The sequence below is a fragment of the Canis lupus genome, chromosome 3, assembly GCF_003254725.2.
Source record: "Canis lupus dingo isolate Sandy chromosome 3, ASM325472v2, whole genome shotgun sequence".
In the NCBI taxonomy this organism is placed as follows: Eukaryota; Metazoa; Chordata; class Mammalia; order Carnivora; family Canidae; genus Canis; species Canis lupus.
The window spans coordinates 36,485,913-36,558,001 of NC_064245.1; the positions used below are offsets into that span (position 1 = coordinate 36,485,913).

At 38.1% G+C, this 72,089-nt stretch overlaps 1 pseudogene; it reads right to left on the bottom strand.

Annotated features, from left to right (window-relative positions):
- Positions 1 to 22,881: 22,881 nt before the first annotated feature.
- LOC112653981 (S-formylglutathione hydrolase-like) lies at positions 22,882 to 54,409 on the bottom strand (annotated as a pseudogene).
- Between the last annotated feature and the right edge of the window lie 17,680 nt (positions 54,410 to 72,089).

The window sequence follows — 72,089 nt, forward strand, 5'->3', positions numbered from 1 at the left end:
AATTGAGACTTTTCTTGCTTCTTGAAGTAAGCTTGTATTGATATACACTTCCTTATTTTTTTAAGATTTTATTTATTTATTCATGAGAGACAGACAGAGAGAGAGAGAGAGAGGCAGAGACACAGGCAGAGACACAGGCAGAGGGAGAAGCAGGCTTCATGCAGGGAGCCTGATGTGGGAATCGATCCCAGGACTCCAGGATCACTTCAGCCCTTGGCTGAAGGCATGTGCCAAACTGCTGAGCCACCCAGGTATCCCTACACTTCCCTCTTATGTCTACTTTTGCTGCATCCCAAATGTTTTGGACCATGATGTTTTCTTTTTAATTTGTTTCCATGTATTTTTTTATTTTTTCATTAATTTTCTAGTTGAATCATTCATTATTTAGTAGCATGTTCTTTAACTTCCATGTATCTGTGGTCTTTCCAATTTTTTTCTTGTGGTTGACTTCAGTTTTATAGTGATGTGGTCAGAACAGGTACATGGTATAATTTCAGGATTTTTGTACTTGTTGAGGCCTGATTTGTGACCTAGTATGTGATCTCTTCTAGACAATGTCCATTGTACACTTGAAAAGAATCTGTATTTTGCGGCTTCAGGATGAAATATTCTGAATATATCTCTTAAGTTCATCTGATCCAGTGTGTCTTTCAAATACATTGTTTCCTTGTTGATTCTATGTTCAGATTATCTGTCCATTGCTGTAAGCATGGTGTTAAAGTCTCCAACTATTATTGTATCATTACGTCAAAGATGAATGTCTTTCAGATGGATGACTTTGATATCAAAACCTTAATGTCAGGCACCACATAATCAAAAAGCTTATTGTCAGGTGCTTACACTACAATCCACCCTGCAATGATAAGGCATCAGAGTGAATTGTAAGGGCATAAACAGCATGAGTAGCAGATATATTAAAAGCCAGGAGTAGAATACCTCATAGCCAAGAGAGTAAACATCTAATTAGGGTTCTAGCAACAAATTAGATAATAATTGTAAAAAATATAGTCTGAAATCCAGTCTTTCCCAAATTTGGGGGCCTAGGCACAAATGGATAAGTGAGCCTAGGGTCTCTGGGAATCTGTTCAACATTTTAGGCAACACTGTGGAATATCTTAATATCTTGACCTGCCTGGTATAAGTAGGATTGGACCTGCTCTAAGTTGTTTATGTACACATAGCAAGTGGCACCAGAGAAGGTACAAACCTTCCTTATCCAGTAGATAATCTAGGGCCAAGTGGTTGTCTGAAACTATCTGAGCAAGAGACTCATGGGACTGTTGCACATGTGGAAGGATTTTATGGTGTCATTGTACATGTTGGATTAGGGTGGCTTATAATTGGGGGTTAGTCTCAATCACTCATTTTTTTTGGTAAGGGCCATTGCACCGTTGCCCAGTCAGTGAGTCCAAGTAGAACTGAAATATCCAAAACTAAGGGAATGAAAATGTATCTTTGGGGTTTTTGGTGTCAGCCAGAGTAACAAATGCAGGAGTTTTGTAACCTGAGGAACAAATATCTAGATTTAGGCTAAGAGAAACAGTGGTGCATTGTAGTATGTGGCCCTCAGGAAGCCAGTAGAGAGAATGATGTAGTGGGTGAAGCCCCAGGATGTGAACCTGCAATAAATGTCAATGGAAGACATTCTCAGTGCAAAGTATTCTTTTGAATATCTGGTGAAAAACCTGAGAATTAGTAGCCATTCACTGACTATCTCTGCTATGTAAGTCCTGATAGTCCAGTTAATTGTATCTGTAAGTCAAAAGCTATTTGTACCTGAACAAAGAATCACCAGGGTAGCCTCTAAGGCTACTCTACTCCCAAAAGATACCTTGAGAAGTCATCAGGCTGGAAAATGGGTTGGGCATCTAAGTGAAGGGAATCCTGGGGCAAAAACAAAGATAATATTAGTTGTATCAGGCTGATATTTCCAGTGGAGTGCAAGCCACTGGAAACCAAATGAACAGGACAGAAAATTCTGATTCCAAATGTGTGGGTAATCTTCTCAGCCTATTGGATAAAATTGTCAGTGAAATTTGTAAAGTCTTACAGTATTGTGGAAGATACATGAGGAGGTTTGGTGGAAAAGATGATGATAATGTTGGAAGTAATCATGGTGAGAAGTTACAGTGGGCAGAAGTAATGGACAGGAATTCCCATGTAAGCACATGAAAGTGGGAGTTCAAGGGTAGCCAGTGTTGTGGAATTAGGTCTTTGGACTCTCCAAGAAATAGAAACTGACTGGAGCCAAGCAGGAACTTCAGGTAAGATTTTTGCTGGGGCTATGTTTGAGCACAAGGAAGATAGCACAGAGGAAAGGGTCCTTTAGGCTGACTCCAAAATGAGGCCTGGAGAAAGTGTTTACAGAGGCTAAGATAGGAAAAGAATGATGTTAAGCATACATAGATAAAGAGAAACACAGAAAGTTGGGTGCACAGGTACATTAGATAGACCATTCTTTGTCATTCATCATATGTCTTATTAGAATGTCAAATCTCCATCCTGAGTGTGATGTTTAGTATTATAATGAGTGAGGAAGTTAGTGAAAAATCAGCACTGGGGCCCACCTTGGTGTAGCAGACTGGTTTGATCTGATCTTCATCAGTCTTCACATTTGAATCCTCTTTTGGTAAGTATCCCCCTTCACACTTCTGCAAGATATGGTACTCAATGGAGCATTGAGTTTTAGCACTCAAGGAATGATGAATTTCAAAATCAGTATTTAGGAGACCTGAGTGTAGTTCCTGCTGTCTTGCAGGTATGGGCAAACAATCTAAATTGGTAGTATTTGTAGGCAAGGAGTTGTCTGCTTCAGAATGCATATTTTGGCCTGCCAGGATGGAGATATAAGATATAATGCTTCCCTGCATTCAGCAGGAGATGTATTCACAGTCTCACTGGCTTTGTGGTATAGTTTAAGATCAGTAGGCAAGGACAAGGTAAAATGAGAAAGAAAAAAAAAGTTCAACTGGTACACTATATATTTTACATTAGTACATATTATATATATATATATATATATATATATATTTACATTAGTATATTTTAATCAATTGTTTCAAGACAGTCTTCATTCTCATTGGGGGTTTTCACCAAGTTCACTATTGTGAAAATTAATAAAAGGAAACCTCACTAAAATGGAGTTGAACAACCAGAGGGGGAGATCTCATACCATACCATTGTTTATCAGCCCTCTGCAAACCAAACAGGAAGAAGCCTATAATTTACTAGATGAAAATAATTTCCCTTTCTTTGGCAACAATCTAACCAATTAGAGACCATCACGACTCAGTCAATGAGAAATCATTATGCTTTAAACTCCCAGTTTATTTCAATGGACTTTGGTTTTTGACAGCCCTCTCAACTCTTTCCTTTCCTCTTTAAAAAGCATACCTCTCCTTTGTTCTCTGGGCTTGCCTATGGTTGTGTTGTATCTTGCATGTCCCAAATTGCCTATGGTTGTGTTGTATCTTGCATGTCCCAAATTGCAATTATCTGCAATTATCTGCAATTATCCCAAATAAATCCATCTTTGCTAGTAAAATAAATGACAGTTTTATTTTTAAGGTTATGGTGACATAGAAGTGGGATTGACAGAAGAGATTTAAAAATTCTGAGGTTGGTATCTGAGCAAACAGGTGCTGGTCCCCACATAGCCCACTGAACACATTGCTTTCTTTCTGCCCCTAGAGTCTGAGAGTGTCTTTCCTGGATTTCTATTTCCACTCTCTTTGTGTTTTGAGCTTTCTAGGCTTTATTTTAAATTTATTTATTGAGAGAGAGAGAGTGAAAGAGAGGCAGGAGAAGAGGAAGGATCAATAGAGGGAAGGAGAAGAAGGGGGAAAGAATCTCAAGCAGACTGTACTGAGTGCAGAGCCTGATGTGGGGCTTGATCTCACAACCCTGAGATCACAACATGAGCAGTAACCAAAAGTTGGACACTTAACTGACTGAAACTCTCAGGTATCCTCAGCTAAGTTTTATTTAGAATTTGTTTTAAGGTTTTGTCTCTTCTAAGAGTACTCATTTGGTTTTTCTTCTGACTCCTTTTTGGAATCAGACTGTTTCATTGGAACTATGCCTTTTGGAACTGATTTGGCCTTTGGTCAAATTCCTCTTGGAGTGGGCTGTTCTTACTGGAATTGTTCTGTTTAGAAATTTTGTCTTTTTTTTTTTAGAGATAAACCTCCAAGAAATGGGCTTCCAATCATAAAAATGCTTGAGGGTGCCATCCCCTTCTAGAACCCTGACTAGTCTTGTTTTTCTCAATATTAAATTAAAAAGCCACAAGTTCTCCTCAATTTTGTTTTAATTGGATGGGATGCCTATTTTAATTGGTATATTGAGGCTTCCAAACACTGTCAGGATTCTAAATTAGACTCTGCAAAATACTATTTCTAAGTTAACTGAGGCAAACAAATTTACCTGAAAGAGGTAAACACAGTTTTGAACTCCATCTTCTTGGATTCCAGATACACAGCAGCAGCTTTTTGCTCAGGCCCTACCTCTGGCACCATTTCTCTATATTTCCTTTGTGCCATCCCCACATCCTGTATACCTCCTTCTCCTTCATTCTAATGCCTTTACTGAACTTCTCTTTTCCTTTAAAATTATCCTCATACACTCTTTCCCTGAACTCATTAAAACCTATATCTTACAATTAAGTCTTCTGAGGATCTAGATGAATCCCAAACTTCTTATATTTCCTGGACTAAGGCCACATGGTGAGCCATAGTTAAAGAGTTTCTTCAAGTGACTGGAGCCTTCATCGGTTTGCTGAAGCATTTAACATAGTTGTTCAAGCTTACCAATATGGTGTCTACTGATATCGATTAGTCCACATGCTTGTTGGTGAGGGCTAGAAAAAATATTGGAGGAAACTAAGTCAATGGTACTGCTCTAAATGGTACTGTTTAGGAAAACACTGACCTCTGTATTTTGGCAAGATGCCAGAATACTCCTGGATATCTCCAATAAGTGATTACAGTAGCTTTTCTTAAGCCTGTTAATTGAAAAAAAATTCAGGTTTTCACGCAAAAATCTGATGAACCTATTCATGACTATTACAATGGAATCTAAGTTGTCTTCTTAAAAAATTTATTTATTTATTTATTTATTTATTTATTTATTTATTTATGAGAGAGAGAGAGCAGGGCAGAGGGGTGGGAGAGAGAACATGAGTCAGGGGGAGGCAGAGGGAGAGAGAGAAGCAGGCTTCCCACTGAGCAGGGAGCCCAATGTGGGGCTTGATCCCAGGACCCTGGTATCATGACCTGAACTAAAGGCAAAAACACAACCAACCAAACCACCCAGGAGCCCCTCTAAATCATCTTTAAAGAAAATTCTGATCTTCCTTTAGATGTTGTATCCACTCAGGTAGAATTTATTTTTTTATAAATTTATTTTTTATTGGTGTTCAATTTGCCAGCATATAGAATAACACCCAGGCTCATCCCATCAAGTGCCCACCTCAGTACCCATCACCCAGTCACCCCCACCCCCCGCCCACCTCCCTTTCCACCACCCCTAGTTTGTTTCCCAGAGTTAGGAGTCTTTCATGTTCTGTCTCCCTTTCTGATATTTCCCACTCATTTTTTCTCCTTTCCCCCTTATTCTCTTTCACTATTTTTTATATTCACCAAATGAATGAGACCATATAATGTTTGTCCTTCTCTGATTGACTTATTCACTCAGCATAATACCCTCCAATTCCATCCACGTCGGAGCAAATGGTGGGTATTTGTCGTTTTAATGGCTGAGTAATATTCCATTGTATACATAAACCACATCTTCTTTATCCATTCATCTTTCGATGGACACCGAGGCTCCTTCCACAGTTTGGCTATTGTGGACATTGCTGCTATAAACATCGGGGTGCAGATGTCCTGGCATTTCATTCATGAAATGGGCAAAAGACATGAACAGAAATCTCACAGAGAGACATGGCCAACAAGCACATGAAAAGATGTTCCGCATCACCGGCCATCAGGGAAATACAAATCAAAACCACAATGCGATACCACCTCACACCAGTGAGAATGGGGAAAATTCACAAGGCAGGAAACCACAAATTTTGGAGAGGATGTGGAGAAAGGGGAACCCTCCTTCACTGTTGGTGGAAATGTGAACTGGTGCAGCCATTCTGGAAAACTGTGTGGAGGTTCCTCAAAGAGTTAAAAATAAATCTGCCCTGCCTCTCAGCAATTGCACTACTGGGGATTTACCCCAAAGATACAGATGCAATGAAACATCAGGTAGCATTTAACTCTGTTAATGGGTGATCAGAATCTTTCTCTTTTAGTTAAAAAGATGGAAATATAATGGAAAACTATGTCCAGTTCAGATTTTGTGAATTTGACAAATCAGCTCACTTGTACTCTAGATGAGTCACTGAAAGGAAGATTTCTACAATTTTTAATTTTCAATTCTGGAAAATAAAGGTCCCTAAACAAAACAAAATAATTCAGTTTCTCATATTACTACAAAGAGCCAGAACATTAGGACAAGTTATTAGCAACTTAAGAATTTTGGGTGCTTCAGGCTCCTAGCCAGCCTTTCCAATGTCCTCCTAATTCCCACTGATGTGGCTTTGAGGAACTACAGATGCTCTTCCAAATTCTCTCTCTTAACCAGATCAGAGAAAGAAACTACTCTCTAGATGGATAATATCTCCTTATTGACATGGGGGGTACAATCTTGGTGCTCAACGCCACTGCTATAAAGAAGCTCCTGTTGCAGAATACTAAAACAGTTCATCTTTATCCATTCATCTTTTGATGGACACTGAGGCTGCTTCCACAGTTTGGCTATTGCGGACATTGCCGCTATGAACATTGGGGTGCAGGTATCTCGGTCTTTCACTGATTCATCTTCTTTGGGGTAAGAAGATGTGGTATATGTATACAATGGAATATTACTTAGCCATTAGAAATGACGAATATCCACCATTTGCTTCAACGTGGATGGAATTGGAGGGTATTATGCTGTTTGAAGTAAGTCAATTGGAGAAGGACAAACATTATAGGGTTTCATTCATATGAGGAATATGAAAAATAGTGAAAGGGATTGTAGGGGAAAGGTGAGAGAATGAGTGGGAGGTATGGAAGAGGGTGATGGAACATGGGAGACTCCTGGCTCTGGGAAGTGAACAGGGGATAGTGGAAATGGAGGGTGGGGTATGGGGTGACTTGGTGATGGGCACTGAGGGGGGCACTTGATGGGATGAGTACTTGGTATTATACTATATGTTGGCAAATTGAACTCCAGTAAAAAATATACAAAATAAATAAATAAATATAAAAAATTAAACAGTTCAAATAGTGGGGGTATTAAATAAAACTTGACATGTTTCTGTCTCTGAATCTATTTTCCTTTTGTTTTGGCCCTTTGAAATTACCAAAACTTTTTTTCCTTAATCCTTCCACCCCTATTCATTTATTGAGCACAAATTTTTATAAAAGTATCATACTGGAATTTCTTTCTCCCGAAAGGGGGGCATAATACTAGAATTTGACAGTAGTGATCAAATTAGCCAAACAATTAAATGGTACTTGAAGATCTTTTATTTGTTCCATGTCTGACAGTACTATAGCTGAGACTGGGGACACTGATTATTTGACCCTATTTGATCAGCTACTACCCTCTTTATGATTGAAACTTTTAACTGACTGGCAAAATTCATAGTGCACCTCCCATAAAGATTCAAATAGATCTTTCCAAACCTCTCCTCAGAATTAATCAATACCCTATATTGTGTCCTTCAAGTTATCAAATTCATAACAAATAGAAAATGACAAGGCTCAGGGCCTCATTATCCCTGGCACTAATCCCTGTAATACCTCTGTTTTATCTATGAGAAAACTCAATTACTAAAAATTGAAAATGGAGGTCTAAGAACTCTGAGAAATGAAGAACATTTATTATTACTTGGCACCCTATTGTTCCTAATCCCCATTAAATACTGACATCCATTCCCACTGAAAACGTTTTACTGTAATTGATCAATGCAACTTTTTAGTATTAAAGTTGTTAAACATAGCCAATATCCTTTTGCTTTTAATTGGGAAGAACAGCAATACATTGTAGACAGGAATGTCCCAAGGTTTAACAGACATTCTTGTTTTCACAAATCTTAAAAGCTGATTCAAATGCTATAAATTTTTTTGTGGGCTGCACTTTGTTACAATATATGGATGATTTGCTTCTCAGTTCCCCTTCCAAAACCTCTTCACAGGAAAGAAACATCCACCTGTTAGGTATTTTGGCTTTAAATAAACTTAAAATCTTTGAAGAAAAATTGCAGTTTGTTCAAACTGAGGTTTAATACTTAGAACATCTGATCTCAGAATAAATAATACATATTTAGATTCAGACAAAACCCTTCACAACTGCTTAATGCTGACAGAACTCCTCTAACCAATGCTGATTTTTCATGCATTGATAATAATTCTTATTTAAAATAGGAAAATGGTAAGCATTGTATTGAAAATGTTATTGTAATTTTTATGACATCTTCAAAACATGATATTTATCTTTGGCTGCTTTGGCACAACTGGCTGAGTCATAAGTCCTTAATTACATTTAGTAACTTGCATCTTAGCCATGGATTACACTGACAAAATTTATACCAATAGTCAGTATGCCTTTGGCATAGCTCCATAAATTTGGAACATTGTGAAAACAACATGATTTCCTTGCTCCAATAAAAATAAAATTAAAAATGGTTTCTATGCCCAAAATGTATTGGATGTCATATTTTTTCTGACAGCTCTCACAATTATTAAGTTTTCTGGGCATTCCATACTCAACTCTCTGGAGGCCACAGGAAACAATATAACTGTTATTTCTGCCAAAAATTCTGCTGTTGAAACAATACCAAAAGATTGGGATCGTCCCCTGAATATTCTCAGACCCTAATGCCTTGAAATTAGAACTAAATCACAACAAGAAGTTTGGAAGGACCTCAAACACGTGGAGGTTAAGGACCATCCTGCTAAAAAATGAAAGGGTCAACCAGAAAATTAAGGAAGAATTACAAAGATTCATGGAAACTAATGAGAATGAAGATACAACCATTCAAAATCTTTGGGACACAGCAAAAGCAGTCCTAAGGGGGAAATACATCACAATACAAGCATCCATTCAAAAACTGGAAAGAAGTCAAATACAAAAGCTAACCTTACACATAAAGGATCTACAGAAAAAACAGCAGATAGATCCTAACCCAGCAGAAGAAGAGAGTTAATTAAAATTCGAGCAGAACTCAACGAAATCGAGACCAGAATAACTGTGGAACAGATCAACAAAACCAGGAGTTGGTTCTTTGAAAGACTTAATAAGATAGATAAACCATTAGCCAGCCTTATTAAAAAGAAGAGAGAGAAGACTCAAATTAATAAAATCATGAATGAGAAAGGAGAGATCACTACCAACACCAAGGAAATACAAACGATTTTAAAAACATATTATGGACAGCTATATGCCAATAAATTAGGCAATCTAGAAGAAATGGACGCATTCCTGGAAAGCCACAAACTACCAAAACTGGAACAGGAAGATATAGAAAACCTGAACAGGCCAATAACCAGGGAGGAAATTGAAGCAGTCATCAAAAACCTCCCAAGACAAAAAAGTCCAGGGCCAGATGGCTTCCCAGGGGAATTCTATCAAACATTTAAAGAAGAAACCATATCTATTCTACTAAAGCTGTTTGGAAAGATAGAAAGAGATGGACTACTTCCAAATTCGTTCTATGAGGCCAGCATCACCTTAATTCCAAAACCAGACAAAGACTCCACCAAAAAGGAGAATTACAGACCAATATCCCTGATGAACATGGATGCAAAAATTCTCAACAAGATACTAGCCAATAGGATCCAACAGTATATTAATAAAATGATTCACCATGACCAAGTAGGACTTATCCCTGGGACACAAGGCTGGTTCAACACTCGTAAAACAATCAATGTGATTCATCATATCAGAAAGAGAAAATCCAAGAACCGTAAGATCCTCATTAGATGCAGAGAAAGCATTGGACAAAATAAAGCATCCGTTCCTGATCAAAACTCTTCAGAGTGTAGGGATAGAGGGAACATTCCTCGACATCTTAAAAGCCATCTACGAAAAGCCCACAGCAAATATCATTCTCAGTGGGGAAACACTGGGAGCCTTTCCCTTAAGATGAGGGACAAGACAGGGATGTCCACTCTCACCACTGCTATTCAACATAGTACTGGAAGTCGTAGCCTCAGCAATCAGGCAACAAAAAAACATTAAAGGCATTCAAATTGGCAAAGAAGAAGTCAAACTTTCCCTCTTCGCTGGTGACATGATACTCTACATAGAAAACCCAAAAGCCTCCACGCCAAGATTGCTAGAACTCATACAGCAATTTGCCAGCCTGGCAGGATACAAAATCAATGTGCAGAAATCAATAGCATTTCTATACACTAACAATGAGACTGAAGAAAGAGAAATTAAGGAGTCAATCCCATTTACAATAGCACCCAAAAGCATAAGATACCTAGGAATAAACCTAACCAAAGACATAAAACTATAAAACTACCCTAAAACTATAGAACACTTCTTGAAAGAAATTGAGGAAGACACAAAGAGATGCAAAAATATTCAATGCTCATTGATTGGCAGAATTAATATTGTGAAAATGTCAATGTTACCCAGGGCAATTTACACGTTTAATGCAATCCCTATCAAAATACCATGGACTTTCTTCAGAGAGTTAGAACAAATTATTTTAAGATTTGTGTGCAATCAGAAAAGACCCCGAGTAGCCAGGGGAATTTTAAAAAAGAAAACCATATCTGGGGGCATCACAATGCCAGATTTCAGGTTGTACTACAAAGTTGTGGTCATCAAGACAGTGTGGTACTGGCACAAAAACAGACCCATAGATCAATGGAACAGAATAGAGAACCGAGAAGTAGACCCTGAACTTTATGGTCAGCTAATATTCAATAAAGGAGGAAAGACTATCCACTGGAAGAAAGACAGTCTCTAAAATAAATGGTGCTGGGAAAATTGGACATTCACATGCAGAAGAATGAAACTAGACCATTCTCTTTCACCATACACAAAGATAAACTCCAAATGGACGAAAGATCTAAATGTGAGACAAGATTCCATCAAAATCCTAGAGGAGAACACAGGCAACACCCTTTTTGAACTCGGCCACAGTAACTTCTTGCAAGATACATCCACGAAGGCAAAAGAAACAAAAGCAAAAATGAACTATTGGGACTTCATCAAGATAAGAAGCTTTTGCACAGCAAAGGATACAGTCAACAAAACTAAAAGACAACCTACAGAATGGGAGAAGATATTTGCCAATGACATATCAGATAAAGGGCTAGTTTCCAAGATCTAGAAAGAACTTCTTAAACTCAACAGCAAAGAAACAAACAATCCAATCATGAAATGGGCAAAAGACATGAAGAGAAATCTCACAGAGGAAGACATAGACATGGCCAACACGCACATGAGGAAATGCTCTGCATCACTTGCCATCAGGGAAATACAAATCAAAACCACAATGAGACAGCACCTCACTCCAGTGAGAATGGGGAACATTAACAAGGCAGGAAACCACAAATGTTGGTGGGAATGTGAACTGGTGCAACCACTCTGGAAAACTGTGTGGAGGTTCCTCAAAGAGTTAGAAATAGACCTGCCCTACGACCCAGCAATTGCACTTTTGGGGATTTACCCCAAAGATTCAGATGCAATGAAACGCTGGTACACCTGCACCCCGATGTTTCTAGCAGCAATGTCCACAATAGCCAAACTGTGGAAGGAGCCTCAGTGTCCATCAAAAGATGAATGGATAAAGAAGATATGGTTTATGTGTACAATGGAATATTACTCAGCCATTTGAAATGACAAATACCCACCATTTGCTTCAAAGTGGATGGAACTGAAGGGTATTATTTGAAGTGAAGTAAGTCAATCGGAGAAGGACAAACATTGTATGTTCTCATTCATTTGGGGAATATAAATAATAGTGAAAGGGAATATAGGGGAAGGGAGAAGAAATGTGTGGGAAATATCAGAAAGGGAGACAGAATATAAAGACTCCTAACTCTTGGAAACGAACTAGGGGTGATGGAAGGGGAGGAGGGCGGGGGTGGGGGTGAATGGGTGATGGGCACTGAGGGGGGCACTTGACGGGATGAGTACTGGGTGTTATTCTGTATGTTGGCAAATTCAACACCAATAAAAAATAAATTAATTATTAAAAAATAAAATAAAATAAAATGAGTCTCCCAGTCACCCCCACCCCCTGCCCACCTCTCTTTCCACCCTGCCTTGTTCATTTCCCAGAGTTAGGAGTTTCTCATGCTCTACCTTTCTGATATTTCCCACTCTTTTTTTCTCCTTTCCTTTTATTCCCTTTCACAATTTTTTATATTCCTCAAAAGAATGAGACCAAATAATGTTTGTCCTTTTCCAATTGACTTCTTTCACTCAGCATTATACCTTCCAGGTCCATCCATGTTGAAGCAAACGGTGGGTATTTGTCGTTTCTAAAAGCTGAATCATATTCCATTGGATACATAAACCACATATTCTTTATCCATTCATCTTTCGATGGACACCGAGGCTCCTTTCACAGCTTGGCTATTGTGGACATTGCTGCTATAAACATTGGGGTGCAGGTGTCCTGTTGTTTCACTGCATAAGGGTGTTAAGCTATATGTTGGCAAATTGAACTCCAATTAAAAAAATATGTCAAAAAAAGAAATAAAATAAATTAAATTAATTAAAATAATAAATGAGTCTCTTGTAGACAGCAAATAAGTGGGTCTTGCTTTTTTATGCAGTCTGAAACCCTGAGCCTTTTGTTGAGATTATTAAATTCATTCATGTTCAGAGTTACTATTGAAAGATATGAATTTGTGTCATCATAATACCTATTCAGTCCCTGTTTTTGTGGGTTATTTCTTTGGCCATCATCTTTCTTTTACAGAGTCCCCCTTAATATTTCTTGCAGAACTGTTTTGGTCATCACATATTCTTTCAGTTTCTGCCTATATTGGAAGCTCTTTATCTCTCCTATTCTGAATGAGAGCCCTGCTAGATACAGTATTGTTGGCTGCATGCTCTTCTCATTTAGGACCCTGAATATATTCTGCCAGCCCTTTCTGGCCTGCCAGGTCTCTGTGAAGAGGTCTGCTGTTAATCTAATATTTCTCCCCATATAAGTTAGGGATCTCTTGTCTCTTGCTGCTTTTAGGGTCTTCTCTTTATCCTTGGAATTTGAAAGTTTCACTCTTAAATTTCGGGGTGTTCAACAGTTTCTGTTGATTTTAGGGGGGGGGATATCTCTATCTCCTTGATCTGAATGCCTGTTTCCCTCTCCAAGTTAGGGAAGTTCTCAGCTATCATTTCTTCAAATACACTTTCTGGTCCTCCATCCGTTCTGAAACCCCAATTAAACGTAGATTTTTTTTCCTTAGGAGGCTGTCATTTATTTCCCTTAACCTTTCCTCATGATCTTTAATTGTTTTTCTCTTTTTTCCTCAGCTTTCTTCCTTGCCATCAACTTGTCTTCTATGTCACTCACTCATTCTTCTACCAAATTAACCCTTGTCATTAGGACCTCCAGTTTGGATTGCATCTCATTTAATTGATTTTTATTTAGGCCTGATTAGATCTAAATTCTGCCTCATGAAGTTTCTTGAACCCTTTATACTTTTTTTTTCCAGAGCCACCAATAGCTTTATAATTGTGCTTCTGAATTGGCTTTCTGACAATCGAATTGTAATAACTCTATGGGAGGGAGTACTATTTCTGATTCTTTCCTTTGTTGTGAGTTATTCTTTCTAGTCATTTTGCTTAGTGCAGAGTAGCCTAAACAAGTTGTACTGGAAAAAGGGAAAAAAAGTGAAAAAAAAAAAGAACAACTACAACATAAAAAAACAAGGAGTGGTATCCTCTGGTTCTATATACTGTAAATCCCTTTCGACTTCCCCTGGAGCTTTCTAGTGCTGCTTGGTCAAGAACTTGCTCTTCCCCTGTCTTTCCAGCTGGTCTTCTGGGGAGAAGCCTGCTGTGCTGATTCTCAGGTATGTGCACCTGGGGGGAGCTTTCCCACCCCGTGCCTAGGTACACAACTCAGTGGGAGATGTTTATCCTGTGAGTCCCCTGTTCCCTGGTGGCCCCGACCCTCCCAGGCACAGTGTGACACAAAGAGGAACAACCACAGTGGTGACAGCCAGCTCTCCAGCCCTGGGTCAGTTCCCACAGTAACTATCGCAGTCTCTAGGTCCGCACTGGCCCGGATGCTCCGGGGCGGGGTGCTGATCTGCACAGCTTCGGGTTGCCCAGCGGCAGGAGCATACTCGCTGTCCTGTGCCCTCCCAGCCTCCACCTGTCCCTCAGGGAGCGCAGAATCCTGGGCTTTCTCCACGAGCACCCTCATATCCAGGCCTGGGCCAATGGAATCGAACTCCCGGGGCCGCGCAGCCCCGTCTTCATGGTGCCGCTGCCTGAGCTGTTCCCAAGTCCCCACCAGGCCCACGCTCCAACCCTTTCCTGAGCTCGGCGCAGTGTGTGGCGTGCTCTCCCCCCAGGCACCCTTCCTCTGTTGGCCTGGAGAACCTGGAGGACCCTGGGAACCTGGAGGCTCCACTGCCCCTCCTGGGATCCTACCCAAGTTCTCTGTGAGCGCCTTTCCATCTGGGAAGATTGATAAAGTTCTCGCTTCTCTGGGACTGGGCTTTTCTGTCCTGGAGGCTCTCGCCTCCGGGCCTTAGCCCGGGTCCTCGTGCCCCCCGCCCCTGGATTCTTTTTTATTTATTTATTTTTTGCCATCTTCCTACCTTGTTAGAAGCACAAAATCTTCTCTCTGTAGCAGTCCAGCCATTCTCTCTTTAAATCTCAGGCTGAATTCATAGGTTTTCAGGATGATTTGAAAGTTATCTAGGTAAGTTGGTGGGGACAGGTGACTTGATCAACCAGATCACTTTCTCACATCATACACAAAAATAAATTTGAAATAGATGAAAGACCTAAACGTGAGACTGTACTCCATCAAAACCCTAGAGGAGAACACAAGCAGCAACTTCTTTAACTTCGGCTGCAGTGACTTTTTGTTAGACACATCTCCAGAAGCAACAGAAACAAAAGCAAAATGAACTATTAGTACTCCATCAGGAGTCCTTTCCTTTGCATGACAAAGGAAACAGTCAACAAAACTAAAAGGCAACCTATAGGATGGGAGAAGATATTTTCAAATGACATATCATATAAAGGGCTAATATTTAAAATCTATAAAGAACTTATCAAAATCAACAACCCCATACACCAAAATACCAGTAAAGAAAGGGGAAGAAGACATGAACAGAGATTTCTCCAAAGAAGACATACAAATGGACATACAAATACATGAAACAATGTGAAACATCACTCATCATCAGGGAAATACAAATCAAAACCACAATAAGATATCACCCCATATCTGACAGAATGACTAAAATTAACAACTCATTAGACAACAGATATTGGAAAGGATGCAGAGAAAGGGGGATTTTCTTACACTACTGGTGGGAATGCAAACTGATGCAATCACTCTGGAAACCAGCATGGAGGTTCCTCAAAAAGTTAAAAATAGATCTATTCTATGATCCAGCAATTACACTACTAAGTATTCACCCAAAGAATTTAAAAATATGGATTTGAATGGGTACATGAACCCTGACGTTTATAGAAGCATTGTCAGTAATAGCCAGAATATACTATATGTTGGCAAATTGAACTCCAATTAAAAAAATTTACAAAAAAAGGAAAGAGCTCAAGTGTCCATCAACTGATGAATGACTGAAAAAAAAAACTGATGAATGGATAAAGAAGATGTGGTATCTGTGTATAGAATTGAATATTACTCAGCCATCAAAAAATGAAATCTTGTTATTTGCAATGATGTGGATGGAGCTAGAGGTTATTATACTAAGTGAAATAATTCAGTTAAAGAAAAACAAGTGCCATTTAATTTCACTCATATGTGGAATTTAGGAAAAAAGCAGATGAACATATGGGAAAGGAGAAAAACAGCGAGGGAAATAAACCATAAAAGACTCTTTAAAAATAAGTTTTATCTTTTTATTTGAGAGAGAGAGAGAGAGAGAGAGAGAGAACAAGAGAGAGAGAAAGAACTAGTGGAAAGGCAGTGGGGAGAGGGAGAAGCAGACTCCAAGCTGACCATGGATCCTGGTGTGGGACTCGATCCCAGGACATTGGGATCATGACCTGAGCTGAAGGCAGATACTTAACTGACTGAACCACCCAGATTCCCCCCATAAGTGACTCTTAATGATAGAAAACAAACCGAGGTTTGATTGAAGGAGGTGTGTGGGGGCTAAATGTGTGATGCATATTAAGGAGGGCATTTGTGATGAGCACTGGGTGTTATATGTTTTTTGTTAACTAACTAGAATTTAAATATATATTTAAAACTATTTTTAAATATTTCAAATAAACATTTGAAAAAAAGAAAAAATATTCTGTTACTCTTAGTTTCCAAGAGGTTGAAACACACCACACAGAGCCACATGAGGAAGCAAGAGGGTCAGTTAGGAGGGAGAGGTGAAAGAGAGGATAGAAAGGATAGGACTCTAGAAAGAAAAAAAAGGATAATGTACAAGATTGGTCAGTTTATATATGAAAATAAATTGTATATCATCTCCAGAATTTGGCTTGTCATGGGAGGAATGCTCTCCTTAGGGTCAGGAAAACCCAAAATGTCAAAATATCAGAATAAATTACATGCTTAATACAACTTCAAAGTACTAGAATGCCAATAAGATCCAGGAAAGTAAGTGAATTAATTGACTAGTGAAGACTAGAGAGGACATGTCCCAGTTAAAAGGGGGCATCTGCTACTCAGTCCTTGCCAGTTGCTGTATGAGAATTTGGGTTAGAGGTGGAATTTTGGAAATTTCACAAGAGCTAAAAGAAGTACTTTTTATGGGGCAGCCCAGGTGGCTCAGTGGTTTAGCACTGCCTTCAGCTCAGGGCCTGACCCTGGAGACTCGGGACAGAGTCCCACGTCAGGCTCCCTGCATGGAGCCTGCTTTTGCCTCTGCCTGTGTCTCCCTCCCCCTTCTCTGTCTATGTGTGTGTGTGTGTGTCTGTCATGAATAAATAAATAAAATCTTTAAAAAGAAAGATGCACTTTTTATGTGAAATCTCACATTTTTAAAAGTTGGAAGCTGATCTAATTTGTCTCTAATTTTTGTGCAGAAAAAAATATAATACGTGCCTTTATATTGAATGTAACCTTGGCATCCAGTTTTACATCTCAATTATACATAAGTATATCATGACAATTATTACCATTATTATCATCTTTTCATCATCACCAACAACATAATTGCTTTCCCTTTATTATTGAGCTCCTATGATGTGGCAGAGTCTGTGTTAGTTATTTTACATATATTATCTCATTTAATACTCACAATTAACCCATGATGTAAGTATCATGTTCTTTCCATCTTATGTGTGAAAACTGATGCTCCAAGCTCTCATAATACATAGCAATTGAAATTCATGTCTGCTGGTGTTTTTATACAGCACTTACTGTAAGGTGTTGGTTTCACCTGGGAGAAACCAGCCAATAAAATCTCAAGCTATGGCCTCTCTACCTCCACTTAATGCTCACATCTAGAGTGGGAGAATTTTATGGTTAATTTTGTGGGTCAATTTGGCTGGGCCATGTTATCTAGTTTCTGGTCAAACAGTCTAGATAATACTGTGAAGGCATTTTTTAGATGTGATTAATATCAAGTCAGTAGACTTTGAGCAAATTATGTTATCCTTTATAATGTGGGTAGTCTTTATATAGTCAGTTGAAGGACATGAGAATAAGGACTAAGATCCACAGAGAAATAGGAATTCTGCCTCCGGATTGCCTTCCAACTTGTGCTGCAGCACTAATTCTTTCTGTGGTCTCTAGCTTACCAGCCTGCCCTATATATTTCTGAAATACCAACCCCCTCACTTGCATGAGCCAGTTCCTAAAAGTAAAAAGTAAATCAAATGCTCTCTGACTCTGTCATTCTCTCTCTCTCTCTCTCTCTACACACACACACACACACACACACACACACACACACAACTTTATTATTTGTTTTTTTTATTATAATAAATTTTTTTTATTGTTGTTCAATTTGTCAACATACAGAATAACACCCAGTGCTCATCCCATCAAGTGCCTCCCTCACTGCCCATCACCCATTCACCCCCACCCCCCCGCCCTCCTCCCCTTCCACCACCCTTAGTTTGTTTCTCAGAGTTAGGAGTCTTTCATGTTCTGTCTCCCTTTCTGATATTTCCTACACATTTCTTCTCCCTTCCCTTCTATTCCCTTTCACTATTATTTATATTCCCCAAATGAATGAGAACATATAATGTTTGTCCTTCTCCAATTGACTTACTTCACTCAGCATAATACCCTCCAGTTCCATCCACGTTGAAGCAAATGGTGGGTATTTGTCATTTCAAATGGCTGAGTAATATTCCATTGTACACATAAACCACATCTTCTTTATCCATTCATCTTTCGATGGACACCGTTTTTTTTAAGAACCCTGAAATGTATATATTTTGGTTTCAAGAGTAATTTAGGAACAGAATAACAAGGATGAGTTCTATTAATTAGTCCCCAAAGGCTTCAAAAAGGTAAGTATGACCCACAGACAAGTGTGCTACATTATAAAAAGCTACATGATATTTTTTCCAATTTATACGCACAGAAACATGGGGAATATACATAGAAATGGACAGTAAGGCATGAAATAATGGAATGGTGGAAGGAACATAAACCTGGATGAAGCTGACTTTATTGGTATAGTCTAATTAAAGCAGATATCCTGGATATAATGTTGTAACTCTAAGGGTTGCAAAGGACTCTAAAAGTTTGTTTGGCTGGTTGGATGAAACATAATAAATTTAGATGCCAGTACTGTTTTGATACACCATACAGGAAAGGATCCAAAGGCTTTGGGTGATTGGGATGTTAGAAGGGATTTATTACATAAGACCTGCTCACCACCCTGGGAATCCAGAGAACATACCTTCACCACAATTATAAGAAATACATTTGTGAAGGAATCCTCATCATCCTTGAAGAGCTCTGTGGCGAATCTTCTGATTCTACTCTGTAGGTTAGAAATTAGAATGAGAACTGCTGCCACCAAACTGGGAAGCCTAAATGCAATGGGATAATTAGATTTTGTGATGGCAGAAGCCCACTGGTGGCCCTTAGTATCCAAGGGCAAATGCACTTGATTATCATAATGCATATTCAAAGCAGCAATTAGAAGTCTGACTTGCAGAGACCTATGCTGTTGGCTAGTTAATCAGAGTGTTCTTAAAAGTGAAATAGATGATCAGTATACTAAATTCTTATGTGATCTGAAGAAATGGCAAATTTCTAGGTCACGTGAGCAAAAGTCTAACTTAAATCATAAAAATGTAGAATCTTGATCTCTCAAGTATTTCCATACTTCAGCCAGTTTACAGATCCAAAACCATCTGAATGAAGAGGAGGCCAGGTCTCCTCGAAGAACCCCACTACACTGCCAGAATGGTACTGTTAATCTTTCTCCCAGCCTTTCAACTATGGAACTATGATCTTCACTAAGGTGATTATTTATTGAATAATAGGAAATAATAAGACCTTCAGAGGATGACTGGACACTGTCTCTAAATTGAAACTAATTCCAAGAGAGCCATAATGTCACAGTGGCCCAACAGTCAGAGGAGGTCATGTGATCAAAGGAGCTGGAGCTCAAGTCCATCTCACAGTGGGTCCAGTTGGTCTTTAAATTCATCCTATGGTTATTAACCCAATCTGGAATGTGTAATTGGGTTAGACATTCTCAGCAGCTGGCCAGATTCTCTTCACTGGTTCTTGTCCTGTGAAGAGAGGGCTATTATAGTGGGAAAGTCCTAATGGAGTCACTAAAAGTAAGCATGTCTTTTCTTTTCTTTTTTGATGATGCTTCAAAATCTTGGAGCCTTGCTGATGCTGAAAGAGACTGTTCCTACCCGGATTAGTTAATTTGTAGGGATAACAAAAAATTCACCTGGGAGCAAGCCAATCAACCCAGAGCCCATACCTCAATCAGTTTTTTTATTGAGTTCTTATAAGGCTTTCACTCATAGGCCACCATTACTTGTCTTTATCAAACTAAGGCCATGTACTCATCCACTTGGGACAGCTCCTATGCCTCAGAGTCTGCTAAAATTATTCAACTAGCGAAGCCTAAGCTTACTCTATTTCATTCCTTCATTTCTGCGGAAGCCATCCCTTCCCAAATTCCTTTTCTCTCATGAGTGATTACAGTGCTTCCCTGTGTTTCATGGCATGTCCCTTCCTTGTAGTAACTATGAGTAATGAACTACCATTTCAATGGCAAATATCTCCTGACTTGTTGACTCACCATACCTGAATAATAATAAAACTTACATTTTAAAACTCAACAGTCTCTACTAAGAAAATACTAAACCAATCAATACACATTCCTGAAGTGATTGTAAATAATAGTGCCACCATAAAGAGGTTGAAGGATACAAGGTTGGTGATTCCCACCACAGCCCTATTCAACTGTAAACTTTAAAAATAAAACTGCCAGTTATTTTGCCAGCAAAAGTTGGTTTATTCAAGATTAGCAGAGAATTGCAATCTGGGACAAGCTACAGCAAAACCATAGGCAAGTCCAGAGAACAAAGGAGGGGAATGTTATTTTACAAAGTAAATGGGGACGTTGGGAGGGCTCTAATAAAGAAGTCTTCTGGAGTAAACTAGGAGTTCAAAGTGTAGTGGCTTTTTTTTTATTTTTATTTATTTATGATAGGCACACAGTGAGAGAGAGAGAGAGGCAGAGACACAGGCAGAGGGAGAAGCAGGCTCCATGCACCGGGAGCCTGACGTGGGATTTGATCCTGGGTCTTCAGGATCGCGCCCTGGGCCAAAGGCAGGCGCTAAACCGCTGCGCCACCCAGGGATCCCTGTAGTGGCTTTTTATTGGCTGAATTGTAACAGTCTTCTCACTGGCTGGTAAAGAGTGAGAAAGGGAGGAGGAAATCTTTCTTCCTCCTGCTGGGAGAGGAAAGTGGTATGGCCTGGGGAGGTCAAGCTCTTCCTGTTGGGTTTGCAATTGAAGACTAGTGGTAGGGTGTGAGAGCTCCCTCTTTTGGCCCCCAACTCCATTCTAAATAAATGGTGCTTCCTTTTATTAATTTTCACACAACTTACTTATTTGACCTGTGCAGGAAACAGATGTACCATAGAGAATGATGGTAAATTATTATAAGTTTACCCAGATAGTGATTCCAATTGTATCTATCAGATATGGTTTCATTGCTTACGCTGATTAACACATACTTTAGTACATGGTATGCAGCTATTGATCTTGCAAGTGCCCTTTCCTTCTACCTGCTAGTAAACACCACAAGAAGCAGTTTCTTTCATCTGGCATGGCAACAATATACCTTCACTATCCTACCTTAGGAGTATATCAACTTAGCCTACCTCATAATTTACTATTCAGGATTTTGCTAATCTTTTCCTTCTGTAAGATATTGCATCAATCCATTATTTTGATGACATTATGTGAGCAAGAAGTAGCAGCTACTCCAGAGTTGAAGAGCTCTGTTGTGAATAAGAATTCACAACAACTCCAGAGTTGTTGGCAACGCATTTGCAAGTCACAGTGTGGTAAATAAATCCAACTAAAATTCAAGGTCCTTCTACTTAGGACAAGTGGTGTGGGACATGTCAAGATATCCCTTCCAAGATGAAGGGTAAGTAGTTGCATTGACTCCTGCTATAACCAAAGTTAAGACACAACATTCAATGGGCCTTCTTGAATTTTAGAGGCAACTCATTTGCATTTGCATGCATTACTGTAGCCTATTTACCAACTTACCCAAACAGCTGCTAGTTTTGAATGAGGCTCATGATAAGAGAAGGCTCCTCAACAGATCCAAGTTGCCATTAAAGCTTTCTGGAATTTAGACTGTGTAACAGAGCAGATCTAACAGTAATTACAGTGTCTGTCAGTGGTATGTAAAGATGCCTTTTGCAGGTCCTTATAGAAACATCACAGCACCCAAGATTTTCAAGAAAACTTCTGCCATCCTTTGTTGATAACTACTTTCCTTCTGAGAAATAATTTTTAGTTGGTTACAGGACTTCAGTAAAGAACGAAGTTATCTGAGTTATTCAACATGAGCTGGAAATAGTTTGACTCACCTATTTATATAGTTTGGTGTGCATTCCATCCTCAAACAGAAGTAGTATAAACACTATTGCTTGACAGTCTGCTTGAGATAAGGCACCTATGGTCTCATAGGGAGCTCTCTACAATCAGCTGACAGAGGAAGAGAAAATTCAAGCTCAGTTTATAGATGGTTTGCATGTTAGGCAGACACCATGTGAAAATAGAGAACTGCAGGAATACAGCCCCTTTCTGTGACATCCTTGCAGGACAATAGTAAAGAGAAAACTCCCAGTGGGCAGAACTTTGTAAGTGTAGTTAATTGTTTACTCTGCTTGGAAGAACAGATTTCCAGACTTGAGATTATATACCAATTCTTGAGATGTGGCCAATTATTTGGGTGGTTGGTCAGAGATTGGAGGAAATAGGACTAGAAAAATGATGCTAAGGAAATCTAGGGAAGAGGTATGTGGGTAGACTCCCCCCCACCCCAGGTTTTCTGTATTTATTCGGAAAGTGATTCAATTATAGAATGATGCATTTTTAGTGCTATGATCTCCAATGTTTTGAAATCTCTTTTCCCTGTAATTATGTTTGTTGCAATTTTATAATCCTGAAGAAATTATTTTATGTGAAGTTTTTATGTATTCAGGTATTTTGCAGGATGTCCAATGTGATCAGTAATAAAGGTTGCAATGAGGTAGTAGCTATGATCTAACTCTCTTGTAATCTAAAAATAACAGGGATTTTCTTAACTGTACATGCAGCTATGAAGTTATCAGGTAATAACTGTCTATCTGAAAGGAACTGGTTATTTTTTCCTTGATCAATTAGTATATCAAGCTGAGAACCTGGATAAGAATTCACAAGATAGGTAGCATCTTCCATTTACTTTGATCTGTTTCCAAATATTCACTAAAGGATTTTTTTTTTTGTTCCAAGGACAGAACCGTAGGTTGGAAACCAGAACAAATCCTGGCACAGATTTGTACTTTCCAGGATTCTTCAAAGCGCAAATCAGCTCTACATCCTCTCATAGAGTGACCAAAAATAGATATCCTTTGGGGGTCCACAGGAAAATTGGCATTTATGAGTTGGGGAAGCTCCTCAGTTACATAAGAGTACATTCTGTAGTTAGTTTTCCAAGGACCTCCAGTTGCATCCACATAAAACCCAGCACTGATGCCAGAGTCCCAGCTCTCATCTTCTCTTTAGCTTCTACTTTGCAGCCCCCTTCAAACTGTCATGTTCAAAAACTTCCTGAAATCCACCAAAGCACTTGTTGATGGAAATCTATTTCAATGTCATTCTTCTCATGACCAATTACTTTGTCTATACTATATTATAAATGATCCTCTGAGATTGACAGTGGGGAAAGAAGAAGCACCTAGAACCAGGAAGGAATTTTTAAATGGGCAAAAATATGGAAATATTTGAGCCTTTGCAAATGTTCAACAAAGGGTTACCTTAGCAGAGGAGGAGGATTCTAATAATCTAGTGGATAGGATGTCCCATTCTGTGGATAGCAGTCAGTGTTTATCCCCAGCCACTCTGTAATGACTCAGTGGGCTCATGAACAAAGTGGTTATCATTGAAGGGATGGAAGATATACATGGGGCCAGTAACATGGATTGTTACTCACAAAGGCCAATCTGCTTATGAACACTGCTGAGTGAGCATCTACCAGCAGTAGAGGCCAACACTGATTCCCTTATATGCACCATTCCCCAGGAAACTCAGCCAGCAAGCTGGTGGCAACTTGTTTCCATTAGACTCCTTCCATCATGGAAGAGGTAGTGTTTCATTCTTACTGAAATAGACACGTATTCTAGATATGGATTTGCATTCTCTATATGTGATGCTTTTGCCAAGATTAACTACTGGGGACTTAATGAGCACCTTACTCACTATTGTGCTATTACAATAGCGTTGTTTTTGATCAAGGAATTCATGTCATATCAAATGAAATGTATCAATGATTCCATGTTCACGAAATTCACAATCTTACAATGTTTTCCACCATCTTGAATAAGTTGCTATGATAGAACAGTGGAATGGCTTTATGAAGACTTAGTTACAGTGTCAGGTGATAGTACTTTGTGAGATTAAGGCAATGTCATACAAAAAATGTATATACTCTAAGTCATCATTCAATATATTGCTGTTTTTCCCACAGCCAAGTTTCATGGGTCCAAGAAGCCAGGTGTAGAAGTGAGAGTGGCACCACTCAATATTGCCTCTAAATATCCACCAGTAAGATTTTGGCTTACTATCCTTGTGACATTATGCTTTATTGTTCTAGAGGTCTTACTTTCAAAGGGAAGAATGCTTCCACCCAAGTGAGACAAACATTCTTTTGAACTGGAAGTTAAAACTGACTCTAGGTTACTTTGAATTCCTCATGCCTATGAATCAACAGGCGTATGAAGGAATTATTGTACTGGCTGATGTTCTTAATCCCAATTACTAAAGTGTAATTGGATTGCTATTCCACCATGGAGGTAAGGAAGAGCATGTAAGAAGTGAAAGATATACTTTGTGTGTCTCTTAGTACTACCATACCCTGTGATTAAAGTCAATGGAAAACTAAAATTCAATTCAAGCAGGACTGTTAATGGTCCATACTCTTCAGGAATGAAAGTTTGGGTCACTCCATCAAGTAAAGAATATATATATTCTTTATACATATATAGTCTTTATGACTCTTTACCTGAGGCTTATAAAGAATATACATGTATAAAGAAAGAGTGAGAGTTATAATATCAGCTATAAACTCATGACCATTTACATAAATAAGATCTGTAATTGTTATAAACAGTTGTTCCTTGTTTTGTTATGAATATATTGTGTGCATGTAGAAAATCTCTTTGTTTTCTTGTCTCTCTTATCCCTTTATAATATAAAATGAGATGTCTTGAATACATTATGTTAACTTCATATCATAGTTTTAAGATATACAATATCAGGGAAAATAGTAAACATCACCTGCAAACATTAAATCCTCTTCTAGGGAAGGGTTATTGCATTTTTGGTTATATACAGGATAGTTGTAATATGATAGGGAGAATTATTACATTTTATTTTATTTTACTAATATTTTATTTATTTATTTGACAGAGAGAGATCACAAAGAGAGGGAGCTGCAGTCAGAGGGAGAGGGAGAAACAGGTTCCCTACTGAGCAGGGAGCCCTGATGTGGGACTGGATCCCAGGACCCTGGGATCAGGACCTGAGCTGGAGGCAGATGCTTAACTAACTGAGTTGCCCAGGCATCCCAAGTTATGACATTTTAATTGTCTTTATTTAGAGATTAATTATGGATTTAAAGCAGAAAGATCTTTATCTATTTTCAAAGGAACGGACATTATTTACAACAGAATGTAAAGAAGTTCAAGACTGAGGCACCTGGGTTGCTTACTCTTGATTTCAGCTCAGGCCATGACCTCAGGGTCCTGGGGTGAGCCCTGAGCTGGGCTTCCCACTCCGTGGGCAATCTGCTTGTCTCCCTTTGCTCACTCTGTCTCTCTCAAATAAATAAATAAATAAATAGATAGATAGATAGATAGATAGATAGATAAATAAATAAAAGTTCAACGCTAAAGGTTTTTTTTTTAAGTTTTTATTTGAATTCCAGTTAACATACAGTGTTTTCAAATGTACAAAATAGTGATTCAACAATTCCATACAACACCCACTGGGAATCACAAGTGCACTCCTTAATCCTCTTAATATTTCTTGCAGTATGAATGTAGAGGGGGAAAAAGGAACAATTGAATATCTACTTAAAGAGCATTTAGAGGCACAGATTCCCTCCTTGCCTGAGCTCATTAGATGGCCACTATCTCTATTCTCACCTAACCAGAAAGGATGGGCATGATATATTCAATGTGCAAAATGGGAAAATATGCATCCAGGAATACTTTATATATCAAGGCTGTCATTCAGAATAGAAGGAAACATAGAGTTTCCAAGACACACCTAAACCAAAAGAATTTGTAAACACTCAACCAGCCCTGCAAGAAATATTAAGAGGATCCTTTGAGTGGAGAGAGAGTCCAAAAGTAACAAAGACCTGAAGGTAACAGAGACAATCTACAGGAATGGCAACATTACAGGTAATACAATGGCACTAAATTCATGTTTCAATAATTACTCTAAATCTAATGGACTAAATTATCCAATCAAAAGATTCAGGATATCAGAATAGATAAAACAACAACAACAACAAGACCCATTGATATACTGCTTTACAAGTGACTCATTTTAGACATAAAGACACCTCCAGGTTGAAAGTATGGAGGTGGAGAATCATTTATAATGCTAATGGACATCAAAGGAAAGCTGGAGTAGCCATCCTTATATCAAATGAACTAGATTTTTAACCAAAGACTGTAATAAGAGTTGAAGAATGACACCAAATCATAATAAGAGGGACTAAGAAACAGGAAGATCTAACAATTATAAATATTTATGCCCTTAATTTGGAAGCAGCCAAATATATATAACCAATGAATAACAAAATTAAAGAAATTCATTGACAATAGTACAATAATAGTAGGGGATTTTAACAGTGCACTCACAGCAATGGATCCACCATCTAAGCAGAAGAATGAGGAAACAGGGGCTTTGAGTGACACACTGGACCAGATGGACTTCACAGATATATTCAGAGCAATCCAACCTAAAGGAGCAGAATACATATTCTTCTCCAGTGCACATGTAGCATTCCCCAGAATAGATCACATACTGAGTCAAAAATCAGGCCTCAGTGGGTACCAAAAGATTGGATCATTCCTTGCATATTTTCAGACCACAATGATTTAAAATTGGAACTCAATGAAAGATGATATTTAGAAAGACCATAAATACATGGACGCTAAAGATCATTCTACTAAAGAATGAATGACTCAACCAGAAAAATTAAAGAAGAATTTTAAAAATTCATGGAAACAAATGAAAATGAAAGCACAAGTGTTCAAAACCTTTGGGATGCAGCAAAGATGGTCCTAAGAGGGAAGTATATAGCAGTACAAGTTTTTCTCAAGAGATACAAAAGGTTTCAAATACACAAGTTAACCTTACCCCTAAAGGATCTAGAGAAAGAACATCAGATAAAGCCTAAATCCAGTAGCACAAGGGGGAAAAAAGATTAGAGGAGAAAGCAATGATATAGATTTTTATAAATGATATAGAAATTAAAAAAAAACAGATCAAAGAAACTAGGAACTGGCTCTTTTAATAAAAAAGATTTTATTTATGTATTCATGAGAGACACACAGAGAGAAGCAGAGACATAAACAGAGGAAGAAGCAGGATCCTTGCAATGAGCTGGATATGGGACTCAATTCCCAGACCCAGATCACTCCCTGAGCTGAAGGCAGATGCTCAACCATTGAGCCACCCAGGCATCCCTAGGAACTGGTTCTTTGAAAGAATAAATAAAATCAATAACCCCCTCGCCAGACTTACCAAAAAGAAAAGAGGAAGGACCCAAATTAATGAAATCATGAATGAAAGAAGAGAAATCATGACCAACAGTGAAGAAATACAAATAATTATAACAATATTATGAGAAATAATGTCAAAAAATTTGGCAATCTGGAAGAAATATATAAATTCTTAGAGCATATAAACTAACAGTACTGAAACAGGAATAAGTGGAAAAGGTGAACAGACCTATAATGAGCAAGGAAATTGAAGTAATAATCAAAAACCATCAAACAAACAAGAGTGCAGGGCCGGATAGCTTCACAGGTGGAATTCTACTAAATATTTAAAAAATAATTAATACATTTTATTATGAAGCTGTTTCAAAAGACAGAAATGAAAATAAGTCTTCCAAACTCATTCTATGAGGCCAGCATTACCTTGATCCTAAAACCAATGACATCTATAAAAACACTTACATATGGATATTCTTGATGAATATGAATGTAAAATTTCTCACCAAGATATTAGCTAATACATTCCAACAGTATGTTAAAAAGATTATTCACCATGACCAATTGGGATTTATTCGTGGGCTGCAAGGGTGGGTCAACATCCATAAATCAATCAAAGTGATTCATCACAGTAATAAAAGAAAGGACAAGAGCCATATTATCCTCTCAATAAATTCAGAAAAAAACATATGACAAAATATAGCATTTTTTCTTAAAACTCTTCACAATGTAGGGGGGAGAGGAACATACATCAATATCATAAGCCATTATGGAAAACCCACAGTGAATTTCACCCTTAATGGGGAAAAAAAGAGCTTTCCTGCTAAAGTAAGGAACATGACAGGGATGTCCACTACTACCGCTGTTGTTCAACATAGTACTAGCATTCCTAAACTCAGCAATCAGACAAGAAGAAGAAAAAAAAGGGATCCATATTGGCAACAAAGTCACTCTTTGCAAATGACATGATACTCTATGTAGAAAACCCAAAAGACTGCACCCCAAGATTGCTAGAACTCATACAGCAATTCGGCAGTGTGGCAGGATACAAAATCAATGCACAGAATTCAGTTGCATTTCTATACACTACCAATGAAGCAGGAGAAGAAGAAATCAAGGAATTAATACCATAGGTAATTGCACCAAAAACCATAAGATACATCAGAAGAAACCTAACCAAGGAAGTATAGTACCTGTACTCTGAAATCTATAGAACACTTAGGAAAGAAATTGAGGAAGATACAAAGAAATGGAAAAAGATTCCCTGCTCATGAATTGGAAGAACAGCTATTATTAAAATGTCTATACTTAACCAAAGTAACATAAATATTCAAAGCAATCCCTATCGAAATATGATCAATATTTTTCACAGAACTGAAACAACCAAAAATTATTTATTTTTTGTATATTTTTTTATTGGAGTTCGATTTGCCAACATATAGTATAACACCCAGTGCTCATCTGGTCAAGTGCCCCATTCAGTGCCTGTCACCCAGTCACCCCATCCCTGGCCCACTTCACCTTCCATTACCCCTTGTTGGTTTCCCAGAGTTAGGAGTCTCTCATGTTCTGTCACCCTCTCTGATTTTTCCTACTCATTTTCTCTTCTTTCCCCTATAATCCCTTTCACTATTTTATATATTCCTTGTAAGAGTGAAACCATATAATGATTGTCCTTCTCCGGTTGACTTACTTCACTCAGCATAATACCCTCCAGTTCCATTCAAGTTGAAGCAAATGCTGGGTATCCATCATTTCTAATGGCTGAGTAATATTCCATTGTATATATAGACCACATTTTCTTTCTACATTCATCTGTTGATGAACACCAAGACTCCTTCCACAATTTGGCTATTGTGGACATTCCTGCTATGAATGTTGGGGTGCAGGTGTCTCGGTCTTTTACTTCATCTGTATCTTTGGGGTAAATCCCCAGCAGTGCAATTGCTGAGTCATAGGGTAGCTCTATTTTTAACTCTGGGGAACCTCCACACAGTTTTCCAGAGTGTCTGTACCAGTTCACATTCCCACCAACAGTGCAAGAGGGTTCCCTTTTCTCCACATCCTCTCCAACATTTGTTGTTTCCTGTCTTTTTAATTTTCACCATTCTCACTGGTGTGAGGTGGTATCTCATTGTGGTTTTGATTTGTATTTTCCTGATGGCAAGTGATGCGGAGCACTTTCTCATGTGCTTGATGGCCATGTGTATGTCTTCTTTGGTGAAATTTCTGTTCACGTCTCTTTCTCATTTCATGATTGGATTGTTTGTTTCTTTGCCGTTGAGTTTAATTTATTTATAGATCTTAGATACTAGCCCTTTCTCTAATATGTCATTTGCAAATATCTTCTCCCATTCTGTACCTTGTCTTTGAGTTTTGTTGACTGTCTCTTTTGCTGTGCAGAACTTTTCATCCTGATAAAGTCCCAATAATTCATTTTTGCTTTTGTTTCCCTTGTCTTCATAGGTGTATCGTGCAAGAAGTTACTGTGGCCATGTTCAAAAATGGTACTGCCTGTGGTCTCCTCTAGGATTTTGATGGATTCTTGTCTCACATGTAGATCTTTAATCCATTTTGGGTTTATCTTTGTATATGGTATAAGAGAATGGTCTAGTTTCACTCTTTTGCACGTGGCTGTCCAATTTTCCCAACACCATCTATTGAAGAGACTGTCCTTTTTCCAGTGGACAGTCTTTCCTGCTTTGTCAAGTATTAGTTGACCGTAGAGTTGAGGGCCCATTTCTGGGTTCTCTATTCTGTTCTATTGATCCATGTGTCAGTTTTTGTGTCAGTACCACACTGTCTTGAAGATCATAACTTTGTAATACAGCTTGAAATCCATCAGGCATTCTGATGTCCCCAGCTCTGGTTTTCTTTTTCAATATTCACTTGGCTTTTTTGGGTTTTTCTGATTCCACACAAATCTTAAGATTATTTGTTCCAACTCTCTGAAGAAAATCCATGATATTTTGATAGGGATTCCATTAAATGTGTAAATTGCCCTGGGTAGTACTGACATTTTTACAATATTAATTCTTCCAATCCATGAGCATGAAATATTTTTCCATCTCTTTGTGTCTTCCTCAATTTCTTTCAGAAGCTTTCTGTAGTTTTTAGAGTATAGATCCTTTACCTCTTTGGTTGGGTTTATTTCCTAGGTATCTTACGCTTTTGGGTGCAATTGTAAATGGGATTGATTCCTTAATTTCTCTTTCTTCAGTCTCATTGTTAGTATACAGAAATGCCACTGATTTCTGGGCATTGATTTTGTATCCTGTCACATTGCTGAATTGCTGTATGAGATCTAGCAATCTTGGGATAGGGTCCTATGGGCTCTCCATCTACAGTATCATGTCATCTTTGAAGAGGGAGAGTTTGACTTCTTCTATGCCAATTTGAATGTCTTTTATTTCTTTTTGTTGTCTGATTGCTGAGGCTAGGACTTCTAGTACTATGTTTAGCAGTGGTGAGAGTGGACATCCCTGTTGTGTTCCTGATCTTAGGGGAAAGTCTCTCCGTTTTTTTTCCCATTGAGAATGATATTCGCTGTGGGCTTTTCGTAGATGGCTTTTAAGATGCTGAGGAATGGGGCACCCCAGGTGGCTCAGCCGTTTAGCACCACCTTTAGCCTAGGGCATGGTCCTGAAGACCCGGGATCGAGTCCCACGTTGGGCTCCCTGCATGGAGCCTGCTTCTCCCTGTCTGTGCCTCTGCCTCTCTCTCTGTCTCTGTATTCTCATGAATAAATAAATAAAATCTTTAAAAAAAGCTGCTGAGGAATGTTCCCTCTATCTCAACATTCTGAAGAGTTTGATCAGGAATGGATGCTGTATTTTGTCAAATGCTTTCTCTGCATCTATTGAAAGGATCATATGGTTCTTGTTTTCACTCTTTTTGATGTGATCTATCACGTTGATTGTTTTATGAGTGTTGAACTAACCTTGCATTCTGGGGATAAATCCCACTTGGTCATGGTGAATAAACTTCTTAATGTATTGTTGGATTCCATTGACTAGTATCTTTTTGAGAATTTTTGCATCTGTGTTCATTAGGGATATTGGTCTAAATTCTCCTTTTTGGTGGGGTGTCTGGTTTTGGAATTAAGGGGTTGCTGGTCATAAAATGAGTTTGGAAGTATTCCATCCCTTTTTATCCTTCAGAACAGCTTTAGTAGAATAGGTATTATTTCTTCTTTAAACATTTGATAGAATTGCCCTGGGAAGCCATCTGGCCCTGGACTTTTGTGTCTTGGGAGGTTTTTTGATGACTGCTTCAATTTCCTCCCCAGTTATTGGCCTATTCGTATTTTTTATTTCTTCCTGTTCCCGTTTTGGCAATTTGTGGTTTTCCAGATATGCATCCATTTCCTCTAGATTGCCTTGGCATACAGCTGTTCATAATATGTTTTATTTATGATAGTCACAGAGAGAGAGAGAGAGAGAGAGAGGCAGAGACACAGGCAGAGGGAGAAGCAGGCTCCATGCACTGGGAGCCCAATGTGGGATTCCATCCCGGGTCTCCAGGATCGCGCCCTGGGCCAAAGGCAGGCGCCAAACCACTGCGCCACCCAGGGATCCCCATAATATGTTTTAAAAATCGTTTGTATTTCCTTGGTATTGATTGCAATCTCTCCTTTTGCATTCATGATTTTATTAATTTGAATCTTTTCTCTCTTCTTTTTAATAAGACTGGCTAATGTTTTTCCTATCTTATTAATTCTTTCAAAGAACCAACTCCTGGTTTTGTTGATCTGTCCCACAGTTCTTCTGGTCTCTATATCATTGAGTTCTGCTCTAATATTTTTTAACTCTCTTCTTCTGCTGGGTGTAGGTTTTATTTGCTGTTCCTTCTCCAGTTTCTTTAGGTGCAAAGTTAGCTGGTGTATTTGAGTTTTTCCAATTTTTTGAGGGATGCTTGTATTGCGATGCATTTCCCTCTCAGGACTGCTTTTGCTGTAACCCAAAGATTTTGAATGGTTGTATCTTCATTCTCATTACTTTCCATGAATCTTTTTAAACCTTCTCTAATCTCCCAGTTGACTCATTCATCGTTTAGCAGGATCCTCTTTGACCTCCACGTGTTTGTGTTTCTCCCGAATTTCTTCTTGTGATTGAGTTCTAGTTTCAAAGCATTCTCTTCTGAAAATATGCAGGGGACAATCCCATTCTTTTGGTATCAGTTGAGACCTGATTTGTGACCCAATATGTTGTCTATTCTGGAGAAAGTTCCATGTGCACTTGAGAAAGATGTGTGTTCAGTTGTGTTTAGATGTAAAGTTATGTACATATCTATGAAATTTATCTGGTCTACTGCATCATTTAAAGCCCTCTTTTCTTTGGTGCTGTTGTGCTTGGAAGATCTGTCATTTGCAGAAAGAGCTGTGTTGAAATCTCTCAGTATTAGTGTATTATTGTCTAAGTATCTATTTACTTTGGTTAGTAATTGATTTATATCCTTAGCAGTTCCCACATTAGGGGCATAAATATTCATGATTGTTAGGTCTTCTTGTGAGATAGACCCTTTAAGTATGATATAGTGTCCCTCTTCACCTCTTACTACAGTCTTTGGGATAAACTTTAATTTATCTGATATGAGGATTGCTACCCTGGCTTTCTTTTGAGGACCATTTGAATGGTAAATGGTTCTCCAACCTTTATTTTCAGGGTGGAGGTGTCCTTATATCTAAAATGAGTCTCTTATAGACAGCAAATAGATGGGTCTTGCTTTTTTAATACAGTCTGAAACCCTGTGTCTTTTGATGGGATCATTTAGCTCATTCATGTTCAGAGTAACCCTTCAAAAATATGAATTTAGTGTCATCCTATTAAGTATTCAGTCCTGTTTTGGGATATTATTTCTTTAGACTTCCTCTTTCTTTTACAGAGTCCCCCTTAATATTTCTAGCAGAGCTGGTTTTGTGGTCACATATTTTTTCAGTTTCTGCTTATTCTGGAAGCTCTTATCTCTCCTTCTATTCTTAATGAGAGCCTTGCTGGATATAGTATTCTTGGCTGCGTGTTCATGTCATTTAGTACCCTGAATATATCCTGCTAGCCCTTATTGGCCTACCAGGTCTCTGTGGAGTGGTCTGCTATGAATCTGATATTTCTCCCCATATAAGAATATCTTCTCTCAAGCTGCTTTAAGGATCTTTTTATCTTTGGAATTAGAAAGTTTCACTATTAAATGTCGAGGTATTGGATGGATTTTATTGATTTTGGGTTAGGGGAGCCTATCTTCTTTATCTGAATGCCTGTTTCCATCCCCAAATTAAGTGAGTTCTCAGCTATGATTTGTTCAAATATGCTTTCTGGCCATCTTTCCCTCTAGGCGCTCTCTGGAACTTCAATTTTACGTAGATTCTTCCTTCTGAGGGCATCATTTATTTCCCTTAACCTTTCCTCACGGTCTTTTCATTGCTTTTCTCTTTTTTTCCTCGGCTTCCTTCCTTGCCATCAACTTGTCTTCTATGTAACTCACTCTCCCATCTCATTAACTCTCATTGTTAGGACATCCAGTCTGGTTTGCATCTCATTTAATTGATTTTTAATTTCAGCCTGATTAGATCTAAATTCTGCAGTCATGAAGTCTCTTGAATCCATTATTCTTTTTTTTCCAGAGCCCTCAGTAGCTTTATAGTTTTGCTTCTGAATTGCCTTTCTGACATCGAATTGTAATTCAAATTCTGAAAGTCTGTGGCAGAGAGTACTGTTTCTGATTCTTTGTAGTAAGTTCTTTCTCTTGTCATTTTGCTCAGTACAGAGTGGCTGTATGAGTGGGATGAATCAAGAATATCAACTACCTAAGTAAGTTTCACCCTAGATGATTCTTCCTAGAAGTGAAACCTTTCTTTCTGTAGTATCCTGGCTGTTCTCCTTCTCAGGTTGAATTAGTGTGCATTCAGAATGATTTGAAAGTTATCTAGGTAAGTTGGTGGGGCCAGGTGTGTTGAGGACCCCTAATACTCTGCCATCTTGCCCTGTCTCCCAAAATTTTATATGGAGTTTTTGAGTCCCAGATGGCAAAACAATAGGAGACCCTAGATTCATCTAGTCCTAAGAATTCAGCTCGATAGCTATAAAATCATCCTGAGCACCTGCAAACTCAAACAGAAAGCTAAAAAAAAATGGCTGCAACACAAATAGAAAAGCAACCACTTTGTGCAAGGTAGCAAGTTCAGAGACATAAATTCTAGGCAATATAGGAAGATAAACCATGTGGAGAGGGAGCATCTATAAACTGGCACTAGAAAGTGAAATAGGAGTGGAACACAAACTAACTTTTAGAAGTCTCCTCCAGTGAGGGATGTGCCTGACTTAAAGGCACTCAGAAGGTGAAGGGGTACTGAAATGTAGGTGGGACAGTGTGGTCTCAGGATCTTTGGGGTAGAAGGAAGACCAAGGGTGCCTGAGTGTGGCAGAGTTACCAGGCATTTTAGTAGGGAAGCCAGCTGCAATCAGTGAACCCAAGAGTAGGCTATCAGCTCAGGATTGCCATAAACCTTGAACCTCTGCACAGTCCAGCAACTAATATCCATTTATTTTTTGGTTTCTATTGGTTAATATCTTGGTGAGAATTTTGGTATCCATGTTCATCTGAAATTTTGGACTGTAATTCTCCTTTTTGGTGGAGTCTTTTTCTGGTTTTAGGATCAAGGTAATGCTAACTTTATAGAATAAGTTTGGAAGTTTTCCTTCCATTTCTATTTTTTGAAACAGCTTCAGAAGAATAGATATTAATTCTCCTGTAAATGTTTGGTAGAATTCTTATAAGAATCCATCTGGCTCTGGGCTCTACTTTTTTGGGTGATTTTTGATTACTGGTTCAATTTCCTTGCTGGTTATTGTTCTGTTCATGTTTTCTATTTCTTACTATTTCAGTTTTGGTGGTTTATACATCTCTAGGAATGCATCCATTTCTTCCAGACTGCCTAATATGTTGGCATATAATTGCTCATAATATGTTCTTATAATTGTTTGTATTTCTTTAGTGTTGGTTATGATCTCTCCTATTTCATTCATGATTTCATTAACTTGGGTCGTTCCTCTTTTCTTTTGATAAGCTCGGCCATGGGTTTATTAATCATGATTCTTTCAAAGAACGAGTTCCTAGTTTCATTGATTTGCTTTACTGTTCTTTTGGTTTCTATTTCATTAATTTCTGCTTTAATCTTTATTTATCTTCTCTTGCTGGGTTTAGGCATTATTTGCTGTACTTTCTCCAGTTCTTTTGGGTGTATGGTTAGTTTGTATAGTTGAGTCCTTTCTTGTCTTTTGAGAAAGGCTTACTGTATAGTTCCCTCTTAGGACCACCTTTACTACATCAAATGTTTTTAACAGTTGTTCTCCCATTTTCATGTTTCCATGGATTTTTAAAAATTCTTCTTTAATACTTGTTGACTCATTTATTCTTTATTAGGATACTCTTTAGCCTTTATGTATTTATGGTCTTTTCAAATTTCCTCTTGTGACTGAGTTCCAATTTCAAAGCATTGTGTTCTGAAAATATATAGGAAATGATCCCAATCTTTTGGTACCTGCTGAGATCTTATTTATGATCCAGTATGTGATCTATACTGGAAAATGTTCCATGTGCACTCAAGAAGAGTGCATATTCTATTGCTTTAGGATGGAATGTTCTGAATGTATCTGTGAAATCCAACCGGTTTAGTGTGTCATTCAATGTTCCTCTTTTCTTGTTGATCTCTGCTTAAATGATCTGTCCATTCTGTAGAGTTAAAGACCCCTACTGTTATTGTCAATGTGTTTCTTTAATTTTGTTATTAATGGCTTATATCGCAAGCTGCTCCCATATTAGTGGCATAAATATTTACAACTGTTGGACCTTCTTGTTGGATAAACTCTTTAGTTATGATATAGTGTCCTTCCTCAATTTTTATTACAGCATTTTTTTAAATTGTCTAATATAAGGGTTGCCACACCAGCTTTCTTTTGATGTCCATTATCATGATAAATGGTTCTCCACCCCCTCACATAAAATCTGGAGGTGTCTTCAGATATAAAATAAATCTCTTGCAGACAGCATATTGATAGGTCTTACTTTTTTTAAGCCAACCTCATAGCCTGTGTCTTTTGATTGAGGCATTTATCCCATTTACATTCAGAGTAAGTACTGAAATATATGAATTTAGTGCCATTGTACTACTTATGAAGTTCCTGTTTCTGTAGATTGTCTCTATATTGTCTCAGATTGTCTTTCTGGTCTGTGTTACTTTCAGCTCTCTGTTTGCTTTAATGATCTCTTTTAATATTTCTTGCAGAGCTGGTTTGGTGACCACAAATTCTTTTAGTTTCTGTTGGTTCTGGAAGCTTATTATCTTTCCTATTTTGAATGACAACTTAGTTAGATAAAGTATTCTTGGCTACATATTTTTCTCATTTTGCACCCTAATTATATCATGCCAGTCTTTTCTGGTCTGCCAGGTCTCTGTGGGTAGGTTTTCTGCCAGTCTAATATTTCTACTTATATAGATTACAGATATCTTGTCCTGGAATGCTTTCAGGATTTTCTCTTTGTCTCGAGATTTGCATGTTTCATTATTCTATATGGGGATGTTGACCTATTTTTATTGATTTTTAGAGGGATTCTCTGTGCCTCCTGGACTTGGACGCCTGTTTCTTTCCCCAGATTAGGGAGGTTCTCTGCTACCATTGGCTCCAAAATACCTTCTGCCCCTCTTTTCCTCTTCTTCTGAGATCCCAATTATTCTAATATTGTTTCACTTTGTGGTATCATTTATCTCTCAAATTATCCCCTTGTTATCCAGTGGTTGTTTCTCAATTTCTTTATTCCCCATAATTCTGCCTTCAAGATCACTAATTCTCTCTTCTGCCTCATTTATCCTGTAAGTTAGAGCCTCTCATTAATCGCGTTTTTTATTTCAACTTGATTAGATTTTAGTTCTTTTATTTCTCCATAAAGAGATCCTCTAGTGTATTTTATGCCTTTTCTCAAGCTCTGCTAATATATTTATAATCATTATTCTGAACTGTCATTCCAACATCTTACTTATGTCCATCTTGATTAGGTCTCCGGCAGTCAGTACCACCTTTTGTTCTCTCTTTTGATGTGAATTTTTCTGTCTTGTCATTCTAATCAGAAAGAAATAGATGGATGAGGGAACAAAATACTAAAATGGAAACAAGAACCCCAGTGAAATATAAACTAAAGAAATAAGAAGGAGAAAAAATAATAAATAAGAAGAGACTCATAGTAAGAAAAAAAATATGAAGAGAGAGAGAAAAAAATCAAACAGGTGCACAGAGCAGACTGGATCCACTGGATCCTGTGTGTGCTCTTGTCCCTGTACTATAAAACTAGGTCCCAAAACTGTAATGAAGAAAAACTTATATGTGCAAAAAAATGAAATACAATGAAAGGATAGAATGTAACTATAAAAATGAAAATTAAAAGACAAAAAATGAAGGAATAAATAGAAAGGTGAACAGAACTGAGTAATACACAATATCCTGAGTGTATTTGACTCTGTTTGTTAGAAGAAACAACATCCCAAAATTGTAAAGAAAGAAAATATATATACAAAAATAAAACTAAATATATTGAAAGGATATAATGTAACTGTAAATATGTAAATTTTAAAAAAAGAATTTAACAAAACAGAAAAAGCAGGGATGCCTGGGTAGCTCAGCAGTTGAGCATCTGTCTTTGCTTCAGGTCATGATCCTGGGGTCTTGGGATGGAGTCCTGCATCAGGCATCCCTCAGGGAGCCTGCTTCTCCCTCTGCGTATGTCTCTACTTCTCTCTGTGTGTCTCATTAATAAATAAATAAAATCCTCAAAAAAAAAAAAAAAAACAAAGAAAAAAACAAACCAAAAAGTGAATATGATCAGACAGGTGAGGAGAACAGAGCTATACACTAGATTCTGAGTGTATTTTTGTCTGTTAGAGCAAACTGCATCCCCAAATTGTAAAGAAACAAAAACGTATGTATATAAACAAGGTAAAATTAAACAAATGAAAAGATGTAATGTAACTGTAAATATGAAATTTTAAAAAAGATTAAAAAAGAGTTGATAAATAAGATATTGGTTGAAAAAGGAAAGAGGACAAATTAAAACTGAAAGACTAAAGAATCATGGGGAAAAAACATGAATTCTATGTGCTATAGTCCCCTAGTGCTGGAGTTTTGCAGTTCTCAGTGTTTGGTAAACTTGGTCTTAGCTGGATGTTCCTGCTGACCTCCTGGGGGAGGGGCCTATTGAACTTATTCTTTTTTTAAAAAGATTTTATTTATTTACTCATGAGAGAGACAGAGAAAGAGAGGGGGGGGCAGAGACACCGGCAGAGGGAGAAGCAGACTCCATGCAGGGAGCCTGATGTGGAACTCTATCCCAGGTCTCCAGGATCAGGCCCTGGACTGAAGGCAGCACTAAACCGCTGAGCCACCTGGGCTGCCCACATTTATTCTCAAGTGTCTCTGCCTGGTCAGAATTGCACTGCCCTTGCCAGGGGGCCAGGCTACGTAATCTGCTCTAGAATGTTTATACGGATTTTGTTTCCTGAAGGCTTTCCACACCACTTTAGAGGATAAGAGTGAAGATGGTGGCCTCCCAATCTTCAGCTATGGAGCTGAAAGCTTGGGCCTCACTCCCCAGTGTGCATTCAGGAAAAAGTAGCCAATCCTTCCTGTCTTCCTGGTCTCTGTCTGAAATCTTTGCTCACACCACCTATGACTAAACATTTCTATCTCAGGCATGGCACCCTGTTGCATGTCCACAAACCCTGCAGACTCCTGCAGTGTGCATTTGGCTGCTAGTCCTCCAGGGGGGAAGAAGAGATCATTCCTTCTGACACTTGCTGGGCACCTGCTCAGAGAGAGGTTGAAGCAATTGTGCCCCACCTGGTTCATGGTTTTTGGCAAGCCTGAGCTGAGAGCCCACTCCTAGGCTCACTGATTGCAGCCAATTTCTCTGCTTTGATGCCTGGGAACTCTGCCATACTCATGCATCCCTGGTCTTCCTGTGACCCCGAGGATCCTGAGAACACACTGTCCCACCTAGGATTGTGCCCCTACTTTGCCACCTGAGAACCTGTCAGGCAGGGATATCCCTCACCAGAGTAGGCTTCTAAAAGTTCTGATTTTGTGCTTTGCTGCTCTGCTGCTCTATCACTTTCTGATAACTGGCTGCCAGAGGCTCGCTCCCCCAAAGTTTATCTTCCCATGTATCCTCAGGTTCACTTCTCCATACCTACCTTGCGGAAAGCAGTTGTTTCTCTATTTGTAGAGTTGCAGCTATTCTTTTCTTAGATCTCTGGTTGAGTTCACAGGTGTTAAAAATTATTTAATAGCTATATGGCTGAATTCCTGGGACCAGATAAAATTCAGATCTCCTACTCCTCCACCCACTTGGACTCTGCTGTTGTGTTTTGGCTGCCATTTCTCATTGGTCTTTCCTATACAGAGTTCCTCCTTCTTTGTAATGGGAAATATTTAGTCCTTAAGTCGATGTGCTTTGATTTGTTTGTGAAATTAAGCTGGAAGATGGTGTTTTAGATCTTTCTTTAATCAGTAGACTTGGCAGATGTGGGGGCTTATTTTTGTCTTCTGACAGAGAGGCCTGCTGTGCTGGCTCAAGCTGACTTGTCTTTGTAAAGATGCTTCTGCCTAGTCAGTGGGGCTGGATTTAGTGTAGGGGACTCCAGTCTCCACTGGAGGCACAGTTTCTCTCTGCAGTCCAACTGTTCTGGTGAGCAGAAGGAGGGATGAGTGGTGAAGGTGATGTAAGGTAGAATATGGCATCATCTAGCCCTCTTGACCCTGTGGAGTGGAAGTCCCAGAAGCCCCTGCTCAGGAGTCCCTCTTATAAAAGCAAGCAATCTTTTGTGACCTGGGTCCTCATCAGTTCCCTGCTCTAACCCGTCTATATGCTCATGTATTTGGCACACACAGGGCCACAGATCTCCTGCATTTAACCTCTGGCCAGTGGCTGGAATTCAAAACTCCAAGTTAGTAAAGGAACTAGTAAGGTGTCCTGTCCCCACTCTTGTCCCCTAGTGAGGAGGCTTGGGGCATGCCCAGCACTGTCCTGTTGACAAAAAGCCATCAAACAGCATGTACACAGAGCCACTCTGCAAAAAGCTAGAAACAGGTTATTAGCCATCTACTCTTGACTCCAGCCCCTTACTCCCCATTGTCCCAGGAAAGTCATCACACAGCTTTGAATCTATTATGGCAGACAGTGAAAAGTGGCAGCGATGTTATCAGCAATCTGCTCCAGTCTCTGTGTTCTGATAAGTTTAGCGCCAGGAAGGAAGCTGCCTGATGTGCATACAGAGGTTTAAGCCTATTATCCAGTTCCTTATTTTTTTTAAACAAAATCCTGAACATACAAATAAATACACAGAAACAATACCATCAACTATTTGCATCAGTAATCCTTACCAGTGGGCTCACAATTTACAAGGAAAACACCATCCATTGTAATCTGTCATAGACACTGTCCTACCAGCAAGGACAGCTAATTTGAAGAACCTTACTAAGTCTCTTTTATCAAGATTGTTAATCAAGTGGAGGGTTTTATCTACCAAATAGCAACTGCCCTCAGAGGATAACCAATGAATGCAGTCACTGGCTTTCGTGAAGTGTGACCAACTGCCACTACTGCTAGTAATGATGTCTATATCCTATGCTGACATCAACCCTTAAGATGCAGGTGTAATTAAGACTCCTAACTCTGGGAAACAAACTAGGGGTAGTGGAAGGGGAGGAGGGTGGGGGGTGGGGTAAATGGGTGACGGGCACTGAGGGGGGCACTTGATGGGATGAGCACTGGGTGTTATTCTGTATGTTGGCAAATTGAACACCAATAAAAAATAAATTTATTTTAAAAAGACCCCTAAATAGTCAAAGTAATGTTGAAAAGGAAAACTAAAGTTAGAGGCATCACAGTTCCAGACTTCAAGCTGTAATAAACCAGAGAGTAAGGTACTGGCACAAAAAAGTCATATAGATCAAGGGAACAGAATAGAGAACCCAGAAATGGACCCCAAACTCTACGGTCAATTAATATTCAACAAAGCAGGAAAGAATATCCAAGAGAAAGAAGAAAGTCTCCTCAACAAATAGTTTTGGGAATATTGGATGGCTGCATGCAGAAGAATAAAATTGGACCTCTTTCTTCCACCATACACAAAAATAAACTCAAAATGAGTGAAAGACTAAATGTGAAACAGGAAACCATCAAAATCCTAGAGAATAAAACAGGCAGAAACCCCCTTTGACCTCAACCTTAGCAACTTCTTAGTAGACATATTATATAGGGAGGCAAGGGAATCAAAAGCAAAAATGAACTACTGGAACTTCAACAAGATGGAAAACTTTTGTATAGTGGAGGAAGTAATCAATTAAACTAAAAGGCAGCTTATGGAATTGCAGAAGATATTTCCAAATGACATATCTGATAAAGGGTTAGTATCCAAAATCTATAAAGAACTTATCAAAACCCAACCCCAAAAACAAATAATACAATCAAGCAATAGATAGAAGACCTGAACAGATATTTCTCCAAAGAAGATATAAAAATGTCCCACAGACACAGAAAAAAATGCTCAGCATTACTTGGCATCAGGGAAATCCAAATCAAAACCACAATGAGATACCACCTCACATCTGTCAGAATGGCTAAAATTAATAACTCAGGAAGCAACAGATATTGGTGAGGATGTGGAGAAAGGGGAACACTCATGCTGTTGGTGGGAATGCAAACTGGTGTAGCTACTCTGGAAACCAGTATGAAGATTCCTCCAAAAGATAAAAATAGAGCTACCCTATGACCCAGCAATTTTACTACTAGGCATTTATTCAAAAGATACAAATGTAATGATCCAAAGGGGCACCTGCACCCCAAAGTTTATAGCAGCAATATCCACACTAGCCAAAATATGGAAAGTGACTATATGTCCATTGAAAGATGAATGGATAAAGAAGATGTGGTATATATGTGAATGTGTATATATATATATACACACACACACAAACACATGCATACACACACATATAGGAATATATACATATTCCACATGCATATATATAATATATATTCCATACACACATATATATAAGTATATATGTAATATTCCACTGTGCATACTCCATTGTGCATATATACATATATGTACATATTTTTTCCATATGCATACACAAACACACAATGAAATATTACTCAGTTATTAAAAACAATGAAATTTTAACATCAGTAATGGCATAGATGGAACTCGATGGTATATGTTATGTGAAAATAAGCCAGTCAGAGAAAAGCAAAAACCACATGATTTTACTCATCTGTGGAATTTAAGAAACAAAACAGATGAATATATGGGAAGGGAAGGAAAAATAAAATAGGATAAAACCACAGAGGGTTATGTACCATAGAGACTTTTAAAAATAGAGAACAAACAGGGTTTTTGGAGGGGAGGTGGGTGGCACGATGGGGTAATTAGGTGATTGGCATTAAGGAGGACACTTGAAGTAATGAGCACTGGGTGTTGTGTGCAACTGATGAATCACTGAATTCTACCTCTGAAACTAATAATATAGTATATTAATTATAATTAATTTAAATAAAAAGTTAAAAATTTTTAGCATATCTGGGTGGCTCAGTCAGTTAAGCATCTGCCTTTGGCTCAGGTAATGACCTTGGGGTCCTGGGATCGAGTCCCACATTGGGCTCCCTGCACAGAGTCTGCTTCTTTCTCTGCCTGTCTCTGCCTCTCTCTGTGTCTTTCATAAATAAATAAATAAATAAATAAATAAATAAATAAATAAATAAAATTTAAAAGTTTCAATGTATATATTTTAACTCCATTATTTGGAAGTTGGTTGGAGATCTCCTAATTGTTCACCCTGAAATAATTTAGCACGTTTCCCAAGTATAAGAATTTTCACTTAATAACAACAAAGCAAACATAATTATCATACTCCAAATATTTAATATTGTTATAGCATGTTTAATATATAATATATATAATAACATAATATATAATCCACCTGATATAAGGCTATTCTGGCTTTCTTTTGATGTCCATTAGCATGACAAATGGTTCTCCACCCTCTCATTTTAAATCTTGAGGTGCTTTTGGGTCTTAAGAGTCTCTTGTAAGCAGCATATTGATGGGTCCTTTTTGTTTTTACTTTTTTATATGTATATTTTTTTATTGGAGTTTGATTTGCCAACATAGAGTATAACAACCAGTACTCATCCCATCAAGTGCCCCCTCAGTGCCTGTCACCCAGTCACCCCATCCCCCTGCCCACCTCCCCTTCTACCACCCCTTGTTTTTTTCCCAGAGTTAGGAGTCTCTCATGGTTTGTAACCCTCTCTGATTTTTCCCGCTCATTTTCTCTCCTTTCCCCCATAATCCCTTTCACTATTTTTTTAATATTCCCCATATGGGTGAAACCATATGATGATTTCCTTCTCCAATTGACTTACTTCATTCAGGGTCTTTTTAAAAATATTTTGTTTGTTTATTTATTTGTTTATTTATTTATTTTTATTTTTTTTTATTTTATTTGTGTGTGTGTGAGAGAGAGAGAGAGAGAGAGAACATGAGTGAGGGGTGGGAGAGGGGAGAGGCAGAGGGAGAAGCAGACTCCCCTCTGAGCAGAGAGAGAGAGAGAGGGAGAGAACACGAATGAGGGGTGTGAGAGAGGGGAGTGGCAGAGGGAGAAGCAGACTCCCTTCTGAGCAGGGAGTCAGATGCAGAACTCATCCGAGGAAGCTGGGAGTGTGACCAGAGCAGAAGTCAGATGCTTCACTGACTGAGATACTGAGGCATCACAATAGATTTTGTTTCTTATTTATCTGATACTATCTATGTTTTGATTGGAACATTTAACCCATTTATATTCAGAGTAATTATTGAAAGATATTAATTTAGTGCCATTGTGTTACCCGTAAATTCTTTGTTCCTGTAGATTGTCTCTGTTCTGTTCTAGTCTTTGTTACTTTTGGTCTTTCTGTACACTCAAAGTCCAGGGCTGGTTTAGTGTTCACAAATTCTTTTATTTTTTGTGTATCTTTGAAACTCTATTTCTCTTTCTGACTGAATGACAGCCTTACTGAATAAATCATTCTTGGCTGCATATATTTCCCATTTAGCACATTGAGTATATCATGACAGTCCTTTTTGTCTTACCAGATCTCTGTGGACAGGTCTGTTGCCTGCCTTATGTGTCTATCATTATAAGTTAAAAACCTCTTGTCCTGAGCTTCTTTCAGGCTTTTCTCTTTATCTTTGTAATTTGCAAGTTTTAGTATAGTAAGTCATGGTGTCGACCTATTTTTGTTGACTTTGAGAAGGGTTCTCTGTGCGCCTTGGACTTGAATGCTTATTTCCTTCCCCAGATTAGGGAAGTTTTTAGCTTTAATTTGTTCAATAAACTTTCCACCTCTTTTTCCCACTGTTTTCTTCTGGGACTCCTATGATATGGATATTTTTATTTCCTTTATGAAATCGTTGAGTTCCCTAAGTCTGTCTTTGTGATCTTACAGTTTTTCTTTCCCTCTTCTTTCCAGCTTAATTATTTTCCATAATTTTATCTTCTATATTACTAATTCGTTCTCCCTGCTTCATTCATCCTTGTTTTTTATGGTCTCCATTTAGGACTGCATCTTGAGTATGGCATTTTTTATTTCGGCCTGACTAGGGTTTAGTTCTTTTAAGTGTACAGTAAGAGATTTTTTAGTGTCTTCTGTGTTCTTTTCAAGCCCATCTAGTATCCTTATCATCATTGTTATATTCATTTTTTTCTATATTTTTTATTGGAGTTTGATTTGGCAGTATATAATATAACACCCAGTGCTCATCCCGTCAAGTGCCCCCCTCAGTTCCCATCATCCAGTCCCCCATCCTCCCGCTCACCTCCCCTTCCCTACCCCTTGTTCATTTCCCAGAGTCAGGAGTCTCTCATGGTTTGTCACCCTCTCTGATTTTTCCCACTCATTTTCTCTCCTTTTCCCTATAATCCCTTTCACTACTTTTTATATTCCCCATATGAGTGAAACCATATGTTTGTCCTTCTCTGATTAACTTACTTCACTCAGCATAATACCCTCCAGTTCTATTCACGTTGAAGCAAATGGTGAGTATTCATCATTTCTAATGGCTAAATAATATTCCATTGTGTATAATCATTGTTTTAAATTCTAGTCCAGACGTTTTACTTTGATCTATATTGATTAAATTGCTGGCTGTTAGAGTACTACCTCCTTTCTTTTAGGGTGAATTTCTCTGTCTTGACATTTTGTCCAGAAAAGAAAAAAAAAAGATAAAACAACAAAAACAACCACACTCACAGCAAAACAAAATAAACACCACATAAAAAAACATAGATTCTGTGTGTTTTGGTTCATTTGTTAAAAGAAACTAGATCCCAAAATAAGAAAGGAAGAAAAATATATATCTTATGTATATATAAAATAAAATACAATGAAAAGAAACAAAAACTTAAAATATATAAAGTATATATAAAATTAAAACAGAAAAGAATTAAAAAGAATTAAAAAAAAGAAAATAACTGGAAAAAAAGTAAAGACTAAAAGTACAAAGGATGCTAGATACTATTTTCCCCTAGAACTGACGCTTTGCATCTCTCTATGATTAGTAAATTTTGTGTGAGTTGTTTGTGCTGGTCTTTTGGTCGGAGGGCCTTTTGTCCTGATTCTTAGGTGGATTTGCCTTAGTGGAAATGTGTCTCCAGGGCTAAGGGCTATAAGGCTTGGTGTAAGCAGCTCCAGACTATGCTAGTTGGCTCTGTTTCACCCTCTGAAGGCTTTCAGCACTGATGGGTGGGAATAATATGGTTATGCTCCTCTCTCCAGCCCCAGAGCATCCCCCACTCTTCAGTGAGCCCTCACAGAGGAGCAATCAATAACTATTATCTCCGCGTTTCAGAACTCTGTGTTCACCCTAGCTCTGTGTGAGCTTTTGTATCTCAGGCATGCCATTAAATTTCAGAACTCCAAATTTTAGGGATACCCATGTGTGGTCCTGGGCTGATCCTCCTAGGGAGGGTATTACCACACTTCTGCCTTTTGCTAGAACCCTCCCAGGAAAGCAGCTGCATGACTGCACAGTGGTTCATAGTTCATGGCAACACAACAGAAAGCTGGCACCTAGCCTTGCTATCCTTAGCTGGCTTCCATGCTCCTATGCCTGGGGATGGTACTACACTTAGGTGCCACCCATTCTTCTTGTGACACAGGAGATCCTCAGACCTTGCTGTCATACCTGGAATTCTGCCCTGCTTCGCCATCTGAGCACCTTTAAGCCAAGCACATTCCTCACCATAGCAGAATTCTAAATGTTCTGATTTCATGCTCCACTGTTAATAATACTTTGTGGTAGCCTCCTTAAGCAGGCTCCCTCCCCACCACCATTTCCTCAGCTATATCACACAGAATTTGGGTCTCCATACCTCATGCCTTCCCCCAAACCATTCCCTTTTCTACTTTTAAACCTGAAGTATTTGTTTTACCAGTTCTCCCATTGATTTATCAGGTGTTCAGAACCTAATAACTAGTTGTATTCCAGGGAGGAGACAAACAGGGTCCCCCTGCTGTTCCACCATCATAACTCTAGCCATATTAACTCTTATTTAGATGATTGGTAGACATTCCCTAGGAATCTATGTGCCCTCAAATTTTGTTTGTTGGGAGATTTTTGATTATTGATTTATCTGCTAGTTATCAGTCTGTTCGAATCTTCTATTTCTTCCTGTTTCAGTTTTGGTGATTTACATATTTCTAGGAATTCAATCTTTTTGTACTTGTTGATGCTTGATTTGTGACCTAATATATTTATTCTGGAGAATGTCCAATGTACACTTGATAAGAATGTGTATTCTATTGCTTTAGGATGAGATATTCTGAGTATGCTTGTTAAGCCCATCTGGTTCAGTGTGTCATTCAAAGCCATTGTTTTCTAGTTGATTTTCTTCTTAATGTCTATTGATATAAGTAAGGTGTTAGAGTCCCTTACTATTATTGTTTTGTTATCAGTGAGGTCCTTTACATTTGTTATTAGTTGTTTTTATATATTTGGTTGCTCTCATGTTGGTGCATATATATTTACAATTGTTAGATCTTCATATTGGATAGTCCCCTTTTTATGACACAGTACCCTTCTTCATCTTTTGTTACAGACTTTGGTTTAGGTTGCAGTTTTTCTGATAGAAGTATTGCTACTCTGGCTTTCATTTGATGTCTATTGCATGATAAATATTTCTCCATCCCCTCGCTTTCAATCTCCTGGTGTCTTTAGGTATAAAATGAGTCCTTTAGGTATAAAATGAGTCCTCTACAAAATTTTGATGGGTCTTTTTTAAATCCATTCTGATGCCCCATGTGTTTTGATTGGAGCATTTAGTCCAATTAACTCAAAGTAATTTGTGATATTTTTGTATTTAGTGCCATTTTATCACTTGTTTTTTCATTGTTTCTGGATATTTTCTCTGTTCCTTTCTTATCTTTCTCACTTTTGGTCTTTCTTTCCCATTCAAAGAGTCCCCTGTAATATTTCTTGCAGGTCTGGTTTAGTGGTCATGAACACCTTTATATTTATTTGTCTGGTAAGCTCTATCTCTCCTCTTCTGAATGATAGTCTTGCTGGATAGAATATTCCTAGCTGCGTTTTTTCCCCTTTTAGCAACTTGAATATATCATGCCACTCCCCCTGGCTTGTCATATTTCTAAGAGAGAGCTCCAGCTAGCCTTACATATCCCTTGTAAGTTAGAGAATTCTTTTGTCTTGCTTCTCTTAGGGTGTTTTCCTTATTATTATTATCCTTATTTTGCAAATTTAGTTACAATATGTCTTAGTGTTGTCTTGCTTTTGCTGACTTTAATGGAAAGTCTCTGTGCCTCCCTTACTTGAATATTTCTTTTTTTCCCCAAGATTAGGTAAGTTGGAATATTTCCTCAAATATACCTTCCTGCTTTTCTCTCTCTTCTTCTGGGAGCTCTATGATATGAATGTTATCATATTTGATGAAATTATTGAGTTCCCTGTCTACTCCTTTAGATAATTCTCCTTTCATTCAGCCTCCTTATTTTCCATTATTTGTTCTACTATATCACTTATTCATTCCTCTTCTTTCATCCTTGTTGTCTTTACACCAATCAGTTTTGAAAACTCAGGTATTTTTCATTTCTGCCTTTTTTTTTACTTTTATCTTTGTGGTAAGAATTTCCCTGATGTTTTCCATGCTTTTCTCAAGCCCAGTGAGTATCCTTATGCTTTCAATTCCACATCAGTAATATTACTGATTCAATTAGATCTCTGGCTTGACCTTTTCTTTTCTTTTCTTTTCTTTTCTTCTCTTTTCTTTTCTTTTTCTTTTGGGATAAATTCCTCTGTCTTGGCATTTTATCTAAGTGTCTGGCTTCTTCTGTGTGATAGAAAACCTGTTATGTTTTCTGTTCTGAAAGTAATGGCTTTATGAAGAAGAGTTCATATAGTATCCAGGGCCTGGCACTTCAGGAAGAGTTTCTAGTGTGTGCTGCATGCACTGTGCTGCTATGCTCTGGCTGCTCTACCCGCCAGGCCAGCAATCTGCAGAGGCTCTCCTTGCCTTCAGAGCTTCTCCTTGCCTGCAATGGGCACTTTTTGTACCTTGGCCAGAGTGTGGTGAGTTTTAAATAAGTGTACTCTCTATGCTTGTTATATGTGATCTGATGTTACTTCCACTAGCACTGAATACTTGCATAATTCTTGTCTGTAAATGTGGTGCATGTGGGAATTTCTGCTTGTCTTTTGGGAAAGGAATCACTGAACTTGTCCTTAAGCACACTTTCCAGAGAAAAGCTGTAGCAGCAGAGTATGTGTGGCGGGGGGAGCAACAGGGGGACTTGGTATAAGTAGGGTAAGTAGTTTTGGCACTGTGCTGTTTGTTGATGTTGGTTTACAATAAGAGGTGGCAGTGGGTAATGGCACCAGCTAGCTCCCTTGTCCCCAGAGAAGGATCTTCGTGCTTGCTGCTCTCAGGGAAGCACCCCCAGAAAAGTGAATCATTTCTCCTTGTGAGACCCAGGCATTTTTCAGATTGCTATTTTCACACTGTCTCTCCACTGCTTGCCTGCCTGGAGCAGTGCAGTGTACTTTGGGCTCTATCCCAGCCAAGCATGCAGACTTTTAAAAAATATATATGTATTTTTGAAAGAGAGAGATAGAGAAACAAGTAGAGTCCATGATGAGCTTGGAGCCTGTTGTGGGGCTCAATCTCATGATGATGAGGTCAGAACCTGAGCTGAGACCAAGAGTCAGACACTTAACTGACTGAGTCACCCAGATGCCCCCTGATTATAAAACTCCAAACATTAGGGATCTGATGTGGCAGGGGCCTGAGCTGGGCATCTGGGGAGAGTCCTGCCATGTTGAGATAGAGAAGTTATGCCAGAGTGCAGGAACATGTGATTTGGAGCAAAGCAGGCTAAACAGCCAGTGTCCAGGTTAGCTGCCCTCAGCAGGTGTCTCTGTACCTATGCTGAATGGCAGGGAAGGGAAATGGTGCCAGACAGATCTTTTGTCCCTAGAGAGGTGACTCTGAGAATGCCACCTCTCACAGATGTGTGAAGATGTTTTACCTCACATCAAGAAAAATGAACCGTCTCTCCCCATGTACCTCAAGAGATATTCAGACTGCGTCATATGCCCCAGAGTTTCTTGTGTTCCTTCTCTCCAGGTATAGGACAGCACCCACAAGCCTCTCTCCCAGCCAAGCCTGCTGAAAGGTTGCAAAAACACAAAAAATCAGCCTCGTTTTCCCAGACAATGGCTTTGGAGAAGTGGTCTCCTTGTGCATTCCTCTGTATGCTCCAATCTCTCTCTCTCTCTTCACAACCAGGGCTCTCTCCCCTCCACAGAATATATAATCTTTTCCTCCCCCAAACTAGGTCTCCACACTCCCTACCATCCTTGATGTGGTCTCTTTTCTCCCTCTAGTTGTATAGTTTGTATGTCAGTCCTCAGGTCAATTTCTTGGATATTCAAAAATGATTTGATGGTTATCTAATTGGAATGAGGCAAGCCTAAGGTCTTCCTACTACACTGCCATCTTAGCTCCCCTGCCACTTCTGTGCCTTTCTGCTCTAACTTCTTCCCTGTACAATTCTTACATCGAATAGTATCAAATCTAGGTAAGAAAAAAGTTAATCACACATGTTTAGTTTGTAATGTATTATGTTGTTCACTTTCACTAAACATACAGTTAGATTATCACTAGTCATCTCAGGGTTGAAATAGTTTCTCAGAATACTTCTACTCATCCTTACCAACTCCCTCAGTCACATGATAAAAAAATTATAGGATATATTTCATTATGAGGCTGAATTTCATTTTACATGTCCTCCAGTGCCTGGTACACGATGGCATAGGAGAAGGAAGACTTACAGTGCACAGAGGCAGAAGCTAGCCTGTAATGAAAACAAATCCTTTAATCATCAACTATGTGTCACTATAAATAGAGGATTCACTTTTCTTAAAGGATTAATTAAATCAGAAGTTCTCTATTGTTAGAAAGTATACATAGAGCATACAATTTTATAAGTTGTAATTTATCACACTATTTTCTTTATCATTTATATATTTTATTGAGATTAATTGATGTATAACATTATGTAAATATAAGGTTCACTTGTTGATTTGATGCACTTATATTGCAATATGATCAGCACTGTAGCTTTAGCTAAAACCACTACCTTTTTCATAATTGTCATTTATTTTTGTGTCAATAACATTTATGATCTAGTCTTCTGGAAATGTTGAAGTATATAATACAGTAAAGTTGATCATAATAACTAATCTGTGCATTAGGTATTCAGAATTTATATATCATCTAGTTGTAAATTTACCTCAGGACCAACATCTCTCCAATTCACCTATTTACATATCAACTTGGTAGCTAATTTTATATTAAATATTGTTATTTTTCTTTTTTTTAATTTTTAATTTTTATTTTTATTTTATGATAGTCACAGAGAGAGAGAGAGAGAGAGGCAGAGACACAGGCAGAGGGAGAAGCAGGCTCCATGCACCGGGAGCCCGACGTAGGATTCGATCCCGGGTCTCCAGGATCGCGCCCTCGGCCAAAGGCAGGCGCCAAACCGATGCGCCACCCAGGGATCCCTATTGTTATTTTTCTTAAGTAGTTTCTCCAATATGGTATTATATTCAGGTCACCATAATCTAGATATACTCCTTAAGTCATTCTATTTTCAAATAGTTATTGAAAGAAAAATGGACTTTTTGCAGTTAATTTTTATTTTAAATTTGTTATGTATTATGTCCAAGAATGTGATATATCTTGTGAATGTTCCATGTATACTTGAGAATATACATGGAATTTATACATTAAATACATTTTAAATTTATACATTTAAAATTTATACATTTTAAATTTATACACTTAATTTATACAATTAAAATTTATACAGAATATAAATTTTAATAAGCCAAATTGATCAATGGCACTATTCAGGTTATTTATATTCTTATTGATTTTCCAGTTTGTTCTGAGAGAGAAGTGCTAAGTCTCCAACTATAATTGCCAATTTGTGAATTTATCTATTTTTCCTTTCAGATTCATGAGATTTTACTTCATATATAATAGAAGGTCTGTTATTAAATGCATACAGGTTTAAGATTGTTATGTGTTCTTGGAGATTTGGTTCCTTAAAATTACGTAATATCCCTATGTTTCTGTGGTAATCTCTTTTTTTCTGGGGGGGGGAGGGAGAAAGAGAGATAGGGGGAGAGAGATAAAGATAATCTTAAGTAGGCTCCATGCCCAGCATACAGCCCAACACAGGGCTTTATCTCACAACACTATGATCAGGACGAGTGAAATCGAGTCTGATGCTTAACTGACTGAGGTACCCAGGCACCCCTTTGTGATATTTATTTATTTTAAAAGATTTTATTTATTTAGTTGAGAGGAAGAGAGAGTGCACAAGTGGAAGGGAGAGACAGAGAGAGGGAGAAGTAGACTCCTCACTGAGCAGGGAGCCTGATGTGGAACTTGATTCTGAACCCCAGGATCATGACCTGAGCTGAAGGCAGATGCCCAACTGATTGAGCTATGCAGGCACCCCTATGATTAGCATTTTTATTCTGAAACCTAGTTTGATTGAAATTTCTATAGCTACTCCATATTTTTTAGTATTTTCCTTATTTAGTTTTCAAGCTATATAAATCTTTTTTTTGTTTTATAAATATGAATTTGTGTATAATTGGCCTTTCCTTCTCCAATGTCTGTTTCTTAACAGGTGTATTTATATCACTCACATTTAAAGTGTATACTGATGTAGTAAATTAAAATCCACAATCTCCCTTGCTGTTGTCTTTTTTCCTTATTTTTTTCTCTTTTTCCTACTTGTTTATTGTTTCTTGTTTTCCTCTTTTCTTTTTTTCTGGTTTCAATTGAGCATTTTTTTATAAGTCCATGTTATCTCTTCTATTCATTATTTATTCTTCTTTTTAAAAACTGTAATTGTTGTCTAGGATTTATTTTTTAAAGATTTTATTGATTTATTCATGAGAGACACACAGAGAGAGAGAGAGAGAGAGAGAGGCAGAGACATAGGCAGAGGGAGAAACAGACTCCATGCAGGAAGCCAGATGTGGGGCTTGATCCTGGGACTCCAGGATCATGCCCTGAGCCAAAGGCAGATGCTCAACTGCTGAGCTACCCATGCGTCCCGTTGCCTAGGATTTAAAATATGCATTTTAAGTAATTCAAATCTGTCATCAAATAATATTATACTACTTCATGTAATTCATGTTATTCATATTAGAACTTTATAATTATTCCTTTCTTCCATTGCACACTGTTGTCTTACAGTTTGCTTTTACATATGTTAAAACATCCAATACATTGTCACTGTTATTGCTTTAAATAACATTTTAGAGTAATTAAAAGTAAGAAAATTTTATCTTTATTCGCTCGATTTTTGATGATCTTCACCTTTTTGTGTAGAGAAAAGTTTCGAGCTATATCCTATTCCTCTGCCTGAAGAATTGTTAAGTATTTATAGCTGATTAGGTTACCTGGCAATAAATTCCTCAGTGTTTGTCTGAGACTGTCTTATTTTTCCTTTGGAAGATATATGCAGTGGATAAAGATAAAGAAATCTTGATTGACCTTTTTTTCTTTCTTTCAACATTGTTAATTCATTGTCTTCATGTGTACCTGGTTTTAGTTGAGAAGTCTGTTGTAATTATTATGCTAGTTCCTTGGTAGAAATTTATATTTATTCCCTGTTCTCACTCTCTGATGCCTTCAAGATTTTCTATTTAACTTTAGATTTCATAAGTTTGAATGCAAAATACCTTTTTAAAAAAACGTTTGTGGTATTTTTCTTTCTGTTTGGTGTACTGTGAGATCCTTCCAGAAGAGAGTAAAGTCACAGAGAGAAAGAGATGGGTAAGACAAAAGAGAGATAAGGATCTTGATAAAAGAAGATGTAAACTTTTAAATTAAGGAAGAAAACACCTTTCCCTGAAAAATATTAAAGAGAAACCAATACAATAGAGGGATAAAGAATAAGTGAAAATACAGATGCCTTTGAGATAAATTACTCAGCCAATATTTAAAGAAATGCCTTCTTTATTCACCAGTTGCAAGAACTTCATGCTCCCTATTCTCACCTAGAAAACTTCTTCGCAGGGGTTCTCTCTTCATCATCCATGTCTTCTCTTCTAGCTCCAGTTGAGAGATAACATTGTCTTTGAAGGGCTAACATCCTACTCATGAGGAAATAAAGATACAAAAAAATATTTGAAAATTCAATCAATGCCACTTAATATTTCTGCCCTCTGAAAATGGCTATAGGAAGGTGTCAGAGAGAGGCAAGATAGAGAATTTCTTCAAATCAACTCTTAAAAATAAAGACAATTTATCTGAGGCCAATTAAATTAGAAATATCATCTTGTCTTGGTGACCAACTGGATTTGAACCCATTGGTCTTTGAGACTAAATCCCAGCTGAGGGAAACCCCTGATAACTCACGACTTCTAACAACTAAGGAAATAATGATCCTTTAGTAGGAGGTCCAGTAATAAAAAGAAAGTTTTCCTTACCAGTTGAGACCAGACTCTTATAGTTCTCCAAAATCATTTCTCTATACAGAGTCCTCCGTGGAGGGTTCAGACAGCTGGCTTCAGTCTCTCTTGGTAAAGTCCACATAAACATCTTTGAATGTCAAAGGCCTCTAAAATACAAGCATATTTATACTTTATTAGGTATCTGAAAGTGTTCATAGGATAAAGGGTAAAGATGATAGTTACAGTAAACATGGAGATGTACAGAAAGTATTTTTGATAGTGCTCAGACTTTGGATTTATCCAAAACATAAGTTGCAAGTTGAAATTCCAACTCTTTATACTAATGTCACTAATGTTATTCCTGTCTGTTTTGACTTTGTTTTTTGTTTTTGTTTGAGAGACAGAAAGAAAGTGAGAGAGGCAGGAGAGGGGGCAGAGGAAGAGTGAAAGAGAGAATCTCAAGCAGGTTCCATGCCCAAAATGGAGCTCAACACAATCTCATGACCCTGAGATTGTGATCCTGAGATCATGACTTGAAATGATATCAAGAGTCAGACACTTAACTGACTGAGCCACCCAGACTCCCCATATTCAACTTGTCCTAAAGAAAAATCTGTATTTCCTTTCAACCTCAAATCCTATGTTCTAGAGTTTTCGCCTCTATTCTCTAGGCATTTTTCCTCACAATTATTATCATTTTAGGGGCCAATCTTCAAACTATCTTTCTTTGAAAATGATTCTTCAGCTTATAAATGAAAATGTTCAACTCTTTCTCTTCCTAAATGGTTTGCATTTTGTTGTTAGGAAAGAAAAAAAAAACAGGGTCCCATGGAAAACAATTTAGGATTATAATGACATGAACAATACTGATGGGCCATCACTTAATAGGCACCTTAAAAAAAATGGATATGTGAATAAATAGTGAGTAAGGAGATTGAGGGGGAGAAATCATGAAGCCCTTATACACTATTTTTCTGCAGAAGCAGGAAGGGCTGTCAGAAATATGCCAAATTTTGAGGCAAAATATGGAGTTGGGAGAATGAAGCATAGTCCTCAGAAGTATTTTTCCCAGGGTGAGAGGGAAGGGCAGACCTCAGGCCTTTAACCAAGAGCTCAAGGTTGTTTTACAAAGATTTTCCTCATCTCCAGGCCAGGGTCTAAGCTATTTAAAAAGTGTACAGAGAATGTAAATTGAAATGCTTAACTGCAGCTTGAAAGGAAAGACAAATATCTCAAACAATTTTGGAGTAATGTCTACTAGAATACATCTGTACTAACTGCAGCAGATAGGAGCTTTAAATACAACCACAAACTTTAAGATAAGTGAGACTTTTTAAAAAGCAAGGATTTGGTCATTATGCATATACAGGACAGCAAAAAGTGAAAAATGATGATCACAGCTTTGTAATGCAGCTTGAAATCCAGCATTGTGATGTCCCCGGCACTGGTTTTCTTTTGAAATATTCCTCTTGTGATTCCGGTCTTTTCTGATTCCACACAAATCTTAAGATTATCTGTTCCAACTCTGTGAAGAAAGTCCATGGTATTTTGATAAGGATTGCATTAAATGTATAAATTTCCTTGGGTAGCATAGACATTTTCACAATATTTATTCTTCCTATCCATGAGCATGGAGTGTTTATCCATCTCATGTCTTTCTCAACTACTTTCAGAAGCGTTCTGTAGTTTTTAGGTTATAGATCCTTTACCTCTTTGGCTAGGTTTATTCCTAGGTATCCTATGCTTTTGGGTGAAATTATAAATGGGATTGATTCCTTAATTTCTCTTTCTTCAGTTTCATTGTTAGTGTATAGAAATGCCACTGATTTCTGGCCATTGGTTTTGTATCCTGCTACATTGCTGAATTGCTGTATGAGTTCTAGCAATCTTAAGGTGGAGTCTTCTGGGTTTTATATATACAGTTTCATGTCTCTGCCAATTTGAATGTCTTTTATTTCCTTTTGTTGTGATTGCTGAAGCTAGAACTTCTGGTACAATGTTGAATAACAGTGGTGAGAGTGGACATCCTTGTCATATTCCTAATCTTAGGGGAAAGGCTCTCCTATTTTCCCCATTGAGAATGATGTTCACTGTGAGCTTTTCGTAAATAGCTTTTAAGATATTGAGGAATGTTCCATCTACACTTTGAAGGGTTTTGATCAGGAATGGATACTACATTTTGTCAAATGTCTTCTCTGCATCTATTGAGAGGATCATATGGTTCTGTTTTTATCTCTTATTGATGTGATCTATCACGTTGATTGTTTTACAAGTGTTGAACCACCCTTGTATCCTGGGGATAAATCGCACTTGGTCATGGTGAATAATACTCTTAACACACTGTTGGCTTCTATTGGCTAGTATCGTGGCGAGAATTTTTGCATCCATGTCTATCAGGGATATTGGTATGGTATTGGCACAAAAACAGACACATAGATCAGAACAGAATAGGGAACCCAGAAGTGGACCCTCAACTTTATGGTGAACTAATATTTGACAAAGCAGGAAAGAATATCCACTGGAAAAAGGACAGTCTCTTCAATAAATGGTGCTGGGAAAATAGGACAGCTATATGCAGTAGAATGAAACTGGCCATTCTCTTATACTATACACAAAGACAAACTCAAACTGGCTGAAAGATCTAAATGTGAGACAATAACCCATCAAAATCCTAGAGGAGAACACAGGCAACAACTTTTTGAACTTGGCCACAGTAACTTCCTGCAAGATAAATCTATGAAGGCAAGGGAAACAAAAGCAGAAATGAACTATTGGGAATTTATAAGGATAAAAAGCTTTTGCACAGCAAAAGAAACAGTCAACAAAACTAAGAGACAATCTACCAAATGGGAGAAGATATTTGCAAATGACCTACCAGATAAAGGGCTAGTATCTAAGATCTATAAAGAACTCAACACCCAAGAAACAAAAAGCACAATCATGAAATGGGCAAAAGACATGAACAGAAGTTTCACCAAAGAAGACATACACATGGCCAAAAGCACATGAGAAAATGCTCCTCATCATTTGCCATCAGGGAAATACAAATGAAAACCACAATGAGATACCATCTCACTTCAGTGAAAATGGTGAAAATGAACAAAACAGGAAACAACAAATGTTGGAAAGGATATGGAGAAAAGGGAACCCTCTTGCACTGTTGATGGGAATGCAAACTGTAATAGCCACTCTAGAAAACAGCATGGAGATTCCTCAAGTTAAAAATAGAGCTACCCTATGACATAAATACATATGTATATATGTATACACAGGGCAGCCTGGGTGGCTCAGGGGTTTGGGGCCGCCTTCAGCCCAAGGTGTGATCCTGGAGAGCTAGGATCGAGTCCTGGGTTGGGCTCCCTGTGTGGAGCCTGCTTCTCCCTCTGCCTGTGTCTCTGCCTCTCTTTCTTTCTTTCTTTCTTTCTTTCTTTCTTTCTTTCTTTCTTTCTTTCTTTCTTTCTCTCTCTCTCTGTCTCTCATGAGTAAATAAATTTTAAAAATCGTAAAAAAATAACATACACACATAGAAGAAATCCAAGATTATAAAAAAATGAGAGGAAAAGGCTATGAAAATTGTGAGACCTAAAATCTACTATGGACTTAAATTTATTGGAAAAGATACAGAATAAACTAGCAATGGCTGGAAAATATTAGAATTGAGGAAAGCTCTAAAAATAATCATAGTTAATACAGATAAGGAAGAGATCTACACAATAGAGTTAACCGGTATCCCTGAAATAGATAATTCAATATGTGGAATAGAAAAAAAATAGAAATGTAAAGAGAAACATTTCCTTTACTACTGTAAAGTAATGTCCAAACTTGGGTGAATATGCTGTCAAATTCCACAAGATGCTTTAAGATTTAACACCAATTCCACACATCTTTCAGGGAAAAGAAAAAGAAAATGCTTCTTTATTTTATGAGGCCAATAATCCTGATAAAATTAGACAAAGACAATACCAAAATGAAATCTACAAAGTACCTCTCTATATTATAGATGCAAATTCTTTGCAAAAATATGATCATATAGAATTCAAGAATATATTAAAAATATTGTGGTATGACCAAATGGGATTTATTCCATAGATGCAAAGCTAGTTCAATGATCAAAAATCAATGTAGTCTAACATCAACATATCAAAGAAAAAATCACATGGTCATAGTCAAACATAAAAAGCATTTGAAAAAATTGGACATCTATTTATGATATAAACTTAGAAAATTAGGTGTGGAGGGAAGCTTTCACAACTTGATGAAGAACATCTATCTCCAAGCCCATAAGGTAGTATGATATTTAATGATGAAAAATTGAATGCATTCTCTCTAAGATCAGGGGAAAAATTATGTCTACTTCTTGCTACCATTATTCAATAAAATACTGGAATTTCTAGAAAGTATAAGTCAAGGGGGAAAAAGGAAATAATAAAGGATGAAAAGTGCCCTTATTTGGAAATGACATGATAGACTATAGAGAAAATCTGAAGGGATCCTCAAAGTTATTCAACTGATGAGTGTGCTTACGAATAATCAGTAATACAAGATAAACATATAAAAATCAATTGCCTTTCTATACACTTGCAACAAAACCATGGAAAATGAACACCATCAAGAAGGTGAACAGAAAAATTTACCCAATGGGAGAAAATATTTGCAGATTATATATCTGATAAGGGATGTGTGTCCAGAACATATTTAAAAAGACTCCATAACAACAATAAAAGACAAATAATCCAACTGAAAATTGGGCAATTTGAATAGAAATTTATCCAAAGAAAATACACAAGTGACCAATATTACAATGAAAAGATGCTCAACATCATTAGTCATAAGGGAAATATAAATCAAACCCACGATAAGATACCACTTTACATTTAATAAGATGGCCATATTAAAAAGTATGGTCAATATTAAGTGTTGGTAAGGATGTAGAGAAGTTGGAACCCTCACAGATCTTGAGTGGTATGCAAAATGGCGTGACTGAGTTGCAAAACAGTTTGGTAATTCTTCAAAAAGCTAATAAAGTTATCACTTAGCAATTACATTCCTAGGTATATAGCCAAGATAAATGAAAATGTTATGTCCACACAGAAACTTGTATGTCAATGTTCATGGCAAAAAGTGGAAATAACTCAAATGCCCATTAATTGATGAATGAAGGGTAAACAAAATTTGATATGACCATAAATAGAACAATGCTTGGTAATAAAAAATACAGTACCCAGTACACATGCTACAACAAACACGAACCTGCACACATTATGCTAAGTGAAAAACAGGCCAATTTTGCCTCTTCTTTTCTAATCTGGATTCTTTTTATTTCTTTTTTGTGTATACTATACTGCCTAAAGACTCAAATTTGAATCACTTTAAATTGATTAAAGCAATCTGCCAAACATAACTGGCTCAAAAAAGCAATAGATAAAGGAAGACAATATTATGCAGAATAAAATTTTACACATGTTACACTAAGCCAGAATTCAACTAAAAATTTCCATACGTACAAAAAAAAAAAAAAAAGAAAACCCAAGAGAGTGAAAAACAAAGTTAAAAAAAGAACCATAGGAAAACCAGATAAGAGAATAATAATAAATAGCTATTAAGGGGCAGCTGAGTGGCTCAGTGCATTCAGTGTTGGCCTTAGGGTCAGGTTATGATCTCAGGATCCCAGGATGGAGCAGGGAGACTCCTACTCCTGCTTCCTCTGCCCCTCTCCCTGCTTGTGGGGTCTCTCTCTCTCTCTCTCTCTCTCCTGTCTCTCAAATAAATAAAATCTTATTATAAATATATTTTAAAATAATAACAAGTAGAGGAAAAGATTGGAAGGTTAAAATTTTTAGCACAGAATAGAAACAAAAAGGAGTAAAATGGAAATTCTAAAGTGTCAAAATAATAATTGTAATTAAGAACAGATTAGTTGGTGGGAGGGGCAAGATGGCAGAAGAGTAGGGTCCCCAAATCACCTGTCCCCACCAAATTACCTAGATAACCTTCAAATCATCCTGAAAATCTATGAATTCGGCCTGAGATTTAAAGAGAGACCAGCTGGAAGGCTACAGTGAGAAGAGTTCGCGCTTCTATCAAGGTAAGAAGACGGGGGAAAAGAAATAAAGAAACAAAAGGCATCCAAGGGGGAGGGGCCCGCGAGGAGCCAGGGTAAGGCTGGGGCGAGTGTCCCCAGGACAGGAGAGCCCCGTCCCGGAGAAGCAGGAGCTGCACCAACCTTCCCGGGCGGAAAGGCGCTCGCAGGGAGTTAGAGCAGGACCCAGGAGGGCGGGGATGCCCTCGGGTTCCCTGGGACAGTAACAGAGCAACTGCGTGCCCAGGAGAGAGCACCGAGCTCCCAAAGGGCTGCAGCGCGCACGGCGGGACCCGGAGCAGCTCGGATGGGCTCGGGCGGCTGCTCCGCGGAGGGGGCTACGCGGCAGGGAGCGCGAATCCAACAGCGCAGGCGCCGGAGCACAGGGCGCCGGGATACAGCCCAGGATCCGGCCTCCCTTGGGACAGGCAGAGGCCGAGAGGGCCCAGGACCCCAAGGACATTCCTGCCCCGAGCTGAGCAGATCAGCGGCCCCGCCCCGGAGCCTCCAGGCCCTGCAGACGGAGAGCTCCGTAGTTACTGTGGGAGCTGACTCCCAGGCTCCAAAGCTGGCCCCGCCACTGCGGTTGTTCCACCTGGGGCCTCACGGAGTAAACAACCCCCACAGAGCCCTGCACCAGGCAGGGGGCAGAGCAGCTCCCCCAAGTGCTAACACCTGAAAATCAGCACAACAGGCCCCTCCCCCAGAAGACCAGATAGACGGACAAGTTCCAGGGGAAGTCAAGGGACTTAAAGTATACAGAATCAGAAGATACATCCCTGTGGTTTGTTTGTTTGTTTGTTTGTTTGTTTTGTGTGTGTTTTTTTCTTGCTTTGTGATTTCTGTTTGCTTCCCCCACCCTTTTTTCCCCTTTCTTTCTTTTTATTTCTCTTTTTTTTTTCTTCCTTTTTTCTTTTTCTCTTTTCTTTCCTTCTTTCTCTCCTCTCTTTTTCTCCTTTTCCCAATACAACTTGTTTTTGGCCACTCCCCACTGAGCAAAATGACTAGAAGGAAAACCTCACCTCAAAAGAAAGAATCAGAAACAGTCCTCTCTCCCACAGAGTTACAAAATCTGGATTACAATTCAATGTCGGAAAGCCAATTCAGAAGCACTATTATACAGCTACTGGTGGCTCTAGAAAAAAGCATAAAGGACTCAAGAGACTTCATAACTGCAGAATTTAGATCCAATCAGGCAGAAATTAAAAATCAATTGAATGAGATGCAATCCAAACTAGAAGTCCTAACGACGAGGGTTAACGAGGTGGAAGAACGAGTGAGTGACATAGAAGACAAGTTGATGGAAAGAGGGAAACTGAGGAAAAAAGAGACAGACAATTAAAAGACCATGAAGACAGATTAAGGGAAATAAACGACAGCCTGAGGAAGAAAAACCTATGTTTAATTGGGTTTCCTGAGGGCGCCGAAAGGGACAGAGGGCCAGAATATGTATTTGAACAAATTCTAGCTGAAAACTTTCCTAATCTGGGAAGGGAAACAGGCATTCAGATCCAGGAAATAGAGAGATCCCCCCTAAAATCAATAAAAACCGTTCAACACCTCGACATCCAATAGTTAAGCTTGCAAATTCCAAAGATAAAGAGAAGATCCTTAAAGCAGCAAGAGACAAGAAATCCCTGACTTTTATGGGGAGGAGTATTAGGGTAACAGCAGACCTCTCCACAGAGACCTGGCAGGCCAGAAAGGGCTGGAAGGATATATTTAGGGTCCTAAATGAGAAGAATATGCAACCAAGAATACTTTATCCAGCAAGGCTCTCATTCAGAATGGAAGGAGGGATAAAGACCTTCCAAGACTGGCAGGAACTGAAAGAATATGTGACCTCAGAACCAGCTCTGCAAGAAATTTTAAGGGGGACTCTTAAAATTCCCCTTTAAGAAGAAGTTCAGTGGAACAATCCACAAAAACAAGGACTGAATAGATATCATGATGACACTAAGCTCATATCTTTCAATAGTAACTCTGAACGTGAATGGGCTTAATGACCCCATCAAAAGGCGCAGGGTTTCAGACTGGATAAAAAAGCAGGACCCATCTATTTGCTGTCTACAAGAGACTCATTTTAGACAGAAGGACACCTACAGCCTGAAAATAAAAGGTTGGAGAACCATTTACCATTCAAATGGTACTCAAAAGAAAGCAGGGGTAGCCATCCTCATATCAGATAAACTAAAATTTACCCCGAAGACTGTAGTGAGAGATGAAGAGGGACACTATATCATACTTAAAGGATCTATCCAACAAGAGGACTTAACAATCCTCAATATATATGCCCCGAATGTGGGAGCTGCCAAAAATTTAAATCAATTAATAACCAAAGAGAAGAAATACTTAGATAATAATACACTTATACTTGGTGACTTCAATCTAGCTCTTTCTATACTGGATAGGTCTTCTAAGCACAACATATCCAAAGAAATGAGAGCTTTAAATGATACACTGGACCAGATGGATTTCACAGGTATCTACAGAACTTTACATCCAAACTCAACTGAATACACATTCTTCTCAAGTGCACATGGAACTTTCTCCAGAATAGACCACATACTGGATCACAAATCAGGTCTGAACCAATACCAAAAGATTGGGATCGTCCCCTGCATATTCTCAGACCATAATGCCTTGAAATTAGAACTAAATCACAACAAGAAGTTTGGAAGGACCTCAAACACGTGGAGGTTAAGGACCATCCTGCTAAAAGATGAAAGGGTCAACCAGGAAATTAAGGAAGAATTAAAAAGATTCATGGAAACTAATGAGAATGAAGATACAACCATTCAAAATCTTTGGGACGCAGCAAAAGCAGTCCTAAGGGGGAAATACATCGCAATACAAGCATCCATTCAAAAACTGGAAAGAAGTCAAATACAAAAGCTAACCTTACACATAAAGGATCTAGAGAAAAAACAGCAGATAGATCCTAACCCAGCAGAAGAGAGTTAATTAAAATTCGAGCAGAACTCAACGAAATTGAGACCAGAAGAACTGTGGAACAGATCAACAAAACCAGGAGTTGGTTCTTTGAAAGACTTAATAAGATAGATAAACCATTAGCCAGCCTTATTAAAAAGAAGAGAGAGAAGACTCAAATTAATAAAATCATGAATAAGAAAGGAGAGATCACTACCAACACCAAGGAAATACAAACGATTTTAAAAACATATTATGGACAGCTATATGCCAATAAATTAGGCAATCTAGAAGAAATGGACGCATTCCTGGAAAGCCACAAACTACCAAAACTGGAACAGGAAGATATAGAAAACCTGAACAGGCCAATAACCAGGGAGGAAATTGAAGCAGTCATCAAAAACCTCCCAAGACACAAAAGTCCAGGGCCAGATGGCTTCCCAGGGGAATTCTATCAAACATTTAAAGAAGAAACCATATCTATTCTACTAAAGCTGTTTGGAAAAATGGAAAGAGATGGAGTACTTCCAAATTCGTTATATGAGGCCAGCATCACCTTAATTCCAAAACCAGACAAAGACCCCACCAAAAAGGAGAATTACAGACCAATATCCCTGATGAACATGAATGCAAAAATTTTCACCAAGATTCTAGCCAATAGGATCTGACAGTACATTAAGAAAATTATTCACCATGACCAAGTAGGATTTATCCCTGGGACACAAGGCTGGTTTAACACTCGTAAAACAATCAATGTGATTCATCATATCAGGAAGAGAAAATCCAAGAACCATATGATCCTCTCATTAGATGCAGAGAAAGCATTTGACAAAATACAGCATTCATTCCTGATCAAAACTCTTCAGATGGTAGGGATAGAGGGAACATTCCTCGACATCTTAAAAGCCATCTATGAAAAGCACACAGCAAATATAATTCTCAATGCGGAAGCACTGGGAGCCTTTCCCCTAAGATCAGGAACCAGACAAGGATGTCCACTCTCACCACTGCTATTCAACATAGTACTGGAAGTCATAGCCTCAGCAATAAGACGACAAAAAGACATTAAAGGCATTCAAATTGGCAAAGAAGAAGTCAAACTCTCCCTCTTCACAGATGACATGATACTCTACTTAGAAAACCCAAAAGCCTCCACCCCAAGATTGTTAAAACTCGTACAACAATTTGGTAACGTGGCGGGATACAAAAATCAATGCCCAGAAATCAATGGCATTTCTATACACTAACAATGAGACTGAAGAAAGACAAATTAAGGAGTCAATCCCATTTACAATTGCACCCAAAAGCATAAGATACCTAGGAATAAACCTAACCAAATAGGTAAAGGATCTATACCCTAAAAACTATAGAACACTTCTGAAAGAAATTGAGGAAGACACAAAGAGATGGAAAAATATTCCATGCTCATGGATTGGCATAATTAATATTGTGAAAATGTCAATATTACCCAGGGTAATTGACACGTTTAATGCAATCCCTATCAAAATACCATGGACTTTCTTCAGAAAGGTAGAACAAATTATTTTAATTTTGTTTGGAATCAGAAAAGACCCCAAATAGCCTGGGGAAGTTTAAAAAAGAAAACCATACCTGGGGGCATCACAATGCCAGATTTCAGTTTGCACTACAAAGCTGTGGTCATCAAGACAGTGTAGTACTGGCACAAAAACAGACACATAGATCAATGGAACAGAATAGAGAACCCAGAAGTGGACCCTCAACTTTATGGTCAACTAATATTCGATAAAGAAAGAAAGACTATCCACTGGAAGAAAGACAGTCTCTTCAATAAACGGTGCTGGGAAAACTGGACATCCATATGCAGAAGAATGAAACTAGACCACTCTCTTTCACCATACACAAAGATAAACTCAAAATGGATGAAAGATCTAAATGTGAGACAAGATTCCATCAAAATCCTAGAGGAGTACACAGGCAACACCCTTTTTGAACTCAGCCACAGTAACTTCTTGCAAGATACATCCACCAAGGCCAAAGAAACAAAAGCAAAAATGAACTATTGGAACTTCATCAAGAAAAGAAGCTTTTGCACGGCAAAGTATACAGTCAACAAAACTAAAAGACAACCTACAGAATGGGAGAAGATATTTAAAATGACGTATCAGATAAAGGGCTAGTTTCCAAGATCTAGAAAGAACTTATTAAACTCAACACCATAGAAACAATCCAATCATGAAATGGGCAAAAGACATGAAGAGAAATCTCACAGAGGAAGACATAGACATGGCCAACATGCACATGAGAAAATGCTCTGCATCACTTGCCATCAGGGAAATACAAATCAAAACCACAATGAGATACCACCTCACACCAGTGAGAATGGGGAAAATTAACAAGGCAGGAAACCACAAATGTTGGAGAGGATGGGGAGAAAAGGGAACCCTCTTACACTCTTGGTGGGAATGTGAACTGGTGCAGCCACTCTGGAAAAGTGTGTGGAGGTTCCTCAAAGAGTTAAAAATAGACCTGCCCTACGAACCAGCAATTGCACTGTTGGGGATTTACCCCAAAGATACAGATGCAATGAATCGCGGGGACACCTGCACCCCGATGTTTATAGCAGCAATGTCCACAATAGCCAAACTGTGGAAGGAGCCTCGGTGTCCGTCAAAAGATGAATGGATAAAGAAGATTTGGTTTATGTATACAATGGAATATTACTCAGCCATTAGAAATGACAAATACCCACCATTTGCTTCAACGTGGATGAACTGGAGGGTATTATGCTGAGTGAAGTAAGTCAATCGGAGAAGGACAAACGTTATATGTTCTCATTCATATGGGGAATATAAAAAATAGTGAAAGGGAATAGAAGGGAAGGGAGAAGAAATGTGTAGGAAATATCAGAAAGGGAGACAGAACATAAAGACTCCTAACTCTGGGAAACAAACTAGGGGTTGTGGGAGGGGAGGAGGGTGGGGGTTGGGGGTGAATGTGTGACGGGCACTGAGGGGGGTATTTGACAGGATGAGCACTGAGTGTTATTCTGTATGTTGGCAAATTGAACACCAATAAAAAATATATTATAAAAGAAAACAAAAAACAAACAAAAAAGAAAACAAAAAGAATGTACCACATTTCATAGTATCAAGGGTCTATAATTCATTTAGTGATTCAAATTTAAATGTAAGTACTCACAAAATAAATTCTTTAAGTTGAATTTTTAAAAGATAAAAAATAAAAAAATATTAGCAAGTATGTTTTAAATATTTGTTCTCATGACTTCTGTGCCTTTATTTTCTGTATACCTTTATATAATATATGCTGATAACATAAGGTTACAGAAAAATATTAGGATATTTTTAAAAACTAATTAAAATTCATCATCAATTGGAATATTCACATGTCTTTTTGTCATCTCTTCCCAGTTTTATTTCTCCTCTGATGGAATCCCTACCCTTGGTTACTGATCTGAGGATTCTAAATCACTGCACTATTTGTCTTCTAGTTACAGAGAGTATTGTGGGATGCCCTACCGAGAAATTAAGGAACTGAGTATTCGTTATTTCAAAACTGTAACACGTACACAATAAAAGTTTCTTCTCAACCCAGTGGTTACTTCTACTTAACTACTCTCAACTAAGAATACTGTGTGTGTGTTTCTGTATTGTATAAAAAGCATAAAAGCAATCAAGAATTGGCAAATAATAATAATTGCCAAATCAAGATCTCAGAGAAGTAAACAGAGTACTTGAAGCTACTGAGGCAATAGGGTTTGAAATCAAAATCCAGGGAACACCCAGAGATAAAAAGTTTAATAGGAGAATTACTACATATTATATTGAAATTCCAAAAGACTAAAAGCACATAGGGTGTAGAAGTCTAGATTGGCAGCTATTTTAGCACTCTCAGCTACTGTTTTCTGGCTTCATTTGCTATTAAGAAACCAACTGACAATCTGACCACCACTTCCTTAGAATATCTTTTAACATTCTGCTCTTTGTTTTTGGTTTTCTGATTTAACATTATTAAATGGTCTTCTGTTTTCTTTTACATGATGATCAGTCAGATATGGCTATAGGAGACACAGGAAAATCTCAGAAAAACAAAATATACTGTCAGATCCTAGAAACAGGAGACATAACACATGTAGGACTACAAGAGGAAGCACCAGGACTGGCCAGGAGGCAGAAGGGGCAGAAGCAAGGGGAGAATCTAGGTTGTGGCTTTTATTGGTGTTTCTGGGGAAAAGGCTGGGTATGGCAGGGTAAACAGTTTAGGACTGGTTAGTTTGAATAATATCAGTAGGCTTTATATCTTAAAAAGACAGAGAAATAATGTCTCCCGGGAGGTATAGGCCGCATAGAGGAAGTATGGCTCTGGACTGGTTAGTTTGCATATCAAAGACATGCTCTTGGCTGGGCCCTTTGCTATCTCTAAGAACTAGTTAGCCCTCCGAAGGGCAGTCTCCTCAGCCAGGAAGGATTTTAAGATGTTATTTAGGGAACAGCCAAACAAATGGTATTAGGAAATAACAAATCTGAAATCACTGTGGGAAAAAAAAAAAAACCCTGCAAAAATGCTATGTTCGACAATTATAAAGGAATGTGGGCAAAATACATACTTAGATTAGCAAAACAAAAAACTGAGCAAGTCCAGTTGTAGCCATTTGCAGAGCAAATGGACTGTCACCTAAAATTTGGTTTAGATATCAAGACTAATGATGACATACACACTCCAATAGATTATAAACAGTGTTAAAAATTAAATGAGGCTTTCTGAGGAGAGCAGGGTAAGCTTTCAAAGCTTGAACACATCTTGAGAGAGCAAGGAAAGAAGACTGGCTTGAAGTTTTTGTGATGGTCAGGGTATAGGGCTGGGGTAAAAGTTCCTGTTCATTGTTTGAATATCCTACCTTTGACAAATCATTTGGGCTTTCTTATCAGCATGCTCAGAAGTAAGACAGAGGACAGCTGTACAGATAAATATAAAGTGAAAAATTGAAGTCAGTCTTTATTACAGTGCATCACCAGCAGACATTGACCAAAGGAAATTCTAAAAGATGTGCATTTTAGGCAGAAGTGTAGTAAAGGAGAAATACAAAAGAGAGAAAGGATAGGGTGCGAGTAAATATAAATGAGCTGTAATTTTAAAGAACAACAATAAAATTATGTGATAAAGTTAAAGAAAAAGAACTTTAGAAAACAGACAACTAAAATTTTTAAACAATGGGGGCACCTGGGTATCTCATTTGGTTAAATGTCTGCCTTGGGGTCAGGTTATGATCTCAGGGTCCTGGGATCAAAGCTACGGATCACTTCTGGCTTCCTGTTCAGCTTTCAGTCTGCCTATCCCTCTCCCTCTGCCCCTCCTCCTGCTCTCTCTCTTTCAAATAAATCTTTAAAAAAACAAACAAAACACCAATAATGACACATAAGAATGAGGGTGTAATAGGTTAATTTTTAAAGTATTTTGTTTATCTATGAAAAATTAAACATTACTTTGATTAAATTTTGAAAAATTTGGCATTCTTTGCATAATCATTAAAGACAACAATTAACGGCATATAATATTCAAATCAGAAGAAGAAAAAATGATGACCTAAAGAAAGGAAATAATAGGCAACATGGTAGATGTAAAATGAAAATATTAGTAATTACCTGTAAGTTGACTAAGTCTCTGTTTTAAAAAAACATTGCCACATTATATTTTAAAAAACGTAAACTGTCCATAACACACACCAAATATAAAATCTCAGAAAAATGAATTGTAAGAGGATGTTAAAGATATCCAAATGATAGCCAAATGGAAAATGGTATTGAGAAGAGACTTTAATAAATAGACTTTAAGGCAAAAGCTAATTACAAAAAAATAATAAACTTGAAGGCAAAGAGCACCAGAAAAAGTTTGTTTCATTATGATAAAATATATTAAATTTACCCAAAATATGTAAGTATGTTTATGCCTAATAATATAGTCTATCTAGTAGAAATGTAAGGAAAAATAGAAAATCCTAAATAATAGTGGGGTGTATGGGACCTGTCCACTTTAACTGATAAAACAAACAAAAAATTTAGTAGACTGGGGTGCCTAGCTGACTCATTCAGTAGAGCATGCGACTCTTGATCTCGGGGTTGTAAGTTTGAGCCCCACCTTGGGTGTAGTGATTACTTAAAAATGCAATATTAAAATAAAAAAGAGACAAGATATCAGTAAAGATAATAAGCAAGTGAAAATCCTTATTACCAAAATTGATTTAATACAAATACAGGAAACATTGCACCATGAACTCTAGAATACACTTATCAAGCACATATTTAGAAAATATGACTATGTCCTTGGCCATAAATAACATGTGAATAATTTATAAAAGCACAAGAGAACATGCTCTCTAAGAACAGAGAGATCAGTTACATAAAATTGAAATAAATAATAAAAATTGAAATAAAGTAACATTTCAATGTTTCCCTGAGTCAAAGAGGAAACCAAGAGGATACTTGAAGGTATTTTAAGTTGAGCAATGCTGCACATTAAGACTTGTCATAATCAAAAGAAAATATATCAGTGTAACTCTGCATATGTTAGGGAAAATTGTGAATAATAATGAGATAGGCAAATGTCATGTCTGATATATGACAAACAGCTACATGAACTTTAAAACATATAAAGGGAAAGACAGATAAGAACTAGCTATGACAGGTACCCGAGTGGCTCAGTCAGTTAAAAGTCTGCCTTCAGCTGAGGTTGTGATCTCTGGGTCCTGGGACTGAACCCTGCAAAGGGCTCCCTGCTCAGTGGGGAATCTGCTTGTACCTCTTCCTCTCCTTCCCACATCCACCCACATCCACCCACTCCCCACCACTTGTGCTCTTTCTCTCTCTCAAATACATTTTTTAAAATAAAATCTTTTTAAAAAAAGCAATAAATTATTTTGTAGTGAAAGAGAAAAAAAAGATCAATAGGCCCAAAGTTAATCTAGGATCACTACCAGAAATAGTAAATACTATAATTTTGAGTGTACTGAAGAGATCCAAGCAGATTAGAATGTGGAATACAAGGAAACAATTTAAAGTACACCCAATTTGAAATGTCAGTCTATGAAAGGACAATCCTGAGAAGCAAAAAGCTGAAAGAAATTATGAGGTATCCTTTCAGGGGGGAAATTATAAATTGAGGGGCACATAAAATAGGGACATTTTCATTAAGAGACAAAAGAAAAGTGGAGGATACACCAGCATCAACCATAAACCAACATAACAAAAACACTTTGTAAGTGAAATTTGCTGTACTGACAGCAGAGGGTGCCATTGAACTATTGTAAACCAGCAACTCCAACAAAACGAAGGAGTTTCAGTGTCTTACAGTTACTATAAAAATTAAATATAACATTCAGTTAATTGAAAATCCCTCACAATAAAGTAATTATAAAGTAATTAAAGTAATTTAATCAGAGTAAAACTGTAAATCAACACTGCAATTGGGATAAAATATATTCAAACAAGTATTTTGGAGTATGAACAACCACCTCAAATTAGACATTGAAAAAAAGAAAAATGGACAGAAATGTGAAGAAATGAAAATATAATTAATTACACTAAGAAAAGAAACAATATAAAAAGAACAAGAAGAAAAAGTATGAAATTATCTTACGAATGAAAAGTAAACTGCAAGGAGACAAAAGTAACAGACTCAAAAATATAATGGCAGGCTTTGAAAAAAGACAAAGAAAACTTAGAGAATAAAAATGAGATGGGGGCAAGGCAAGATGGTAGAGGTTTAGGGTCCCCAAGTCACCTGTCTGCACCAACTTACCTAGATAACTTTCAAATCATCCTGAAAACCTATGAATTTGACCTGAGATTTAAAGAGAGAACAGCTGGAATGCTACAGAGAGAAGGGTTTGCACTTCTAACAGGTAGGAAGGCGGAAAAAAAAATATAAAAAAGAATCCAGTGGGGGAGGAGCCCCACGAGGAGCCGGTCTAAGACTGAGCAGTGAAAGACTGCACGACAGGAAAGCCCAGTCCTGGAGAATCAGGAACTTTAAAAATCCACACCAGATTCTTCCCAGAAGGGAAGGCGCTTAGCAGGGAAACCCAGCAGAACCACAGGAGGGGCAGTGGTGCCTCCAGGTTCCCGGGATCACTAATAGAGGAAGTGCATCCCGGGGAAGAGTGCAGCACCACAGACTGTGGGCCGAGCTCGGTAAAGGGCTGGAGCATACACCTGGCAGAGCCTCATGAGAAGCTCAGATGAGGGCCCCGGGCAAGGGGGCTGTGCCCTGCTGCCTTCCGGAGCTATGGCCCAGGGAGCGCAATTCCAGCAGCCCGGGCC